At 40.8% G+C, this 72,089-nt stretch overlaps 3 protein-coding genes across 3 annotated transcripts; 1 reads left to right on the forward strand and 2 right to left on the reverse strand.

Annotated features, from left to right (window-relative positions):
* Positions 1-559: 559 nt before the first annotated feature.
* On the reverse strand, positions 560-6,267 carry LOC139471791 (crt homolog 1-like). Its single transcript, XM_071254283.1, has 4 exons — positions 5,661-6,267; positions 3,119-3,327; positions 2,150-2,245; positions 560-1,482 (listed from the first exon to the last, which is right to left on the reverse strand). The coding sequence occupies exons 1-4, from the start codon at positions 6,265-6,267 to the stop codon at positions 1,063-1,065; spliced, it is 1,332 nt and encodes a 443-aa protein (XP_071110384.1). The 3' UTR covers positions 560-1,062.
* A 2,471-nt stretch (positions 6,268-8,738) lies between these two features.
* LOC139471692 (DNA-directed RNA polymerase II subunit RPB4-like) lies at positions 8,739-14,773 on the reverse strand. Its single transcript, XM_071254155.1, has 5 exons — positions 14,699-14,773; positions 14,400-14,457; positions 12,643-12,765; positions 11,558-11,653; positions 8,739-9,590 (listed from the first exon to the last, which is right to left on the reverse strand). The coding sequence occupies exons 1-5, from the start codon at positions 14,760-14,762 to the stop codon at positions 9,512-9,514; spliced, it is 420 nt and encodes a 139-aa protein (XP_071110256.1). The 5' UTR covers positions 14,763-14,773; the 3' UTR covers positions 8,739-9,511.
* Positions 14,774-15,005: 232 nt separating this feature from the next.
* Positions 15,006-37,709, forward strand: LOC139471680 (solute carrier family 2, facilitated glucose transporter member 1-like). The gene is made up of 12 exons (XM_071254129.1): positions 15,006-15,101; positions 23,299-23,397; positions 23,882-24,042; positions 25,182-25,306; positions 26,996-27,166; positions 28,729-28,836; positions 29,516-29,604; positions 30,629-30,727; positions 31,767-31,979; positions 33,402-33,477; positions 34,039-34,166; positions 34,781-37,709. The coding sequence occupies exons 1-12, from the start codon at positions 15,006-15,008 to the stop codon at positions 34,991-34,993; spliced, it is 1,578 nt and encodes a 525-aa protein (XP_071110230.1). The 3' UTR covers positions 34,994-37,709.
* Positions 37,710-72,089: the final 34,380 nt, after the last annotated feature.

The following is a 72,089-nucleotide window of genomic DNA, read 5'->3' on the forward strand; positions in this document are numbered from 1 at the left end:
TTATAACAAAGACAACACGGTTAAAATATATACATGATGTTTACACACGTCTTCGGACGTCATTGGACTGTCATATTGATTACCATCTATCGGCCATAATCATCAGTAATATTTATTAAACCGTGTTCGTATCTATTTGATATTAAGAAATATTATCGACACTTGTCTAGCGCCAGTTTATTATCACGATCAAGTGATTTAAGATAACATCCTGCAGAAACCTTGGCTCCTATTTTAGGTCTTCTGGATTTAAATGATTTCATGCACGTGGACTTTATTCTTTGACAACATGTGTCCTACTCCATCGTCCGTTTTTCGACAGATATTTTCTGGCGTTGACGTTGACTGTTAGCAGAAATAATCTACCCTATTCGACGAAATAAACGCCCCACTCTAATAAGCGCCCAAGGCGACAAGTGCTGAGATATTGGCTAGTGAACAATCCCAATTAGCTCCCCTTCCGATTGATCAATGTACACAAGACTTATTTATTCGCGTATAATACGCACTCGTGTGTTATATGCACACTTAATTATGGGCATTTAATTCTGGAAAAAAACTATCTGTCGTACATAAACATTTCAAGCTGTCAGCTTGAACCACGAAATTTATCTTTCAACTCTGTTCTTTTTTCATCAAAATAATATTCAAATAATATTTCTAATTTTGAGAGCGCCCTGGGCGCTTATTACGTCGAATACGGTATATTTTATAATCCCACCAACCTTTTCTTTCGTTGTAAATATCATTTAATCAACGTGTAATTTTAAAACAAATCGCGCACTGATTATTTTTTCAAAGTTAAAATTATGTATTAAACATGCTTTTTTAAACAGGTCGTGCACTAAAAACAACTCCAACGTTACTATTGTTATTTAGCATGTGACTTTCAAAGAGGTCGCGAACTGAATTCTTTTCCAAATCTACCGTAATATATTTTACATATGTTTTGCAAACAGGTCGTGTACTACACTCTATTTAAATACTAATACAACTTATTTTACATGGAGTTATCAAAGAGATCGCGTTCTGAATTCAATTTCGGTTTTATCGCCATTTGTTTTACATGTGATTTTCAATGATGTCACGGACAGAACTTTCCTTCAGTTCTTTCTCCTTGGCGTCCTGTTTGCTGAAATAGTTGTACATGATTACAGTCGGAACGATGATGACAAGGCCGCCTAAGGTGAAGCCGGTCGTAATGTTGAAATCCGGGGACCAAAAGAAGTGGTTGTTAGGAACGTCAAACTTGAACAGAGTCCAGAACAAGGTCGCCAAGGGCGTCACCATTGATTGGACGACAACCGCATACACTGCGCCCTCTGCGTATTCTATTAATAGAAATTGGAAGAGATTCCCGAAGCAATAGCCAATCAGAAACAACCAGAGTTTCCACCATAAGCCATTACACGCAGCGTCCGTGCTAAAGCAGCAGCGAAGTCCAGTTCCGAGGTTCCCACCAAACTCGCGGATCGAGTCAGCCTAAAACAATGGTGAAAATCAGGAATTTATATAAACAACATACGCACTAGGATTTAAATAGTATTTTTTCTTACAGTTTTCAGGAGAAATTGTGTATTTTAAAGACAGTGTGTGTGTGTGTGTGTGTGTGTGTTATAACGAATGTGCGAGGTTGTGAGGGTGTCATAAAAAGAATGTGTTTGATTGTGTGTGTGCGTTCGTGTGTGTGTGCGTTCGTGTGTGTGTGTGTGTGTGTGTGTGTGTGTGTGTGTGTGTGTGTGTGTGTGTGTGTGTTATAAAATAAATGTGTGAGTTTAGGTTGGTTTTATAAAACGAATCTGAGGGAGTGTGATTGTCATAAAAGGAATGTGTCTGTCTGCGCAAAACTCAACCGTGCCCCGATTTGATTGGTTGATAAACATAAGTGAAAATCGACAAGCCGAATGATACATTTATAAAATTTGGGACATGACACCTTTAAAAACAGTATTCGAAATTAAAAGAAGGTCCAACGATTTCCGGGGCTTGATTCCACACCTCTTCTGAACCAATCAGATTGCCCCGGGGGCTTCCATTTGTTTAACAAGGAGAAAATAACTAACGAACTGCAACGAACTATTTGTCCTGATTGAATGCCTGGCATAAACCCAATGCCTTTTACAAAGGACTGAATAGACGGAATACTCACCATTCCAAAATGTGGAATGAAGTCTACCCAGAAGAGGGGCAGAATGGTCAGCAGTTGAAAGACTTGTGACCACATGATGAAGTTCAAAGACTCGGACTGAAAGACACATAACATATATAATGCTTGTTCAATGCTGTTAAAGTTACAACATCAATTAATTCAAATTTGTTTTAAAACTTGGTCAAGGGTTTGGACCAGACAAACCAGTGATCAACAACCATCTACGCCGTCAGATAACGCCGGAATACAACCAGACAGGACCCACGTCCTCATTTCTATCAACTCTTACAAGTGATGGGTAATGCAGGAATCGAACGTCTTTGGTGTTAAAAGCAACCGTTTTAACCACTTGACTATCTCATCGCCAATAGTATGTATCATCAACCCAATGTAAAAAGGGGGCGGTCGGGTAGCCTAGTGGTTAAAGCGTTCGCTCGTCACGCCGAAGACCCGGGTTCGATTCCCGACATGGGTACAATGTGTGAAGCCCATTTCTGGTGTCCCCCGCCGTGATATTGCTGGAATATTGCTAAAAGCGGCGTAAAACCATACTCACTCACTCACTATGAGAAATGTGATCAGTCGTGTAATACAGCAAGAGAATATTGAACCATTAGTGAGTGAGTGAGTTGGGTTTAACGCCGCTTTTAACACTATTCCAGTTATATCGCGGCGTGTCAGCTTAATGTGGGAGGAAAGCCCGAAGTGATGCAGGTCTCAGACGTTTACCACTTCGGTGAAACCCACGAGCACGGGTATGGTGCTGACAAACCTAGAAACATAATCGGGGCGAACCGGGATTCGAACCAGCAATCATAGGTTTCTGGCGCCCCAAGGGACGTAACTCTGCACAGCGAATCGCGGCGCCTTAGACGACTGGGCCACCCGTGCCCCCTATTGTACCATTACGTTGTTAGGTAACAAAATGTATTTTAACGACACAATCAGGACCAATGAACATATTGTTACCTCGGTCCCATGAAGGGCCTTCTCCACGATGACGCTGCTTATCCCTGCGGGCAAAAACCCCAGCGCAAATATACAAGGCCAGAGAATACTTCCTGAGCTGCTGGAGCCTTCAGCCCCGCTCCCTTCCAGACCCCAAATTTGGGGTTCTACCGTGATGAAAAGACCGACGAGAACCACTCCGGTGCAAACAAGACGCCGGATACTTATACCTGAATAAATAATATGTATTTTAAGTATTTTAGCATGTCATAGAAACAGGAGTTTTTATTGTGGAAATAATTCCTATTCATTTAGGAAAACAAATTTTCAATTCAAATACTGGATTAGTCTGAATGCCTTGGGTGAGGATATCGTCAATACACATTGGTGGTGGTGGGGTGGGCGTGGTGGCGGTGGTGGGGATAAAATACAATTTCTGTGTGATATACAATTATATTGAGATACATAAAAAATATCACAACAACAGTCCATCATTATGTGCCAAGAGCTACCGAGAACAATCCAGGAGCCGAGCTTATCACTGCAGATTTACACCCATGACTGCCCGTGAAGATCTGGGCTGCATAGGTCTTCAGCAACCCATGCTTGCCGTAAAAGGCGACAATGCTTGTCGTAAGAGGCGACTAACGGGATCGGTTGGTCAGGCTCGCTGACTTGGTCATCGATCCCAATTGCGTGGATCCATGCTCATATTAATCACTGGATTGTCTGGTCGAGACTCGATTATTTACAGACCGCCGTCATATAGCTGGAATATTGCTGAGTGCGGCGTTAAACAACAAACCAACCAACCAACATCCATGCACTTTTACAGACGTAATTCAAAACTAACATATCGATTTTACTTTCAACAAAAACAGTAAACGCACTATTATGTCCCAGGATTGTCTGGATTATAGGATCGTACACGTAGGGCATAGAGGCAAATAATATTGTTTTACTCTGAATGTTGTAAACATTCCGTCCGTTTGTCATTTAGTTGGAGTGAGTGAGTGAGTATGGTTTTACGCCGCTTTTAGCAATATTCCAGCAACATCACGGCGGGGACACCAGAAATGGGCTTCACACATTTAGTTGGATGTTGCGACACGCAACGGGTGCTGGAGACATAATGTGCCCAGGGATCTCTTCATCGGGTAAGGGGACCGCCGTGATCTGTTGGTTGGGCGTCCACCCGGACAACAGTTCGTGACCAACTCGTGTTATTCCAGGACAAGCCGAATAGCGACTCGTGCCCCTCTCATGGCCATTTTTGCGACCGGGTTCCGTCTTAGCGCCAAGGGGCATACCTAAAACAACTGTCAACTCGTTGCGTAATGGTTCACATATATATCCCCATATATTATATATATTTTAGATGCAATTGAAAGCATATCTGGACATGCGGAATTTTACAGTATGATTGAACACATTTAACTGTGTCTTGGGTACATTTTTAGATGCGAGACATATGTAAAATCAACGAAGAACTTGAAATCATACGCGCATTCTGATTGGTTTGTCGTACTTTCGCACATAACATTCATAGATAGGGGGACGAGTCTTCTTGCAGGTTACGGAAAGGGGCGAGTGGTGACGAATGCGATAGGGGGACGAGTCTTCTTGCAGGTTACGGAAAGGGGCGAGTGGTGACGAATGCTAGCGGAATGCCGGCGGTAAACAAAAGACGTTGGTCCATTATGGTGCCTGTCTGACGCTTGGCAGGAGGGGATAAGTAACTTAACACAAAATGACAACAGCCACACCACAGGTATGCTCATCAGCGATGAAGGTAACCAGGTGATAACAGTGCATCTGTGTTATCTCCTTTTGTATACATGTGATGCCAAGTCACACCGTCTTAACCTTGTCTGAAACATGATATGCTAATACATGCACAGTGTCCGTGGCCATACTTCTATTGATAGCTGACGTATAGTGAAGCATGTTTTACATACGCCACGTCATGCCATTGACAAGGACGACTTTCTGCCATTACAAAAGCAGAAACCAAGGTCTGTTATTGTCACAGGCGGGGTTAAGATGGGCAGGTATCATAGGACAGAAGCCAATGTGTGACCGATTATGACGGTTTGTCTGTTCAAGATTCAAACATAATGTCGTTCCATTACTCAACGTTTAACGGTTACGGTGTAAAAAAACATTCACGACTTTCAGAGGCAATGAGAAACATGACGTGGTGCCTACAGTATAATCAAATTTGGGTTTTGCTAGGTTTTTGCCTCAGTGATTGTAACACATGCACGTTCTACACCACTCAATCTCCATACTGGGGCGGTAGGGTAGTCGAGTGGTTAAAGCGTTCGCTCGTCACGCCGAAAATCCGGGTTCGATTCCCGACATGGGTACAATGCGTGAAGACCATTACTGGTGTCCCCGCCGTGATATTGCTGGAATATTGCTAAAAAGTGGCGTAAAATCAAACTCACTCACTCAATCTCCATTCTGCTCTTCAGACACGTAAGGCCAAATACGTCAAATCTTACATTCGAACATTATCCATTGAAACAAAAAACCCAACAACATGAGAATGACATATTACCTTTTCTGAGGATGAGAAATCGACATACAACTGTGTAGGGTATGACGGTGGTTGCCAGGATACCTTGCAAATATGGCGGTGTGCGACTTGGGGGACTCGCAAACACAACAAGAACTCCGTTCATGGTAGTAGCGAACCCTACCAGTAACAAGATCTTCCAGTTAGCGGTTGGTTTGAAGCACGAGAAGCTGCGTTCAGTTGGGTATTTCATGACAAAAGTCATAACTGCGAAGAGCAGAGGAAACAATATGGACGACACCAACAAAACAACAAATGTGTCTCCGCCAACTTGGTCCATCGTCCCTGCAAACACGGGAAGCGAGACGTTCATAAGAACGTTAGATGCAATGTTAATGACGGCGATGAAGACAGTTAACGCCCCTTTTGAAATCCCCAATTTCGCCGTTATTCCAGTTTGAGGTTCCTTTCGCACATGTAGGAGCGTTACAATGTCAACGGGTCCAGTTTCTTTTGGAGGTACAGACGGGTACACGTTTCCGGTACCGCGATACCTGCCGGAATTGTCAACATTGCTTTCGTCAGCTGGAGATAGTATCGGATGCTTGTCGTTTTGAACATTCATCCGAGATTGTCTACCACCCGACATTTCTTAAAATATAGAGGTTGTTTCAAAATTATCCAATTCCGGGCTTAATACGTCTCCTTGTTGGCTCGTGGTATGCCAAGAAGTGATCACAAAGTTTTGTGTTGGGAAGGAAATTGAAACTGTCATATGACATCCGATAAAGTTTCATTTAAACCGCTCATGTATTTACAATCGGAGAGATAACCTTCCTTTGTCGTATGAAGTGAAGATAATGATATCCTATTGTATGAAGTATCAGGTGCGCGTCGGAAATAGGCTAAACTCAACTGGCGTTGATTTGGCAGGACATGCTTACCCTTTTCGTAAACACCTGGGTCCTCTTGCACAAAGCGATCTTAGCGCTACAATTATTGTAAATTATCCGTAAGATCGCGATCTTAGGCTTCCGCTACAATCGCCATCCACTTGCACAAAGCGATTGTAGGCTAAGATCATTGTAAGCTACAATCGAAACTTACAATTGGTCCGGACCAATCTTAAGTCCTTACAATCGTCCAAGATGGCGTCTACGGTGCTATTTTGCGAAGAATATGACAGTTTTATTAGGAGAGAACGGGTTTTTAGAGATAGAACCACAGGGCCACGGATAGCCATACAAAACTGACTGTTCTGATTACATTAAAAAAAGAGCTTTTTTTTAATGTAATCAGTACAGTCAGTATAGTATGGCTATCCGTGGCCCTGTGAATCGTGGCACCACCAGTGGCTATTACGAATTATGTCCCTTCTATGTTCCTCCTATTGACCAATCAGATTCCACCTCAAATATCACTTGCAACTGCTTCAAACAAAATAACGGCGCCCAATCAAGACGATTTGATCGATAATCAAGATCTATATTGTAATAAAACGGGCCTTATCTTGCGAAGTGCATCAAATCAACTGAGTACCTTCATAAAATAACATGAAAGGATTTGTAAAATATCTGTCGACGCCCAGTTAACGGTACATGATTTGCAAATCCGTGCAATGTGTGAAGCCCTTTCTGGTGTCCCCGCCGTGATATTGCTAAAAGTGGCGTAAACCCAACTCACTCTGACTGACTGTTTTGAATACCATTTGCATAATATCTGAATAATAACCTCAAAAGCGACAATTCTGCAAAGCGAATTGTGGTGCCTTAGACAACTAGTCTACCAATAGGCAATTTGGGTAAGAGTGAGTTGGATTTTGCACGGCGGCATTAAGCAGTACTTAAGCAATATCACGGAGGGGGACACCAGAAATGGGCAGTTGGGATAAAGAACAACCCATTGAATACTATTGCTTTGAAGAGTACTTCAGAGATATCACTACATGTCACCTTGTTTGTTGGAGGAAAGCCCAAAGTGATGCAGGTCACAGATGTTTACTACTTGGTGAAACCCATCAAAAGGGGATGGTGTCCACAGACCAAGAGTCATTCTCAGAAGAAGATCATCTTCCGGAGGCAAGAGAGTTAACTGACTTTAAAAGTCCAGTTTCCACCCTTGCCGAACTTGGCTGGAATTCCTGGGCTCGATCTAGCGCAACCAGAGGTTATTACGAGTTATGTCCCTTCTAAGCCTCTCCTATGGACCAATCAGATTCCATCACTTGCATTTGTTTCAAACAAAACGGTGGCGCCCAGTCAAGACGATATGGTCCATCATCAAGGTCTACATCACGAGGTGCATCAAATCATGCAAGCACCTTGATGAAAAACATGAAAAGGGTTGGAAAATATCTGTTGACGAGTTGGCGGTGCACATGCTTTGCAAATCCTGCAATCGACCGAAATCTGCACGACAGTTAACGTGCCAGGTTTCGATTTCATTGCGCGATTTTGATTGGACTATGCATAGACTAGTTAGTTACTTTTATAGTCAGTTAACTCACTTGCCTCGGCAGGATGAAAGAAGATAGAAAACTATGCAAGCTATGATGAGTGCCACGATTCATGCAGCTATGTCAGAGACAACAAACACATGGACAACAAACCAATAATCAGCCGATCACATCTTCCCAAGGCAAGGGAGTTAAATGACTGTAAAAGTCCAATTTCAGTGTGGAAAATGGACTTCAACAGGGCAGTTAACACCCTTGCCTTGGGAAGATGGCAGATCCTGGCCCAGAATAGATGACTTAACAACCTAAGTGGCAAATTCCGGAGTCAAAGAGTGAGTGAGTGAGTTGGGTTTAAATCTGCTTTTAACATTATTCCAGTTATATCATGACGTGTCAGCTTAATGTGGGAGGAAAGCCTGAAGTGATGCAGGTCTCAGGTGTTTACCACTTCAGTGAAACTGACGAGCACGGGTATGGTGCTGACAAACCTAGAAACATAATTGGGGCGAACCGGGATTCGAAACCCACAATCATAGGTTTCTGGCATGCACAAGGGACACAACTCTGCACCGCGAATTGCGGAGTCTTAGATGACTGGGCCACCACAGAGTTATTAGTAAGACAATATAGAAATGAAGCCCAGAAGTGACAAATAAAATGTTTATTGATGATACATGACTTGTCTTACAATGAACAAAGACTTTGCTTTATGTGATTAATGACACACTAACAGTGTTACTCCGTCTTTACTCTTCTGTTAAGATGGAAATATGAGAAAATTATTTTGAAAACAATGCCTTTAAGATCTTTCTAAAAAGATCATTCATGTACAAAGTTATTCACAGTTTGTACAAGTTATGATCATTATTCCCCAGTGGATTTGGAATAAATATTGAGACCTGGGGTACTACAATCATTTTCAAAGGATACAGACAAGATCATAACCATTATTTTTAGTATTTATTTTGAATTATTTCATGTACTGCAAGTTTTATAAACAAATACTTTGGCCTGTTTCAGAAATTATTCTCACACCATGCAGGTAGGGTCAATGCACTTGCAAAAGTCTTGGATGACATTTCCTGATAATTAATTGTTTATTGAAATAGGTGCAGTTTCAATGTAACCAATGCAATAACAGTCAAATTAGACAAAGCTTAAAAAGAAAATGAAAACACAATCTTAAAAGCCATTTTTGTGGCAGACTTTCTTGAACTTTTGAAAGCGATCAAAAGTGCAAACATATATATGATAAATCACAGATATACTGCAGTAGTTGGTGTACCTCTAATAACATTTGGAGGCAGATGGTAAAATTACTTTCAGACAAAATATTCACATTGAAATGTTTCTGACACCTGTCGACTGTCATTGTCAAGACATTCAAGGGAGACAACTCCTGTCTCCTCAGCAAGGTTGGACAAGTGAGAAGCTGGACTCAGTACTGGAAACTTCGCTTGGTCTTGATGTCGTCCAATATCTGCTGCAGCTCATCTTCCTCAAACCTTCCTTCCAAACTGCAGAGAAAAGCAACAGTAGTAGAATATCATCTATTCACTTAGCTGCCATGATGACTTTATTCAGTGAAAGGGGCATGAAAAAAACCACATATCACATTCCATTCAGCATGTTCAGTAACAGATAGTGATATTTCTAGTCCACTTGTCCTTGTAATAACATATAGCAAAACCACTCAAAATGGCAAATTTTGACTGGTCCTTGTGATCCCTTAACTATTGGACAGTCTTGACTAGTGCCAATTTCTAACGCTGGAAGAAAAGTCAATTTACATTTGAGCACTCTTCAAATATATGGTAGCAAAAGCATATAGGTCCAACATGAGAATCAAGAACATCGGCAATCTTTTAAATGCTAAAACCATATATTTCCCCAGAGAGTATATTACAATTGGATTGGATGTACATATAATCCGTTTATTTTGTGATTGATTCTCATAAGAGTAACAAAGGAGAACATATTCCCTCCAGCTTTGATAAAAAGGACACTCCATTTCATTGTAATGTTGATGATGATTAATTTCTTCTTTATCTCAAGACAATAAGAAATATTGTCTGTTGATATTCCAACATTCTCAGAGGCTGGTAAGCAGCCCAGATCTACAGACAAAATCCCAACATTTTGTTTCTGAGTGTCACAGCATCCACACCCAAAAAGATATTAAGATACTATTGAGGTGTAATTGTGCTTTAGAGTGGTTTTCCTTCATTAGGATCGTAGTTTCAGAAGCAGGTGAAGAAATTAAACCAAACCACTTCAGAAAGCTGATATTTGATTGGCTCAAGAACCCCCACATTCTGCATTTCAATTGGGCAGTCAAAGTATGCTCTGCGATCACAAGACATGACCTTCTATGGGCCTCCTCAGATCTTCCGGCGGAGTAAAATATCTGATTTTATTAGATTGTAATACTCTGTAGAAATATTTAAGCTTTATTGAGGAGGCCTGTGAATTATCAAGTGTGGACCAGGCTAAAAGAGGACTTATTGTTAACCACTGATGAGTTAGGATACAACATGCAAGCACACAAGCCACAAACTCTCCGCAACCAATCCTAATGTTGGTTGCAGCCTGCATGGACTGGATTACTGGGTGCTTACCGTATTTTCTTGAGTATAGTGCGCACCCATGTATAATGCGCACCCCCCTCTAGCGGGTTCAATATTTTGGAAAAAAAGAAATTTCAATATTATGCGCAGAAAAAATTTACACCGTACCCTTTCAGCGAAGTCCGGCAAACGAACGGGTGCTGAGAAACTTCGTCAGTACAAATTCGAAATTTGAGATAAAAAATCACCAGACATGTTTATTTACCGTTTAAATAGTATTGATTGTTCTGCTAGGCATTGTTTTATATCTAGGGATTAAGATTACCTTGTGTATTTTCTCGTAAACTAAGTCGGAAACAGCAATCAGCTGTACACACGTTTTCTTGGAATCGACCGGTGATTCGGTCAAGACACACCCAATGATATAACTTTATAGGATTTTTAATGCAAGGATCGGCAACAATTGTATATGAAACTATTTTATTTATCAGGAATAATATATTCCATTATTTTCTTAATTATATGCAGCCTTTACTGAACATATTTAAAATGATAATAACCCTAAGCGAAGCAGCTGATCGCTATTCCCGGGTATTATTTTTTACATGGAACATGTCTGACCAGTCACCGTCAAGGCTCACGCGCACGGGATCACGTGAGCGCGAGAATTTCATGTTGACATAGAATCTTCAAACAAAAACAAATATGACTTTTAACGAGTCAAAGTATGTGATCAGGAATCCTTTAAGGGTTAAATAGCAGCTGAGATTTAAAGAAAACACAACAATCTGGAGAGTTTGCATTACTCCAGTATAAAAAGAAACTGATTTTCAAAGTAAACATAGAGAAAGCATAAGTTGTTGGTTGATCTTTTTGAAATACATGTATGTTGTATTTATTTATCTGATGGGCAGTACCTGGGAATGAGAGATTTTGCCTCCTCTGATGTTTCTGGGCACAGGTTGGCCAGGGCAGCAAGTTCAAACTTGTGTAACTTCTTCTGCATGAGCGAACTTGAAGAAAGAAACATGCATTGTTTATCATCATGATCATGGAGATAACCATGACTACAGCAGCAGGAAATCATTAATGTAACAAAATAAATATCATTCATTTTTGTAATTTTGTAACTCCAAAAGCCAATGTCTTGGACGTCTTTGAATATTTATCATTATGTTTATCATCTTCAGAGGTTTTTTCCCCATAATGAGACACACAATAATTATATATATTCAAAGGCAAAAGTATTTATCATCATGATTAAGTTCATCTTCCCGAGGCAAGAGAGTTAACCGACTTTAAAAGTCCAGATTCCATCCTTGCCGAATTAGGATGGAATTACTGGGCTCGATCGATCATAGTGCCAGCAGCAGCTATTACCACTGGTGTTCCTTCTGAGCCTCTCCTTTTGACCAATCAGATTCCACCTCTCATATCACTTGCATTTGCTTCAAACCAAATGGTAGCACCCAGTCAGGATGATCTGATCCATTATCAAGATTGACCGAAATCTGCACGACGGTTTACGAACCGGATTTCGATTTCTTGTACTATTTTGATTGGACTATGCATAGACTCATTAGTCCAGCCAAAATGTAACTACATAATACCAGTGTAGTTTGGTTAGGGTGGACACTGTACTTTTACAGTCAGTCAGTTAACTCTCTTTCCACGGGAAGATGGATTAAGTTGGGGTTTTCACACAAACTTCAATACTTGTTTCAGAGTCATCTCCTATTCTTTGAATGTATAAAGCGTACTGATAATTGGACTTAAATCATGCAAATTATCCCAAAGTGCTTTCAAACACAAGTGTCAAGATTTTTAATTCTGCTTAACTAAAACTTAAATTCATTAATATCAACCTGGCAACAATAGTAATCATCGGATAATGGATTTGGAAATACTAAACAATGACAAAGACAAGGTTTTGTTCATGTCCATTAACAACTTTGTGAGTCTTAACCAATTGTACACTGAACAACAGGAGACCTTATTCTACCTTCTGACAGCGGCGATGGTTTCTCTGTTCTTGAACTTGCTGAAACGGGAGCAGTAGTTGAGCGTCTTCATGAACACCTCAGACAGCTCCTGCTCCTCCTCCGCACTCTCGTTCTGCTGCTTGCTTGCAACACACACAAACACATGGTCAGTTAACGCTGCTGCTTGCTTGCAACACACACAAACACATGGTCAGTTGATGCTGCTGCTTGCTTGCAACAAACACAAACACATGGTCAGTTAACGCTGCTGCTTGCTTGCAACACACACAAACACATGGTCAGTTAACGCTGCTGCTTGCTTGCAACACACACAAACACATGGTCAGTTAATACTGCTACTTCCTTGCAACACACACAAACACATGGTCAGTTGACCCTGCTACTTGCTTGCAACACACACAAACACATGGTCAGTTGACCCTGCTGCCTGTTTGCAACACACACAAACACATGGTCAGTTGACCCTGCTACTTGCTTGCAACACACACAAACACATGGTCAGTTGACCCTGCTGCCTGTTTGCAACACACACAAACACATGGTCAGTTAATACTGCTGCTTGCTTGCAACACACACAAACACATGGTCAGTTGATGCTGCTGCTTGCTTGCAACACACACAAACACATGGTCAGTTGATGCTGCTGCCTGTTTGCAACACACACAAACGCATGGTCAGTTGACGCTGCAGCAGAGGAGAGCCGAGTAAGCTCGGGATTATCGGCTGTTGTTTGCAAAACGTCATGTCCCTTCAAACAATGACAATAATGTGTACATTTAGTCAATGGGAACGTTTTATTTTCACCGTTTTGATTCCCTCTCGTCGTGTTAAAACAGAAATATACTCAAACTTGTACAGTTATAGGCAACAATGCAGTTTACCGGACGCAGTCCGAGATCTATCATCCGCTCAATTACTGCACTGTAGTGCGACCGCTGTCTCGCTATACTGTTACCGTGACTCACTTCACGATCCATCACCCCTTTTCGGTCCTTATGGTTAGCTGGCTTAGGGCAAGGGTTAGCCATAAATTCTTACCTTTTCAAGCATTAATCTGGTTAATCCAATTGGTCGGTTATATTGACATAAACAATGGTGGTTGTGGTTTCAAGAAAAGATGAATGGGAGAGCAGACCGTGACGTCACACGCAAGCGCAATTTAATTTTTACTGAATTACGCATGAGTGTTTATGGGGTGCTAATGACCCGTTAAACATGCACTAATTACATGTGATAGCGCCTGTGGTCCAGTGGTAGAGTGTCGGCTAATTGGCGAATTAATTAGCCAAGCCGGTGAGCCGGCGAAACGCGTTCGAGTCCCAACAGCCTTAATTGGATATGAAAAAATGCGCCCGGTAAAGTGCACTACTCCCGAGTTATACTCAGAAATTTTCAGAAATGACACACAGTAGCCTAGTGGTTAAAGCGTTTGCTCGTCACACTGAAGACCCGGGTTCAGTTCCCGACACGGGTATAATGTGTGAAGCCCATTTCTTGTGTCCCCGGCCGTGATGTTGCTGGAATATTGCTAAAAGCGGGGTAAAACCATACTCACTCACTCAGAAATGACACACAAAAATTGTCAGTGTGTAACTGGTCTCTAGCCCAACCATGCTGATACAACTACCCAGAGAATAGACAAGGCATGCAGTGCTTGGCTAGGCCATAGACGAAGCCAACATTAAAGTGCCATAGCTGCGCCCGGTAAACTGCAGTCTTGCGAAATTTGAACACAATACTCCTATGATATACATACCGATGTTCTAACAACATCTGTACTTCCGATATCAGCAGAGTCTCAGCATTTTCGAATTCTGAAACAAAGACGGATCGTTAGCATGGTAGGGGGTCACGCTAATGAATATGGTTAGACAAACTCATACATGTGGATGACCGGTCCACACACTATATGACACAGTCCTCAAACATAAACAATGCCACACATGAAACTGTATCAGTAGATTCAGACATAGTATAACATAACCATTAAACGCGATGATATATTTCAACATTCAAACAGACACACACGAACTTACAGAGTTTCCAAATGGTTACCTTTAGGGAACTGTAATTCTGAGGCATCTTCCTCTTGCTGGTCTGATGGCAAAACGCTCGCCATGTTTGATAAACTTCCGGTTTTTTCGGTGTAGTAAAAACATGAACAAAAGTCGAAAAGAAAGAAAACATGATATATCCGGAATGACACACGAGGAATTATGCAAATCGTAAACACATATAAATAAGTCATATTTATATTTCGCATGAACGATAGCTTTTAAAATCGTCGATTAAAAATACAAAGAGAACAGGAAAGCAGAGGTGGTATTTACGTCACGTGACAGTCACGTTGCGTGCTGTCAAAATGGCAGGTGAACATGAACGCAAACCTTTATTGAGTAATGACGAAGGGGGAATAGAATACGATGAATATAGCATCAACAAAAGCAAAAGGAAACATGTAAGTATTTTAACGTGAGCTGTTTAATGGTTAATTAATACATTTATTGTGCTTGCAGTGTGGCATAACATCCAACATTGTCACCAAATGCAAGGCAACAGCACCGTTATTGATTTTGACAAGTTCATGTATTGAAAATAAATAAATCATATTGCTTATTTACATTGTGTGCATTTTAGTGCATTGAAAGAGATCATATCTTAAAATAACTCTTCTGTCAACAATATGTACTAGATATCTCTCACGTCTATATATGAGAAAGATTAAGTGCAAAACATACAAATTTCGTTTTGAGGTTTCAGTTATCATAGAAATGAAGAACTAAAAAATACTAGAAATAATTGCTTATTGCTGGAATGATTTAGTTCCATGAAACACAATGTTGCCTTCACTGTGTGTGTCTTTTCAACTATGTTAACTGGACATGGTGCATGCTACGAAATGATTAACTTAATCAAGAAAACATAATATGTGTCACAACTATATGTGAATAGAAAAAACAACAACATTTGTACGGATACTATTGTCCATGTAAGCCAAGGCCATTGTTAATAAAGGATGCAGGTGACCTCATTAATGGAACATGCAGTTATCTTTTCTGATTGGGGCTGTACATTCTTTCCAAAGGACAATGGATGACACAGTTATTACTCAATGAAGGACATCAGTTATCTATGTATGCAGAGAGCACATGAGAGAAACACTAGTTTTATCAATTGGGTCCCTCATTCTATATGTGTAGGGAACAGATTAGTGCAACTCTAGTATTATCAGTGAAGTTGGATCCCCTGGGAGGGATTTTGTCTATTGTATTCATGGTATTTGAATAAAAGCCCCCCCCCCCCCCCCCCCCCCCCCCCCCTCAATCTACAATCTATCAGTTATACATTGGACAAAAATCAGAAGCTTTGGTTTTCATCCTTAAGTTTAACACTTCTAAACTTTCATGTATTTCAGGAGTTGACTAGTTTATCTTTTCTTTGCAAAATATGATCCTACTTTTTTGTCATCAGTGGTCCCTTCCCTTTTTGTCAACATGAGTGAATAATGTCAGTGTATCATTCAGGCACCGGAAACTTATGTAATCCATGCCATTATGTTGTTAAACTTGCCATCAACATCAAAATACAAGGAATTGTGTACCCTGGTAATGCTGTTATTAAGTAAGGTTTATGTTTTGTTTTGAGATAGGCAGTAAGTTAATGTTGGATTGCGTCAGGTCAGGTTATTCAAAGTCTCTGTATATTTCAGGTATGTACCCAAAATGTTGTTTAATCAGTAATAAATTAAACATAAGAAAACATACTACGTTATGGATAACAACTTCTGGTTTATTGCATATGGTGACGTTTCGATGTAGAGCTTGTCAAGAGGACCATCTCCACCATACTCCAGCCCAAACCAAACAGACCAGAATCCATTCCCATCACTATCCCCCTACCCTACATTGGCAAGACTTCTCATGAAATCAGCAGATTACTTTAGCACCCAGCAGGCATCCATTCCATCTTTATTGGTTACCCCATCACTTAGAACCATCCTCAAACTAATGGCCACAACCCCAACTCCAACAAACAACCCCAAATGGAGTAATCTACAAGATTAATTCGTACATTGGTGAAACCTCTCGCCCAGTAGATACCCGCATCAAAGAATATAGCCTTCAACAGCCAAAGCAGACAGCAAATCAGCCTTCTCAGCCCACCAACAACAATTCACTCAAATCAAATTCAGTTCAACAAAGTTGTTATCAATAAAGTTGTACATTTACTTACTTACTCACCAACTTCGAGAATGCCAATCAAACAGTTGAATTTAACATGTTAAAACTTGTTTGTTTGTTGTTTAACGCCGCACTCAGTAATATTCCAGCTATATCATGGTGGTCTGTAAGCGATAAAATCTGGGCCTGAAAGGGCAGTGAATTGACATCACGAGCAGCGATCTACACAATTGGTATTCTGTGACATGCATCAGCCAAATCAGCAACCATCCGATTACTTTAGCACAGGTTGTTGAAGACCAATTCTAGCCCTGATCTTCACGGGTGAATAGGCAATAATATTTGTTTTTTGTTGTTTAAAGGGGCACTGATCAAACGCAATTCCCCGGGACTGGTTGTTGCCTTTGTTATTATTTTTTCCCAGTGAGTACCCGGATGTATAGCAGAAATCTAGACTAGTTCGTGACCTCTGCTGCGCCATTCGTACGCGCATTAGTCACTTTTATGGGTAGTAATAAGTGTGTATGGTCACATTGATCAACAAAATGAAATACAATTTTCGAGATAATAAGGAAATGTAGGTATATTTGTGGGTAGCATCGGTAATGGTGACGAAGTTTTGATAAGTCACTTGCTTGGTAATTTTGCGATTTTCGTTTACACTATTTCGACTTGCAACACAAAGTAAATATTTCACCTGAGCATTGCTTTTTATATAGTGTGTATATTTTACTGTCAAAATGTGTAACAAATTTATTAAACGTCTAAATATTCAGTTATTTTACAAAGTGACTGAAAAACATTTCCATCTGTATTATTATGATAACGAATTCCAAACATTTTGATGTTTAATGTCATCACCAAGAGACTGAAAATGTTACGTTGAAAAGTACATTTCTATGTTGTTTGGCTTCTAATCTTACATAATAATCTTTTGTGATGTTTTTAGGCCCTTTTGATCGTCTTAATCAATCTGGACAGATTATTTAGTCAAAATGACTGAAATATTTGCACATTTTATAAATTGCCTGAGAGAATCACATTTTACAAATTGACGGTGATATATACACGCTTACAAAGGAAAAAACGTGTGAAAACAACGTCTTTGGCGCATTGAAGAATTTCCCAACCAAGACGTAGAGAAACAAGAACGAATCGGTTCAAATGAAGGAAAACAAAATGCAAATACCATAATTACAACCTACCAAATTTATGTGTATAAATTTTAGGCAGCTTCCTTGTTCGAGGAATGTATCTGTGAATATCCACACAAAGGAACAATATCCCACTCGTCTGCAGCTGTACAAAGAAACATATTCGATGTCACGTGTCTCTGTAACAATAAAATATTTTAAAAGATATATATCGTTTCGGGATATTATAACCTGTGTTCGTTTCTCAACTGATCACTTGGATTGTTTTAGGTGTTTCACATAGGTGTCAAGTCTCATGGGTCGGCTGAGAAAGCCCACGTGACAACTATTTTCATAACGTCCACGGTTCCTAAAAAATCCATTGAGTGATTGATAACAACGATCAACCAATCAACATATTATCAGTTAACCCTTTGAACAAAGTATGTTGTTTTTACATCGGCACTTCACGCCATGATATGAGTGTATTCCCTTTGTTTTAGTAAACCTAGACATGTAAACACTCACTTTTGACATATCCACTGTGCAAGATAACAGTGATTAATCAATCAACATATTTTCTGTTAATCCTTTGATGGCTAGGAACGATCCGTTTATTTAAAAAAAAAAGTAAATCAACTGATCATTCATCTCTTGCTGGGCTGCCACGTGCATCTTACATAACACACATTTCACCTCACTTCAAACCTGGATTTAGATTGAATAATTACCACAGACACAATAAATGCCAAATGGGAACCTTTGTCAGGTAATCTAAGTGGTGCTACCACTAATTGTACCTGTAATAAATTCATTAACTGAGCATCAAGTGAATGGCGACAAATACACAAGTGTAGGGTTATATGAGAAAACGTGAATGACAACAAGGGAGTAGTAATCGTATTATCGACGCAATCCGAAATCCGAAAATGCTTTCACTGCATGGATACTTTTTTAGTATTAAACTATAACCATCTGGGGTATTTCCAAATGATGCTTCTGATGAGCTCCGCCATTCTTTCTGTCTGTTTGTTTAGGCTTAAGAAATTAATTAACATGCGCCCTTTGTCGAAATCTTTATAGATCACAGTTAACCAATCAGTGTTTATGCAAAACTGCGTTAAACAAATATTGCCTCCAGCCTCCAAGTTTATTTAGCTGTCCTTGCAGACGGTAGCCCAGTCTCTATTCACGCTCAGTTGCGTTGCGTATCATCCGGGTACTCACGGGGAAAAAACAATAACAAAGGCAACAACCAGTCCGGGGAATTGTGTTAAATCAGTGCCCCTTTAACACCGCACTCAGCAATATTCGAGCTTTATGATGGAATAGGCAATAACAGGTGATTCTAGGCATATGTGTGTCACATTGCCAAATGCACTTTTTATTCCTAATATATGATACTTACCACACATAAGACACACAAGGATAATAATCTCTTTATCATATGTCTTTCTTAAGATTTGTTTGGGACTTATTGCTATTCATGATTGTAATTTTAAGAAAGCAAAGGAACATATAGCCTGAATTAACTGCCCCATTTATAATATATATAAATCATTTACAGACATGTTTTTATTAGCACTTTGGGAAACCATTTTTGAATCATTTGCTAAAATACAACACAACATTAAGATTGTGGATCATATTATCATGATGCATTGATATGATTTGTAAACTGATACATGTACCTCTAATACAAACCAGATTTCATGGTCATAAGAATATCTAAATAAGTTTAGTTTTATTAAAATATCATTTGATCAGACTATGAAAAAAACAGGCCGAAGAAACAAAATGCAATACAGTGCACCTGACCTCTGATCTAGTTTTTTATCTTGTCACTTCGATAAATAGATCAGTTATGCATATACTGATATCAATTCTAGTTTACTGCAAGAATCAACATTGTTCATATCTTCATGACAATTCTCTGTTATCTGGTTAAGGGCAGTGTTATCTTCGCCATGTAAAGGCATGTTACTGCATTGAATGTGGGAGTGTATTAATTATAGGTGTTTGGTCGTTTGTTTGCTGGTTCAGCTTATTCAGCTGCATTCTGTTATGTTCACTTCTCAGAAAAAATAACTAAGCCCAGGTTTTACTGAAGAAAAATGACACAATGTCCAAAGAATGCTGATAGTTATTTTTATTTGTTTAAAAAAAATATAATTCTGCCATTAGTTTGGAAAATACTCAATAATTTTGGGTCAATCAGAGGTATCAAACCACAATTAACCCCTTCTGATTGAAACAGCTTGTTTGATGGCCACTTTACAGTGTAAGATATGCACCTGCATTTTGTGTATGCCCATAAATATGGCAAAGATTGGAAATTATATCTCAATGAGAACTTTTGATGTACATGATATAGGGAGTTTCTTGAACCTGCAAATGAATGGAGTGATGAATTTGACCTACTACTATCCAGTCTTGACAATTCTGGTAATTATAATAACAAACATCTTCAAAAATGCAGTTTGAAAAATTCAGCCGCTGAAACACATAGAAGACATTTGTCGTCTGCTTCGCTTTGTCGGGAGTAGTTCTTGGTCGAGTGCATTATGACTGAAGGGTGGATGGGTATATTCAAATTCTGTTTGAAGTTCTCCGGGAAATTTCCCAATGAGATAGTATTTGAAATTTGAACATAAGATAGAGTAATTTTAATAAACAGAAACATTGTTATACATGTTTGTTTACTGTTATTAATTGTATGTTGCCATTATATGGAGCCTTCCACCCCTATGGGAAAGTGTACCCATCTTTTTGGGTTACAGGCCGGCAAAGCCACATTTCGAAAATAGATAGCCCAAATTGATGTGGCGCTCCCGGCAATGGTTATGGTTGCGTGATTGTATAATGTGGCTCTCACGGCTATGCTGTCAAAACATGCTTTGTGATTCTAACAGGTTACCGTATATCACAAAACAAGTCTTGTTTTCTCATTTCTTATTCAACAAGGATAACATATTCATCAGAACTTTACATTGATGAATATGAATAGCATATGAATATCATAATGGATCATAACTGCAGATGAAGGAGGTCGCCCACGTGGTCAGCATATTCCATCTCACTCAGGTGTTGGTTCAGGAGCTGGATCTTGAGGGACGCAATACGTGCATCGATTGCCTTGTTCTTCGTGAAGGTTCTGACCACTGGTGAGAGAGTCTGAGGACTGCAACCTCTTTGAGTGACTGCTCTCGCTGAAATAGCTTCACTACCTCGTAGATGATCGGGTGGCACTTCTTGGCAAGTTTCTTTATCTTGTTGTGCCACCCTTCCAGGTGATTGTTGGTACGGTGGCCTTGGTTTTCGAAATGGTTCCAAATCTCTGGCATTAAGGCCTGTCCTTGAACCCAACTGGTTGTCACGTAGTCCATGAAAGCAGTCACTTTAGGGCCAACAGGAGAGTCAGCAATGGCATCAAGCCACACATCATCCACTTTGTCACTTTGTGAAAGAAATACCCTCTAACTAATGTCCCAGGAAATACATCAGTCACGGCATTGTGAGCTGCACGTTCAAAGTCCAACTGAATTGTAAGTGGGGCAAACTCTAGACCTCCTCTACTAGCAAAATCGCATAGGTACTGAAACATGTTGACATAACACTCTTTTTTTCGATTGGACAACAAACAGTAAACTAATGGAAACATATGGCCAAACACCTCAGCATGTAAACAATAAATCTGATCAAACAACTTGGGACAGGCATAAAATGTACCATCACAAAATACAATGTCTGCAGTACACAAATGTTCAATGTTCTTGTCTGTAGTGAAGATGATGATGTCGTCACTAACACGGTGTAGGAACTGGTCGCCTCATTTAAAGGTATCTCTAAAGAACACCACACTTAGTAATTTAAATGTGAGATACTCATTTAAAGGTATCTCTAAAGAACACCACGCTTAGTAATTTAAATGTGGGACACTCATTTAAAGGTATCTCTAAAGAACACCACGCTTAGTAATTTAAATGTGGGACACTCATTTAAAGGTATCTCTAAAGAACACCACGCTTAGTAATTTAAATGTGAGATACTCATTTAAAGGTATCTCTAAAGAACACCACGCTTAGTAATTTAAATGTGGGACACTCATTTAAAGGTATCTCTAAAGAACACCACGCTTAGTAATTTAAATGTGGGACACTCATTTAAAGGTATCTCTAAAGAACACCACGCTTAGTAATTTAAATGTGGGACACTCATTTAAAGGTATCGGTAATCGGATTAATTAATTACCCGCTAGAATAGGTGAAATGCACTCAGCTGAAAATGTAGCTCTACCGGCAATAGCCATTTCTGAAATGTGGCGCTCCCGGCTAGACACCTCTTTTTGTATATGAAATGTCCTGCTCACTCAACCAAATGTTACACCTCAAAGAGTTCCAACTTTAATTAATCATGGTAGAATGGAGATAAATCTACTGTGTTTTCAATGTAGAGCTAGGTTACCTGTGGATTTAAACACGCTAAATTTAACATTTGAAACCTCATGCTACACCATGTACACCTTTGGTTTCAAATTCAATTTAGCATGTTTAAATTTACAGGTAATCTAGCTCTACATTGAACAAACAGTATGTATATCTCCGAATTGGTCACCTGTTTATGTTTGAAAAAATGATTCAGCTCCTAAACATTAAGAAAAATCACATGGTTGGTCCTTAAGTCAAGGTGCTAGGACATATTTGTACATTTGATGACAAAGGATTATTCTATCCAGTGAGGACCCAGGTTTGATAGCTCGGTCACCAGTAACCAATGCTTGTCGGAAAGGTGACGAAATTGATCGGATACCCACAGGGCTTTGCTCATGGTATCAATGGTTGTGAGTGAGTGAGTGAGTGAGGTTTAACACCGCTTTTAACAGTATTCCAGTCATATCGCAGCGTGTCAGCTTAATGTGGGAGGAAAGCCCGAAGTGATGCAGGTCTCAGACGTTTACCACTTCGGTGAAACCCACGAGCACGGGTATGGTGCTGACAAACCTAGAAACATAATCGGGGCGAACCAGCATTCGAACCCACAAAGGAACTCTGCACAGCGAATTGCGGTGCCTTAGACGACTGGGCCACCCATGCCCCAAAATAGTTGTGTTTTCTTGTTCAGACTTAATTAATTACAGGCCCCTATGATATAGCAAGAATATTGATGACTGAGGCAGCACATTTGATTACCAGTTCAATTTTACATGGGTAAATCTACTGGTAAGTTCGTGCTAAATTGAAAATACACTGGGTTGATCTCCCGAGAAATATCTTTTCATGGAGAAGATTGGTGAAGTGTTCCTGATTCATGTGTTGAGAGAGGATGATGTTCTGTGTTGTAGGGTTTCAACAGCCACCTTGCCCTCGGCATCGCAGCCATCACCTTGGGCTCCTCCTTCCAGTTTGGCTACAATACAGGTGTCGTTAATTCTCCAGAACAGGTACGGAGCTTAATCATAAGGTAGATTATGTGTAAAGTAAAAGATTGTAAAGTTTGCACCGAAATAAAAAAAAATTAAAGAATTTTTTTTTTTTTACAGCAAATCACTGAGCTTTAAAAATAATTGTTGTTCAGAATTGAATCCAGAGTTTTGAAAAAAGAAGTGCACATCTGAAAAATAGGGTGGGCACCCACTGCATCTGGAACTACCAGTAATATTTTTTACAAAGGACATAAATTGTGTTTTGCCATTTCAAACAAATGGTTATTCAATTGTTATTTTCTCATTTGTCCTCAGTTTTTACAGAAAAAATGGAATTTTTTTTATGGTCCTATCAGTGATCAAAGCATTTTTCTCAGAAAATACTAGTGGTTTGTGTCAGTTTGTAGGTTTGTCTTGGCCTACGTTAAACACTGCTTACAATGTTTCTAGATCTTGAAGATGATTATTACCTTAAATAGAACACCAGTTTTGCTTTCCTCAGATCATTCAGGATTTCTACAATGAGACCTACTTTTATCGGAATGGGGAATACATGAAGCCGTCGATGAAGACACTGTTGTGGTCCATCACTGTTGCCATGTATGCTGTTGGTGGCATGATTGGGGGTGTCAGTGCTGGATTCTGGGCCAACAGATATGGCAGGTTTGTAGATCTAGGCTCCATTCCAAAAAAAATGATCTTGGAGCTGAGACGATTGCAACTCTAGTCCCATACTTTAATTTTGACTTGTGGCTTACTGCTAAGACTGTTTTGTGGAACTGGGCCGTGGATTTATTTTAGTCCTTATGACAATGTTAACTCTTAGATCAGTGTTCATTACAATCTGTCAAGAAGTTTGGCCCATTGGAGACGTCAGTAATAGAATATCAGTTGATCACCAACCGTTTTTAAAAAAACTAACATTTTTTTGTTACACATCTGCCTATTGCAATAGCTTTCATGTCAAAGAAAAGCACTAACCAAGTTTGTTACATCAGCATGATACTTGTGAAGATCCAGGTTAGAACAGGTCTTCAGCAACCCATGCTTGCCCTAAAAGGTGACTAGGCTTGTCGTCGGAGGCAACTCCTGGAATCGGGTGGTCAGGCTCGCTGACTTGGTTGATGCATGTCATTGTATCCCAATTGCGTGGATCGAGATGTGGGACAACCGAACAAACCAATTCTGGATGGATTAAGTTTATTCATTTCTAGGCCAACCTAGTCAGTGAAATGTGAAATGTAATGTGATATATTTGGAAATATTTATTTATTTCACTGACACAGAGTATTTCAATGGACAAAACAAACAAATTGTATCGCACTCATAGCATCAGAATATGTATTGTGTCACGACCCCACCGTACGTATCATTCCACCTTAAGATTGGTTGGTTGGTTGGTTAACGCCGCAATATTCCAGCTCTATGACGGCGGTCTGTAAATAATCGAGTCTGGACCAGACAATCCAGTGATTGATATCATGAGCATCGATCCACACAAGTGAGATCGAAGACGTGCATCAACCAAGTCAGCGAGTCTGACCACCCGATCCCGTTACGCCTTTTACGACAAGCATAGTCGCCTTTTACGGCATGCATGGGTTGCTGAAGATCTATTCTACCCCGGCTCTTCAGGGGTCTTACACCTCAAGGGACCACCTTGACAAGCAAATTCTTGATTGATCAAGTAAATTCTTGAGTGTTTCTATGGAGAAAACAAACTGATTTCGTATTGATAGTTTACTGCATGATCAATTATGTCAGTCAGGGTGTGACATATTCAGTATTTTGATTCCAATCAGGAAAGGAGCTCTGCTGAGGAACAACGTTATTGCTGTGATAGCTGGTGGACTTCTTGGTTTCTCCAAGATGGCCAAGTCCTACGAGATGCTGATAGCGGGTCGGGTTGTCTCTGGATTAAATGCAGGTAGAGTGCAACTCACGGATTGGTTTGAGACAGTACACTAGCAAATATTCCTCCGTAAGTTGTGTCCTGAACTTGACTTAAGTTTATGTGGTCAGTTGTTTCAGTTAGATGATGATGTCCTTGTTGTGACAATGTTATGATAAATATTGCTAAACTTTAAACTTTGGTAAGACCTTTAAATTGGTTTAAAAAAAACCCTTACCCTAAATAAAGACAAGTGTACCTGTCCAAGTTTTATGTTGTCTAGCTGATAGTGTTGTGTTCTCATTATTGTAGGAATCTATTTACTTGTCTGATGTTGTGCTGTCCAGCTGATAGTGTTGTGTTCTTGTATCATTGTAGGAATCCATGGACCTGTCTGATGTTGTGTTGTCTAGCTGATAGTGTTGTGTTCTTGTATCATTGTAGGAATCCATGGACCTGTCTGATGTTGTGTTGTCCAGCTGATAGTGTTGTGTTCTTGTATCATTGTAGGAATCCATGGACCTGTCTGATGTTGTGTTGTCTGGCTGATAGTGTTGTGTTCTCATTATTGTAGGAATCCATGGACCTGTCTGATGTTGTGTTGTCTAGCTGATAGTGTTGTGTTCTCATTATTGTAGGAATCCATGGACCTGTCTGATGTTGTGTTGTCTAGCTGATAATGTTGTGTTCTCATTATTGTGGGAATCCATGTGCTTGTCCGATGTTGTGTTGTCTAGCTGATAATGTTGTGTTCTCATTATTGGAGGAATCCATGTACCTGTCTGATGTTGTGTTGTCTAGCTGATAATGTTGTGTTGTCATTATTGTGGGAATCCATGTACCTGTCTGATGTTGTGTTGTCTAGCTGATAATGTTGTGTTGTCATTATTGTGGGAATCCATGTACCTGTCTGATGTTTTGTCGTTTAGCTGATAGTGTTGTGTTCTCATTATTGTAGGAATCCATGTACCTGTCTGATGTTGTGTTGTCTAGCTGATAATGTTGTGTTGTCATTATTGTGGGAATCCATGCACCTGTCTGATGTTGTGTTGTGTTGCTGATAGTGTTGTGTTCTCATTATTGTAGGAATCCATGTGCTTGTCTGATGTTGTGTTGTCTAGCTGATAATGTTGTGTTCTCATTATTGGAGGAATCCATGTACCTGTCTGATGTTGTGTTGTCTAGCTGATAGTGTTGTGTTGTCATTATTGTGGGAATCCATGTACTTGTCTGATGTTGTGTTGTCTAGCTGATAGTGTTGTGTTCTCATTATTGTAGGAATCCATGTACTTGTCTGATGTTGTGTTGTCTAGCTGATAGTGTTGTGTTCTCATTATTGTAGGAATCCATGGACCTGTCTGATGTTGTGTTGTCTAGCTGATAGTGTTGTGTTCTCATTATTGTAGGAATCCATGGACCTGTCTGATGTTGTGTTGTCTAGCTGATAGTGTTGTGTTCTCATTATTGTAGGAATCCATGGACCTGTCTGATGTTGTGTTGTCTAGCTGATAGTGTTGTGTTCTCATTATTGTAGGAATCCATGGACCTGTCTGATGTTGTGTTGTCTAGCTGATACTGTTGTGTTCTCATTATTGTAGGAATCCATGGACCTGTCTGATGTTGTGTTGTCTAGCTGATAGTGTTGTGTTCTCATTATTGTAGGAATCCATGTACCTGTCTGATGTGTCGTCTAGCTGATAGTGATGTGTTCTGGTATCATTGTAGGAATCAACACTGGCATTGTCCCCATGTACCTGTCAGAGATTGCCCCAATCTCCCTGCGTGGGCTGGCCGGCACGTTCAACCAGCTGGCCATCACAACCGGAGTGTTTGTGTCGCAGCTGCTGGGCCTGGAGTTCATCCTGGGCACAGACACACTGTGGCCGATATGTCTGGGTGCGAGATTATTGTCATTCCATCATTCACATCAGCAGCCTACTACAAACACAGGACTCATACCAATTCAGTCAATATCTTTACTAATGTTTGTGTTTGATTTTACCATGGTAGAATGAAATGAACATACTGCATTATGAAGGGCTGTGTTACTTGTTGATTTGACAGTGCTAATTACTCTATGGTTGCATAAATGTACATGGAAAACACCTTTCTCACTCACTCTAAATTTGACAACACATAAAGCCAGCCATTGATCATGAGTGGCAGATGTCAGCCATTGAGTAACAGATGTTAACCATTACTGTATTCGACGTAATAAGCGCCGCGCTCTAATAAGCGCCCACGGCAATATTTGCTAATATATTGGCTAGTGAACAATCCCAATAAGCACCTCTTCCAATTGATCAATGTACACTAGACTTATTTATTCGCGTATAATATGCACTCGTGTGTTATATGCACCCTTAATTATGAGCAATTAAATTCTGGTAAAATGTATGTCATACATGAACATTTCAGGCTGTCAGCATAAACCACAAAATTTATGTTTCAACTCTGTTTTATTTTCACCAAAATGATGTTCTAATATGAGCCCCCTATTTCTAATGTTGAGAGCGCCCTGGGCGCTTATTACATCGAATACGGTATGTCCCTTGTAGGGATTCTGGGGTAGGAATCGGTCCTCTATTTACTTTCAACTTGATAGTAGCTGTCTGTGGCTTTAAACAACAATACAAACAAACTTGCTTCTGGTGATAATACATCTACCTGAGGCGTGAGGCTGATATCTAACCCTAGTTTTCACCCTTGCAATTTAAAGCCAACTTTTCTGTGCTAAAATATGAGAGGACTATCCAACATATGGATAGTCCAATCAGAGAACATTTTACAAAATCAATATCCCGGTGTTGAAAACGTAGTCCCTGCTATAACCACAGCCATCACCTGCAAAAATATGCAAAGACATAAGTCAAAGATTGCAATCAACTCGCTTAAGTACTTTCATATATTTGAGTGCAAACTTCATTGTTTTTAGCTTGAATGACTGAAAGCTTATCACAGTGACTGAGATACAGTGCTATTTTTAGATGAACCCTGCTGAGGGTTTCATGTCACGCAATGTGCAGTGGTACTTCATACTTTGTAGTGTGTAGGCCCCTATTATTATGAGAGCAAAATGTGAAAGCAATAAGTATCTTTACCTTAGTAATCTGGCATTTTGTTTATCTGTCCGGGATGAAGTCTTCAATCCTTTGCTATCTGACTTATATGATTGACCTGGTGATCCGCTATGGGAGTCATTTTTGTGAAGCGATTCGAAATAAGAACAGCGATCTGATTGGATATCGTGTTTTCATCACAAGGGACACAATTTGCATTCTACACAGGGTGGTGCCATGATCGAGCCAAGAAAAGTAAGCTTTAAATGGCAAGGGGGGAAACTAAGCTTTGATGAAGGCCAGTTGTTACTCTTGCCTCAGGAAGATTGTGATAATAAGAGTAACAGCATGAGAGAGAGGAGCAAGATTGAGAAGCAGACGTCAACTTGTTTGTTTCAGCGCTGACCTGTGGGCCTGTCGTGTTCCAGCTGCTGACTCTGACCTGCTGCCCAGAGAGTCCTCGCTTCCTGATGCTGGCGCAGGGGGATGAGGAGGGCGCCAAGGAGGGTCAGTGCCAGGACTCAATCTCAGTCAAATCTGTGTGGGTTCGAATCCCAGATGGGACTCAACCCTAAAAGTACCAGAATCAGTACTTAACAAAGAAAGTGTTATCCCAAATATAACATTTGTCACTTTCTTAATGGCATTGTGTATTAATTAAAATCGATTTTTTTACTCGAATATCATGTCTCTTTGTGCGAACATCTAAGAACGTCTCCATGGGAGTTTGCGCGGGTGAAATTTCAGATAACCAATCAGCATCGAGGCTTCTAAATTTTCAGTATGAGCAAGCAAAACATTCATACAAACATCTCTCATTTTTTTATCTTGAAAACGAATATAATCAGGAAGTTCCAATGAAAGAACATGCTGTTATATTGTTTACGATATCTATACATCCATTTGTTATGAGACCTGTGAAGATCCGGGGTAGAATAGGTCTTCAGCAACCCATGCTTGTCGTAAGAGGCGTGTAATGGGATTGGGTGGTCAAGCTCGCTGACTTGGTTGATGCATGTCAATTATGTTGCATATTTGTTTAGAGTGTTTATTGCTATAAGATGATGAAGAAAAGATGAATAAAAGGTTTTTTCTTCTGATATCATGTTCTTTTGAAGGCAACACATATCAGCTGGCATATGTTGATGGGGAAATGTTATATTGTCACTGACGTCGTTGTTCACAGCGCTGATGTGGCTGAGGAAGTCTCATGATGTAGAGGATGAGATTGAAGAGATGAATGTGGAAAAAGATGACGAAAAGAAACAAGCAAAAGTAATTATATGTATTTATACCATGCCATTTCAGTTGGTACTGTTGAATACATGACAGGGTCCCGATATAAAAACTTGTTACTTGTGGTTAACCTGCCTGGCGCTCAGCATGAAGGGGATAAAACAATGACTGGATGGCTCAGAGTCCGTATAGTATGTCTGAGTGGGCCGGGTGCCCATGTTAAACTGCAGCTTGGTCAGGGATTTATCTAGACTTGCTCAGAGGCCAATATTCAGCCCAAAATGCCAGTAAAAATTCCCAATTTGGATTTAAAATTTCAACGTTACAAAAATCCACTTTTGAACAATATCACAATGTTTTTGCCGATCTGTGCCAGCCAAAGGCACAATTAGTTTGGGATCTGCTTTGTTGAAGGTTAAACATGTCAACTTAATGCATTGATAACTCTGATGAGTTGTGTTAAAAGTTTGCTATCTTCATGTCATTTATGAAATGAAGTAATTATCTTGTCAATGACTGTCAAAAATTGATTTGGTTATTTGGCCTATTTTTCCCTTTAAAAAATAAACCCATTTTGTTAAACTGCAGCTTGGTCAGGGATTTATCTAGACTTGCTCAGAGGCCAATATTCAGCCCAAAATGCCAGTAAAAATTCCCAATTTGGATTTAAAATTTCAACGTTACAAAAATCCACTTTTGAACAATATCACAATGTTTTTGCCAATCTGTGCCAGCCAAAGGCACAATTAGTTTGGGATCCTAACCTTGCTTTGTTGAAGGTTAAACATGTTAACTTAATGCTTTGATAACTGTGATGAGTTATGTTAAAAGTTTGCTATCTTCATGTCATATATGAAATAAAGTAATTATCTTGTCAATGACTGTCAAAAAATGATTTGGTTATTTAGCTTGTTTTTCCCTTTAAAAAATGAACCCATTTTATTAAAGCAGTGAATGCATTAAGGAGAAATGCAGAATAAATATACAAATATAAAAAATATTTATATTTTACTGAATTTATTAAGTTTATTAAGTTTATTATAGGATCATGTGTATTTTTCAGTTCGAGATATCACATCTGTTTCTCCACAACGAACTCCGCATCCCCCTGATCATCAGTGTGGTCCTACAGTTGACACAGCAGTTCTCCGGAATTAATGCTGTAAGGAGTTTCACAGATTTTGTACTCATATTTGTTTACTTATTCAGTAGCAATTTTAATTTTCCGATACATTTCTCTGTATTTCTTCCCATGTCATTTTGCAAAGTCTAATTAGAAAGTAACAAACTCGCTGTGAGGAGTCACTGGTATATATATATTATTTATCCTTGTGCAAGATATATTGCATGGTAGGTGTAATGATTGATCAAAATATTGAGACTCTGAGATTATCTGCAGGTGGATGGCAAAAACATTGAGGACAAGTTATCTTATCAGTGGTTGACATCAGCGCCATGTTAGGGCAAATTCTGAGTAATTTGTTTGGGGCTGTCTGGCAAATTACTGAGAGCTATTTTGTACCATTTTCTGATTGTGCTCTGGTCTGGTCTGGTCTGGAATTCATAACATAAAAAACTTTTCTGAAAACTAGGCTTGAAGAAATAAAAGAATTGGTTTCAGGCAATGACTTTTGAAAATTTAGTGTGGTAGGGTGGTGTTTTTGTTTTGCTTGTTCAAACCAGTATCTAACCAAATCAACAGTCGTGTACCATGAACCTGGAAAAGGGCCTCCCTACATAAACAAGCATACAAACTAATATTGCCATCATGATCCTTACATTAGATGTAAAGGGAAGTAACTGTGGGCTATATTTGATCGCATTGTATTTATGTATTAGATTTAAAAAAAATAATTTAAGGGGAAATAAACATGACACATGCGGCAGACTTTATGATGATGTGGGCGGTGCCTGAGAAGCAAGTCTATTACTTATTTTGGCCCAATGTATTATGTCTTTGAAAGGCATTTAGAAAACAAGATATGGATGTAAGCTTCTTAATTATGAGGAATACAACGTTTCAGAGTATATGCTTATTCCTTCATCAGGTGGAGGATGAATGATGATTCACCTGATGAAGGAGTAAGCATATACTCCGAAACGTTGTGATTCTCATTAGAAAGAAGTTGACATCCATATATTCTCATCCTTCCCTATATATAATGCCACATTCATCCCTGTGTGTTGTGTTTCATCTGTAGGTGATCTACTACTCCACCAGTATATATGAGTCAGCTGAGTTGTCAGAGCGCAATTCCCAGTTTGCTACCCTGGGATCAGCAATAGTCAATGTGTTGATGACATTTGTGTCGGCTCTGATCATCGATAGGGCTGGCCGGCGCATCCTCCTTCTGACGGGCCTTGGAGGGATGTTTGTGTTCACCGTTATCCTCACTGTGGCGCTTGTGTTTCAGGTGAGGTGTCTTTTAACAGGGCATTTGGGTAGCCTTGCTCATCTTGGTGAAGAATCAGTTTTGACTGCAGCAAAGGCACAAATTTAACGTTCATTCTTGATGTCCCATACATGGATATTTTTGCAGTGTCTCTCTCTCTCTCCCTCTCTTTTTTTTCTTAAAATGGCTGGAACAGTCAAGTCTCGTTAATCCAACACTCGTTAATCCGACAATCGGCTTTATTCGACACTAGTGATGGGAACCGATTAAAACAGTGCTATTTAGGCCTTGTTAATCCGACAGTCTCGCACTCCGACTTCGACACACCTAATTTGCAACTAATTAACGAAATCACTCATTAATCAGTCTTGTTAATCCAACACAGGGATTAGCGTACTCCGTGGTCATCTGCCCACGTTTTGATGCTGTATGAGTCAGCTGGAAGCGTATTACAACGGCTGCAGAGATAAATTTGCTTCACAATAAACAAGTAATGTTTTAAATAAAGAAAACAGGATTAATCACATGCTTAGATTACCTCAATCTCATTAAAATCAGATACAAGTTCTTGCTGTCGCGAGGACATCCTGATTTTCTATCACAAACATTGATACAACTTAATTCCGTTTATCTGACATACTTGTTAATTCGACATAATCATATGCAACCAACCATGTCGGATTAACGGGACTTGAATGTAATTGAGTAATTCCAGAAATCACACTTCCTATTGTGTATTTCCGTAATCTAACTGATAGTCAGTTCGAATCCAAGATTTGGGTTGGTTTATCAGCACTAAACCTGCTCATGGACTTCACTACAGCTTGAAGTACTGCAGGCTTTTCTCCCAGACCATGCTGACATGCTGTGACGTACTCAATCTCATTAAAATCAGAGCTTAGTTCTCGCTACCGCTAAACAAAGATCTGATGACATCCCATTAGGGGTCACGTCAGACCAACATTGCGCGAACTTTGACCGACTGATAGGACTGACAAGAAGTCGACATTAGCCAATCAGAAGGCAGCTTTCTCATGCTTTACGGCACTAATTTGAAATTGGCAACTACGCTTCGAAACATATTTTGACAAATTCTCGATGAAAAATTTGAAACCTGAACAAAAGAACATTCTGGAATGGCTAATAGATGGTCTTCATTGTATGGATTCAGTCGTTAAACCGTTAACTATCGTTCGGAATATCTCATGTTAAAGCTTTCGAGGTTGCATTATCAGAATTCACATTCCGAATGTCACTTTAATGAACTGGTAAGCGACGCTCTGATTGGTCAGATGAAAGGTCGTTCTGACGTAACCCTAATGGGATGTCCTCAGATCTTTGTTTGGTGGTAGCGAGAACTAAGATATGATTTTAATGAGATTGTGACGTACTTGAAATACTGTTGAATTCAGCCATCACCTGTACTCGCTGTGTTGTTTTCAGCATCAAGTGTCATGGCTGTCCTACCTGTGTATCGTGGCTGTCATCTGCTACATCATCTTCTTCGCCGTCGGACCAGGTACAGTGTGCTTGGAGAGACGACTCACTGACACAATAAACATTTGGTTCATGCATCTAAATAATAGTATTCCCTGTTCTTTTAATGTGATAATGTTGATTTGATTACTACTATATCTGAAATATTAAAATAGGACAAGCAAATGTACCAGTAATCTATTCCCTTTGTTGACACATAGTTTCTGGTATGCATGCTGGCTGTATTGTTTACCCATGCACACCCTACTCATCGCGAAATGGCTGAAATAATGCCGATACGGTGTTCAATATTAACTCAGTCACTCTGGAAAAAACAGCGTGTGCCATCAGAGACCATATAATAGATTATGGTCTCTGTTGCCATACTCAAGAAAGTCGGTTTGCTTGTGTTGAATTGTCTCCTACTGAGGTCCTTGCTTGATTTCTTACACTTGTAAGTATCGACAGAAAGGATAAAACCTTCAAAATTATGTCAAGGTAGAGGAGGAAATTGTTTTCCACGTTCCTGAGTTTTAGGGCCAGGAGCTCCAGCAACCAGGTAATTATAAATAAAGTGCCTCATGTGAAGTGTAATTGTTGCTAGGGTCCATTCCCTGGCTGATCGTGGCAGAGTTGTTCGCCCAGGGTCCGAGGTCAGCGGCTGTCAGCACAGCAGTCCTTGTCAACTGGATGGCCAACTGTGTCGTGGGTCTTGTCTTCCCTACGCTCCAGGTAGGCTGGGGGTCTGGGTATAATATTTAATCTCTGACAAGTCCAATCTGATGTGTCAAAGTTTGGGTTGTCTTGATTATACATTGTTGGTACTACAAGACGAAGGGAAGTACAACACTGCCCAAAGTCAAACTTAAAATATCCATAAATGTCAAAATACAGATGTGTTGCTTCTCTTGTTTATAACTAAGCACTATTTTGCAAGTTTATCATGAACTGTAGTACACTTATATCGATCTTTTGGCTTTGCAAATGACTTTGCGAATCTGTTTGAGTCACACACTTTGTGTATGTGTGTGTCTCTGTGTCTATGTGTGTGTCCGTGCGTGTCTGTCCGTGTGTGTTTGTGTGTGCTTGTGTCTGTGCGTACATGTGTCTGTGTGTATCTGTCTGTGTATGTATGTGTCTGTGTGTATGTCTGTCTGCATTTGTGTCTGTCTGTCTGTGCATATGTGTGTGTCTGTGTGTACATATGTGTGTATGTGTGTGCATGTGTCTATGTCTGTGTGTGTCTCTGTGTCTGTCTGTGCATGTATGTGTGTGTGTCTGTGTGTACATGTGTGTACATGTGTGTGTAGTGCCGTTTCACTACAAATTCAACTTCTTTCTTGCAGAAGTCCATCGGTGTCTATTCATTTGTACCGTTTGCCGCCATGCTGTTCCTGTCCTTTCTGTTCACAATGTTCAAAGTCCCGGAGACAAAGGGCAAGACAATTGAGGAGATCACACACCTGTTCAAGGCCAACATAGACAAACTTCATATCAAGGACGTGAATGTCCCGTCTCCCGATATGGAGACCTCAGGGTCAATACAGAAAGAAAGCTAATATGTCAGCATATATATTTGAGTCTTATGGAGTGAGTGAGTGAATGTTATTCAACACTGTAGGAATAGAACAGCTATGTTATACTTCCCAAAAGATTTAAAGACACCTGTTCTTTACTTAGTATAAGATGGTGTGTGACACAAGAAGGGAATATCTTAACCCTCTTGTGTTGTAACCACCTGACCCTTATTTTGGTTGGCTTGTGTAATAATTCCTGAGTGCTTGGGACTTAATCTGATCTAGAATCCTTGTTTTTGAGACTGAATCGAATATTACGAAGAAGAAAACAAGATATTATGGAAGAATTTTAACTTGAGCCCTGATTAGTCTTATAAGATGTTTTCCATGTGTCATTGGAACAGGGCAAATGTTCATTGTTAACACTGACAGTTCCTTATTGAGGTTAAGTTGTTTTCAGGTTATTTGTTTGTTTGTTGTTTAACCCCATACTCAGCAATATTCCAGCTATCTTACGACGGTCTGAAAATAATTGAGTCTGGACCAGACAATCCAGTGATTGACATCATGAGCATCGATCCACGCAATTGGGATCGATGACATGCATCAACCAAGTCAGCCAGCCTGACCACCTGATCCCGTTAGTCGCCTCTTACGGCAAGCACGGGTTGCTGAAGACCTATTCTATCCCGGATCTTCAGGGGTCTATTTTCATGTAGAAAGAGTCTTTGTCATGGACAAGTGATTGAGAAGGTTGGTTTTGTTTCAGAGTTGCAATAATGACGTGCCAACCCCTCCTGTGAATCCTGAATACCCTCAAAAGTTTCACTGTAAGTCTCATTTGCTCGCCCCTTAGTTCTGAATACTACTTGACACAAACCTCAAAAGCACAGAATTCCCCCAACAGAGAAAGATTGAAAATCACAGGCGAAAACCTATAGAACACGTCACTAGGTCAAAAAACACTTGAATTCAACAATATTGAAAACATTAAAATATGTACAGGATTTTGGTTACCCAGTACATGTCGAATCTGCTTTCCAAAAACATATATAATTTGGTCCCACAAACCACACTGCTGAATCCAGATTGTCCTCTTTATAGACCCCTGAAACCCGAGTGTCAAAGGGGGTTGGCAGCCTCATTGTTGAGGTTCCCTGATATTCCTCATTCTGGGAATCGAACTCGAAGCATGTGCATGAAAGGCAGGCCCACATACCACTGTGCCAGCATACTGACAAACAAATGCTTTTGATAATGGCTTGGTTTCAGCCCAGGTTCTGTGTATGTAACTTGGTCATCTTGAAACAGATGGACTCTGGGGTGTTAAGCTTTGTAATCAAGAGATCCGGAACTGAAAGATTTATAACAAACAAAAGCTGGTTCATGACCATTGTTGCAACATGAAAGGAACAAGAATTTTTTATCATGTCTTTGTCCTCATCAGTTCCAGATCTCCAAGTCTTGGAGTGAGATCTTAATTGTGAATTACTGAATATCAGTCTGGGACTCTTAATGCATTTAATTTGTCTGCTAAAAGTTTGTTTGTTTGTTTATATTTATACTGTTCAAAATACTCTGACAAGTAATGGCTTATTGTCCAGAAAGACATATCATGTACCCAGCTTCATCTTCTTTCTCTCTTGAGCATTAAGCCCCTGACATATTTATCCTTTCATACTCATTGTGTGACATGATGATGGCAGATGTTCCTGTATTTGATAGTTGGCATTTTTAGTGTTGTTATCAATAAACACATGCTTGTGATATGGTAGGAGTGGACTGAATACAATGGACACTGCTTTTAGCAGAGATTTCTTATGATTATGGAAAGGGTTCATTTATCATATGTACATTTTGTTTTTTCTATTTTTGTTGTTTATTGCTGCTGTCTGAGCTTCAATCAATGCCTTTGGGATATGATGACATGCATCAACCAAGACATGGAGCCTGACCATCCACCTTTGATAAGCACTTTCTCCTATAAGCTGGAAGTGCCGCCATGTTTTTTACTCATGTCTACCGGTCACAATATTTTATTTATCAGTAATGCTTACCATTACAATTTGATAAGGAGATAAGTACGTAATTGGTTAAATGACTGGTTCAAATTCTTCTGTACATTTTCAGCTATACTGAACAACAAAAATTCCTGTGACATTGAATAAGATTTAATGCAAAGTTATATTTTTTACCAAATCTGAAACATTTTCTGTTTGCAACAGATAAAAGACTCCTGTAAGTGTTCAAATGGTTTAATTTGCCATACTGACTTCAGAAAATGCGTGATTTCATAAAAAACATGAACATGCCAAAATGTCAATTTACAAATCAATAGTGGGTGTGTCCACCTCTGGTTGTGATGCAAGCAACACATCTTCGTCTCATGGAACAGACCAGGCGTCTCACAAAGTCCTGTGAATATCCATCCATATCTGCTCTAGCATGTTTCGAAGTTCCTGGAGTGTCTGTGGAACATGTGGTTGTCATATGAAGATCAAAGTCTTGAATTGATATTGCAAATAAAATAGTTTTGTATAACAAGTGTTATATTTGGGATAACACTTTCTCAGTAAAGTACAGATTCTAGTACTTTTTGGGGTTGAATCCTGTCCGGGATTTGAACCCACACTTGCCCGAGTGAGGCACCTAATTGCTACCACACAAAGTCTTTACTTTACTAGAAAGTGTTATCCCAAAAATAACATTTCTTACATTTGACCACTTTCTAAATGGCATTGTGTATTCAAAGCTATCGGCCATTGTCAGAGGGGTACTCAAAGTATGTGATCTAGACTACCAGTTGTTGGACTTTCATTTTTGTGGAAGCCGAGTGGGTTAGATCACTGACTTTGTGTGCAGGCCTCACTCTGGCAAGTGTGGGTTCGAATCCAGGACGTGACACAACCCAAACAAGTACTAGAATCTGTACTTTACTGAGAAAGTGTTTCACGGTACATGAATAATTGTGTAAATTGATTTTATGTGCATGTTGTAGTTTTAAGTGTCAATATTTATTTGTTATAACAGTGGCATTATCAGAAGTGATGGTATTTTCATCCTCTCATCCACTCCACATAACAGGTACCCCCGGTATCTGTTCACCTCTTTGTTCCAGGTATTTGGATGTCTTGTTTTATGAATGAAATATACCGTATTTGACCTCATATGCGCTCAGGGTGCTCTTAAAATTTGAAATGGGGGGTCTTATTAGAATATAAGTTTGTGAGATAAAAACAGTTGAAAGATTGTAAATTTTGTGGTTTATGCTGACAGCCTGAAATGATACAAAAGAAGAATCTGTGCGTAGTATACACGATAGATATATATTTGAGAATTTAATTGCCCATAATTAAGGGTGCATATAACACACACATTCCAGTAAGTAGTGATAATGATGAGTAAGGGTTACACATTTGTCAATTTTACTTCATATATTCACTTGATCCATGGGATAGTGTTAATACCTGTCAAAACCACACACGAGTTAAATCTGTTTTCAGAGATCAGTCAGTTGTAAGCACAGTTTATTCGGCTGTTATTTACTCTTCCGCAGTGTCTGTAACCAACACAAGAAAAGTCATGTGAATATTGGGTCCTTGTAGGTCACTTTCTGATTGGTCTAGAAGTTAAGGGGGCTCTTATTGGTGCGGGGGCATGGGTGGCCCAGTCATCTAAGGCGGCGTTATTCGCTGTACAGTGTTGTGTGATTGTGGGTTCGAATCCCGGTTCGCCCCGATTATGTTACTAGGTTTGTCAGCACCATTACTGTGCTCGTGGGTTTCACCGAAGTGTAAACATCTAAGACCTGCATCACTTTGGGCTTTCCTCCCACATTAACCTGACACACCATGACATAACTGGAATACTGTTAAAAGCGGCATTAAACACAACTCACTTACTCACCTTATTGGCGCAATGGGCTTAATATGGTGGTAAAATGAATCAGGGCTCAATATATAAACACAATTAAGCTTTCACCTGGTGCATGTGGACACGAGAAGCTAGTTGTACCATACAATACCAGGTTGCACCCTGGTCCCCCCTCTCAGATCTCTGATGACTGTGTCATGAATTACATATATCACGGGTTTTTATAGTGATGTAGTATGGTTTGTTTAAAGATTGTTGTTGTGTGGACAAGTAATATGTCAGACAAAAATGTGATTTTTTTTACATGAACTGGGTGCATGTAGACATAAATATTGGGTTGCATTTTTCAACAATAGGTTGCACTGGTGCATGTTTTATGAAGCTAAATCGACCCCAGTGAATGGATTTGAAATTACAATTATCCTTTGAAAAAGTATGGATGCCGTTTTAAGGTTTTATTTTCTGTAACTTGCCACGTCACAAATGGCTGCTTCTGACCATCTGTCGATCTATGTATATCTAACCTGGGACTCATTATATTTTACCTCCCTGGTCTAACCATGTTAAAATCTGATGCTTTCTCTGAATGCCTTCTTGCCCTTGTTTGAAAAGTACTTACAATACACGTTTCTTATGGAACATAATCACACCCATGTATTAATGAAAGAAAATTGTCAAATGAAGATTAAAGTCTTGTATTGATATTGCAAATAAAATATTTTTGTATAACACCTGTGTAATTTTGTTATAACTCACCTGAATGAAAGTCAAGTGCGCTTATGTGGGGGCGATGTCCAGATGCAAACCTGCCAACTTTCAGGACATTCGTTCAAGCTCTCCAATGAAAATAATTAATCTCCAGCTTAAAGGGGCACTGATCTAACGCAATTCCCCGGGACTGGTTGTTGTCTTTGTTATTGTTTTTTCCCAGTGAGTACCCGGATGTATAGCAGAAATCTAGACTAGTTCGCGACCTCTGCTGCGCCATTCGTAAGCGCATTAGTCACTTGTATGGGTAGTAAATAGGGCGTATGGTAAAATACAGTTTTCAAGATAATAAGGAAATGTAGGTATCTTTATGGGTAGCATCGGTAATGGTGCCGAAGTTTTGATAAGTCACTTGCTTGGTAATTTTGCGATTTTCGTTTACACTTTTTTGACTTGCAACACAAAGTAAATATTTCACCTGAGCATTGCTATTTGAAAGTGTGTTTAACTTTTACTGTCAAAATGTGTAACATTTTCAAATTTATTAAACGCCTAAATATTCAGTTATTTATCAATGTGACTGAAAAACATTTCCATCTGTATTATTATGATAAGAATTCCGAACATTTGATGTTTAATGTCATCACCAAGAGACTGAAAATGTTACGTTGAAAAGTACATTTCTATGTTGTTTGGCTTCTAATCCTACATAAAAATCTTTTTGCTGAAAACAAATTGTTGGAAAATAATCTTTGTCAGTGAAGCATGCAAGGCCCTTAAATATACAGTTAAATTAGTTGAATGAGATATGTATTTTTACTTTGTCCATGTCTAGAAATACCTTTTTGTGAGGAGAAAACTATGCTGCGATGTGTTTTTAATATGGTCAAAGGGAGGTAATCGTTTATACATCAGTGTGTGCGCGGCCATTAAAAGAATCTTGAAATTTGTCCTCTAACCCCATGTGTAGTAACGTTTATACTTTTGTTTATGTCTTTGGGAATGCCATGATATTTCATTTTGAAAAGGTTTACGACTGACCATGTTTTCAAGATGAATTTACTTTGTTGTTTTAATAATCAGATTGGTTCGAGATTGCAGACTAACGGAAAATCAACCAACTTCTCCCTTACATTCTTACTTTATCAATTAAAGATGATAGTTTTAATGAAATAGAAACTCAAATTGACAAAAAAAGACAGTCGTCACTTGTTTGTAAACATAACGGTCATTCGGTTGCGAGTTCAACTCCAAGCATGGTTGGGGGCCACCTATCACAGTGGGAAGTTTTCACTGGTGGCAGCGATAGTATAGAGAGCTCCGCGAACAAACTCGTCAGATACCACATCTATTCACGAGTTTTGACCCCAAATGTCGGCGTAACGCGAAGAGTGAGTGAGTATGGTTTTACGCCGCTTTTAGCAATATTCCAGCAATATCACTGCGGGGGTCACCAAAAATGGGCTTCACACATTGTACCCATGTCCGGAATCGAACCCGGGTCTTCGGTGTGACGAACGAACGCTTTAACCACTAGGATACCCGACAGCCCCCGTAACGCGAAGAGACCGCGAAGGAGCGTGCAAGGCTTCGGACCACAGTTACCTTGAGGCCAGATGTTTCTTTATAGTCAAAAGGAGGTTATCGTGTTTACACAGCAGTAAACTCCATTGTCACAACTCCGCACAGTGTCTCGCTAAAAGTTCACACACGGTGTATTCCCCCAATCAAAAGGTGATAAACGCGCACAACAAATCAAGAGTGAACGCACTTGTCCAAAAGGGAGATGTAACGATACTGTTTAGCATGACTTAGAGTTACTTCCCTTTGACCATCCACCACTGATACGAGTGCGTGAAAGTCAAGGCGATGTCTCCCACTGAACTTAATCCGAACAAGGTCCTTGCCTGCGTGTGACACCTTCTTCACCGTTCTGATCGCATCGCTGTTAACAATGCTAACAATGGGCGAGTCCAACCCTCGTTTCACCCTACAAACAACTGCCCCCTGAAGATCCAGCTTGGAATTGGTCTTCCGGAACCCATCAGGCGACTAACGGGACCGGGTGGTCAGGTTCGCTGACTTGGTTGATGCATGTCATCGTATCCCAGTGCGTAGATCGAATGTTCATGATGTCAATCAGTTGATTATCTGCTCCATCATACATTGATGAGTCGAACATGAGTATCTCTGACAAATCTTTCCACAACACCACATGCCGCACACGTTGGTGTCTGGAGCTCACTGTTATCTGAATAATCTGCTTTGTCCTCCTTGTACTCATTTACAGCTGTTGAATGTGGCTGTAAAACGTTCCTTGGCCGAAGCAACAGGAGCTGCAAGGTTACAACCTGATTCGAGTGAGTGAGCGAGTTTAACGCCGCTTTTAACAGTATTCCAGTTATATCACGGCGTGTCAGCTTAATGTTGGAGGAAAGCCCGAAGTGATGCAGGTCCCAGACGTTTACCACTTCGGTGAAACCCACGAGCACGGGTATGGTGCTGACAAACCTAGAAACATAATCGGGTCGAACCGGGATTCGAACCCACAATCATAGGTTTCTGGCGTGCCCAAGGGACGTAACTCTGCACAGCGAATCGCGCCGCCTTAGACGACTGGGCCATCCGTGCCCCCTCTTTTGTATGGAAGGCAATTACTCACATGATCTACCTTCTATGTCCATGATAGTCATATACAAGTGACAATGAATGGTTTGACGTGTTGTCTTTATTATTGGTATCTAGAGGTCTGCTTTTGACACATTTGAAAGAGGCTTCTGTCTGTGTGTAAACAATGATGTTAATTGTGTTTACAGACTGTAGCCATGGCTATTGTTTGTGTATTTGTTGACATTTATGCTTCCGTTATGTTTCATCCATGGCCGCTTCCCCTTGCTACAGGTCCCCGTGTCACCACACCCACATCATCCGTCTCCTCCTCACCCAGAAGATGCGCCGTCGTCTGCGGCGTCCTGTGGAGTACGCCAACATCGTCAACACCACGACAGAACAGACATGGAAGTAATTCTCGCCAAAGCAAAAACATGCCATTACTATTCAACCGACATTGTATGAAACAGGATTGAACCAATGGTGAAAGGGTGAGGCACATTGGTCCCTTTTTGCCCCAATGGAGTTTTCGATTAATCACGGACCTATATAAAGTTACGAAATGCTGTATATTTTATTGAAACTAGCTTGTTATAAGCCTAACTATTCCCAATATGGGTACAATGTGTGAAGCCCATTTCTTGTGAAAAGCTACCCGAAAGCTTCTAAAAGTCTGGTTATTTTTACACGTCTTAGTGTGACATCAACATTCAATTTTTCTTATTTTAGAATCTCCTCCGAGGTCTAGTGGTAGAGCGTCTGCCGGGGGTTCGATCCCCGGCCGTGTCATACCAAAAGACGTTAAAATATGGTACTTGTTGTTACCCTGCCTGGCGCTTGGCATTGAGGTGCTAAAACAAGGACTGGTCGGCTCGGAGTATACTGTGTGTGAGAGGGGTATTCATGCCAACTGACATCTTAGTGCATGCACGCACACACGCAGACAGAATTGTTCCCAAACAACCAATGCTGGCCCTGTGAGTGAGTGAGTGAGTGAGTATGGTTTTACGCCGCTTTTAGCAATATTCTAGCAATATCACGGCGGGGGACACCAGAAATGGGCTTCACACATTGTACCCATATCGGGAATCGAACCCGGGTCTTCGGCCTGACGAGCGAACGCTTTAACCACTAGGCTACCCGACCGCCCCACTGGCCATAAGAGACCAATAGATAGGATAGGTTGTTCAGGCCCATGACATTTTAGCTGTCCAACGCAAACTATATACAACATTCACAACATTCAACCCTCCAGCAGGCACATACCGTGTCCCGATATGTCGGACAACATCTCAATCCAAATTACTGTCCAAACTATTTCAAAATTAATTAATGACAAGTGTGACATCTAGTTATAATTTGTACTCACTCATCATGGACGACATAACCATAAACCACGCCAGTGTCATCATCTTGCCTGTACGACTTCACTGAGGCGACGCTGCTGTCCGGCACCACACACAAGGAAGCAACCTTGTCCCGAGTGTAGCTGTCCGCCCAGTGCATGTTTATATACCACCGTTGCTGATGCTTTTTCTGTCAAGTCATGCACTCTCTATTGTTTGTATTGCGTATGCATTATCTATACTCCATTGATGTAAATATGTCATGAAAAAAATATTTTTTAAATTCTAAATTCAAACACGGTTAACTGTTCTTTATGACATCAGTTATGTAAATAATTTTTATTTGTAATTCAGTTGTGGTTGAATTGGTTTAAATCCACTTTGAACAATATTTTATTTATTATCACTGCATATATAAAATATGTCAGTTTGAGGTGGGGTGAAATGAGGTTTAACGTCGCGTCTAATATTATTGCACTTATATAGCGACGTGCATGCACGTGTGTGTGTTTGTGTGGCTGCTTGTGCCAGTCCGGACTGATGCCGATTTACAGTGCAAGCTCACTGAGATACCATGCCGCAGTTTAACATGAATACCCCACTCAGACACAGTATACTGACTCCGAGCTGACCAGTCCTTGTTTTAGCCCCTTAATGCCGAGCGCCAGACAGGCAATCAACAAGTACAATCTGTTAACGTCCCTTGGTATGACGCGGCCGGGGATCGAACCCAGGACTTCGGCGTGACGGGTGAACGCTTTAACCACTAGGCTACCCGACCGCCCCTTAACCGTATAAGTTTGACTAACATGATTGATATTATAATGATGGCGCGGATTGAGATGTACGGTATAAGCTTGACTAATATGATTGATATCATAATGATGGCGCGGATTGAGATGTACGGTATAAGCTTGACTAATATGATTGATATTATAATGATGGCGCGGATTGAGAAGTACGGTATAATCTTGACTAATATGATTGATATTATAATGATGGGACGGTGTGAAATGTACGGTATAAGCTTGACTAATATGATTGATATTATAATGATGGGACGGTGTGAAATGTACGGTATAACCTTGTCTAATATGATTGATATTATAATGATGGGACGGTGTGAAATGTACGGTATAACCTTGTCTAATATGATTGATATTATAATGATGGGACGGTGTGAAATGTACGGTATAACCTTGTCTAATATGATTGATATTATAATGATGGGACGGTGTGAAATGTACGGTATAACCTTGTCTAATATGATTGATATTATAATGATGGGACGGTGTGAAATGTACGGTATAACCTTGTCTAATATGATTGATATTATAATGATGGGACGGTGTGAAATGTACGGTATAACCTTGTCTAATATGATTGATATTATAATGATGGGACGGTGTGAAATGTACGGTATAACCTTGTCTAATATGATTGATATTATAATGATGGGACGGTGTGAAATGTACGGTATAACCTTGTCTAAAATGATTGATACCGTAATGAGAGGGCGGTCAGAACTGTGTGTCACATACGGAGAGAACCGAGCACCAACACGTCATCCTGGGCGTCAAGGAAATGTTAGGTCTTGTGAAAGCACCTACATATAACGATGACACAATTAACTGTGTGATGTTGCATCTTATGACCACTCGCTTTACTATAAAACGTACAAGTATATTTACAGTGTAGCGACAGAGTGCACATCACATTCGGACGGACAATCAGTCAATCAACATTACGGGGAATTTTCAAGATAAATGTGGAGGAATTCTCCGGACCGGTATTCTTCAAAATTTCAACTCTTAACCCCGTAGCTTTCCTGCTTCCTGTATTGGATACACTTATCCGGCTTTTATCAGAAACAAATTTACAAATCAGTTGTGTTGACTGAGCGAGAAATAAATTCCAACACTTTTCCCAGAACTTTTCCAAACAGATACGCAAGTGGTCGTGTGACTATTTTTCCTCGACAGTAAAGTACACAGGTCATCCGTTCTACAAGCAGTTCAACACAGTTGAAACACACTCCATTGTATCCACAAAAGAAACTTAGTTGTTTTGAGGAAAAGGACATTGCAGTGCGAGAGCAGTATGTTTCCCGTCTAAATGATTTCAGTTCTTTGTATTGAGATTCAGTCAACACTTCTCAAGAGACTGAACTGGAAGAATAAAATAAATTAAATTGCATTTGGGAGAAATAGTTTGAGATTATTCTGAAATAAACTACCGGCCCCGTTACACAGGGGTGGGGGTGTGGGTAGGGTGTGTGGGGCTGGGGGTAGTCTATTGATTAAAGTGTTCATTCATCACACCGAAGACCCAGGCTCCATTCTCCACATGGATACAATGTGTGAAGCCAATTTCTGGTGTCCCCTGCGACATAAAACTATGTTCATTCATTCTTTAATTCCCTGTTATATACCTCTCAGGTAAGTACTGTGATCTGGACTTGGTGTTACATACGCTGTAATATGTAATTTAGATACGGCAGAGTTACGTCCCTTGGGCACGCCAGAAACCTATGATTGTGGGTTCGAATCCCGGTTCGCCCCGATTATGTTTCTAGGTTTGTGAGCACCATACCCGTGCTCGTGGGTTTTCACCGAAGTGGTAAACGACTGAGACCTGCATCACTTCGGGCTTTCCTCCCACATTAAGCTGACACGCCGTGATATAATTGGAATACTGTTAAAAGCGGCGTTAAACCCAACTCACTCACTCACTATATCATTATCCATATATCCCTGTCAGTTGTTTAGGATATGTTTATTGATGATTAACCCCATGGTACAAGGTTATGAAGATCCATACGAAGCACACGTGTAATACTGACTTCACATGCTGTCTTGCGCAGGGGATCCAATGATATGTAGAGTAGGTCAACAATGAAGGAAAAAAATCAACTTCATTTTTTTATACCCATATAGTTGCCAAGAAACTAAGACTAAATGTGATTCTCTCATGTGTAAGAAAAGGAGTAATGTGATACTCGTGGAATAATGCAAACTTAATATCCTGTACTATGGCACTAATTATATAACCAAAACAGTCAATTAACTAAACACCCAGAGGCGGACCTGTGAGTCCGATGCAATTCCCAGTTTTGACCTATACCATGTTCCCGTGCTTTTTGTCAAGTGAAGAATTGACCAGCTTTGCGTGTGTTTGTGACGGGTGTCACCGGTGGGCAGGAAACGTTTACCTTTTCGCCTAGCCTGGCATCATCCCCATTTGATCGTGATTCATAAACACATTCTAATCGTACAATGGCCTGCACCACTTTTGACAGATTTCTTAGGAATATGGAAAGGGGGGGGGGGGGGGGGGGGGCAGTCAAGAAGTAGAAGTGATGCTGACACTGCTACCTTTGCGAAACGTTTTTAACACGTGAAACCTATTTCTATTCCTCATCTGATTACGCTTTATAGATGATAAAAGTATTATCACCTCCGTGTGCGCATCCCACCGATAATACGAAACTCGTGATAGTTCTCGTTACGTTGAATCAGTAGGGCGCCCATATTCGTGTGATAAGCTCAAGTCTCAAGTCAACAAAATGTTGGTACAAAAAAGGTTGTGTTTCAGTATATAAAGTTGTTTAATGTTTACATTGAAAGGTAATAGGACGTGCCTCTAGATAAAATATTGACACCATTGATTGTAGCTACAAAACCGAGCATGCTGGGAAGGGCCTCATCACCTGCTGACAAATCCTTCCGCCGACCTGTTGGAGTTGACCGCGTAGGCGGATCTTAAACATATAACTGATCCTATTCCTTGTTAAATCCTACAGTTCTGTTTTTGAAATGAAGACAATAAAGGATTTCGCGTGCTGTGATGTGGTGACCATGATGGTACAAAGACAATGCCCTTGAAAGTAATTTAAACCCGTTACCAATCTTTTGAACGTTGTTTCCTTTACCTCAGTCGTTAAAATTAGTATAAATATACAGATGCTTTCTACGATCAAACCAACATGTGGGATCACGATCACTACACAGTCAATTGATCTGTCAACACATCGCTTCTTTTTCGGTCAATTCAGCAGAGCAAACAACACATCATGAAGTCAACTATGATCATATTCGCGGTGATCTGTTTCGGTAAGTTAACGTCTATCAAAGCAAATAGAAATGTTTTCAAATATTAAACTAAAGTGTATTTGGAACGGAATTGTGAACAATTCTATTGCAATCGTGTTTTATCTAAATATTCGTGATGAAATACATCATTTAGAAGACAAGCAAATCCCACATAGGTCAAGATGGTATTTTGTTGTTGTTGTTGTTTAACGCCACACTCAGCAGTAGCCCAGCTATATGATGTGTAACGGGTCCCTGTAAAGGACCGAGTCTGCTATGATGAATACATGTATTTCAATTGTGATTCATAAACACATAGTCGGAATCTTGCAATCGAGATATTTCTTATGCATATGAAAAGGTGTGTGTCGCTTTTAAATTATCATAGTACAAACACATGTCAAACAGTTCAGTTGTAAATGCTGTAAGATATGCTGTGTGGAACATAGTGGAATAATTGTTTTTAACCGAACGGAATTTAGTTACTATTAACAATGTTAATCGTTACAAGAACACATTATTTGTCTGATAATTATGTTGTTTTTTTCTAGTCGCCCTAACATTTAATGGTGTTGAGAGCTGTTGTCATCACCGGCATAGTCATCACCGTCACAGCAGCAGCAGCAGCAGTGGCAGCGGCTCCAGCAAGTTCAAGAGTTTCTTTCCCTCAAGTTTCTCCAAATCAGGACTCAGTTCATTTGGGGGTTTCGGATCCTTCGGATCTTTTGGAAAGAAGTAAGAGGTAAGATGTACATGTTTCTGTCGCACATTTCAATTGTCAGATGTCAAGTGTCCTCAGTGTAAACAAGATCTAATATCACAGAGGGAGACACCAGGCCCTCGTTCTACAAAGCGATCTTAGCGCTAAGTCGATCGTAACTCCCATTCTTTAACACTGCCTTACGACAGTCGTAGCGCTCAGATCGCTTTGTGGAACGGGTCCCAGCTTTTTTTATATCTTTTACCCACAATGGAATGAATCTGTTTCGTTGGATAATCCAGATAGGGTATTTCATGTCGTTGACGATTTATACTTTACCAACCACCCTTAAAGATTTGTTAAATAGTCATGCATACATATTTCATGCCGTCATCAGACTGCGATCTGAATAAATATATGCTTGATCTCTTTGTCAATGTTGATCTTTTATGTTTCAGACTGTAGGTACACGCGAGAAACTGTAGAATGGACAACGAATATGTCAGTGAAATAATCAATGTGCAATAAATAATATTGATACAATGCAAACGTTTTAGTTTATCAATGCATGAGTGATACATCACTATATGTGGGCTTTACCGATTGTGGATGTATGGGGAATTGAACTTCGGCGTGACGAGCAAACGCTTTAACCACTGGACTAACCCACCGCCCAAAGCATAGACTAAGCATGCCTCTGAGTACGAATGTTTCTGAACACCACAGGCAGCAATACTACACCAATATCACGGAAGTGTGTGTAAAGTAGAGTGAGGACCCTGTCTACCTGTGGTTGATAGAATGGCAGAACATGAGAGTCCATCGAAATCATGTCACGCACTGTAAACACCTGATCCTCAATAGAATGATACATATCCTGCTCTCGACTCCAAATAGGAATACAGTAAACTTGGTTTATAACAAACATGCTTATAACGAACTGACCGAAATACGAACTTATTTTTTAGTCCCGAACATTTGTTGTATAAATGCTGTATATATATGCTTATAACGAACTACGGTTATTCAACTAAAATTAGTGGTCCCTTCGAGTTCGTTAAAACCGATGTTTACGGGAGTAACATAACAGTGCACTTAATGTTTTGATAGTACTACGAGTTAGTTTGGTATCATCATCATTGGATAGTCAGGCAGTATACCCAGAGTTTCATGAAAAGGATGAGTATCCAGCCTTACCGTTGGCACCCGTCACAAACACTTCCAAAGGCAAATCAATTGTTCACCTATTCTACCCCGGATCTTCAGATCAGTCAGATGTATCCCCACCAGGCTATATCATTATCTATATATCCCTGTCAGTTGTTAAGGATATGTTTATTGATGATTAACTCCATGGTACAAAGTAATGAAGATCCTAACGAAGCACACGTGTAAGACTGATTTCGCATGTTGAATTGCGCAGGTGATCTCATGATTTGTAGAGTAGGTCAACAACGAACGAAACAATTAACTTCATTTTTTATACCCATAAAGTTGCCAAGAAACTACGTTTGATAACCCGTGGAAATTAATTCCCAACGGACTAAATGTGATTCTCTCATGCGTAAGAAAAGGAGTAATGTGCTACTCGTGGAATAATGCGAACTTAACATCCTGTACCATGGCACTAATTATATAACCAAAACAGTCAATTAACTAAACACCCAGAGGCGGACCCAAGAGTCCGATGCAATTCCCAGTTTTGACCTATACTTTTGTAAGGGGGCGGTCGGGTAGCCTAGTGGTTAAAGCGTTCGCTCGTCACGCCTAAGACCCGGGTTCGATTCCCGACATGGGTACTATGTGTGAAGCCCATTTGTGGTGTCCCCCGCCGTGATACGCAGGAATATTGCTAAAAGCGGCGTAAAACCCTACTCACTCACTCACTACTTTTGTCAAGTGAAGAATTGACCAGCTGCATGTGTTTGTGACGGGTGCCACCGGTGGGCAGGAAACGTTTTCGCGAACGCCTGGCATCATCCCCATTTGATCGTGATTCATAAACACATTCTAATCGTACAATGACCTGCACTTTTGACAGATTTCTTAGGAACATGGAAAGTGTTTGTCGCTTTTATACATTTGAAAAGGGGAAAGGTGGGGTGGGGATGGGGGGTGGGATTCCCCAGTCAAGAAGTAGAAGTGATGCTGACACTGCTACCTTTGCGAAACGTTTTTAACACGCGAAACCTATTTCTATTCCTCATCTGATTACGCTTTATAGATGATAAAAGTATTATCACCTCCGTGTGCGCATCCCACCGATAATACGAAACTCGTGATAGTTCTCGTTAGGTTGAATCAGTAGGGCGCCCATATTCGTGTGATAAGCTCAAGTCTCTTGTTGCGGCTGCTAAAACACAATGTTGGTACAAAAAAGGTTGTGTTTCAGTATATATAGTTGTTTAATGTTTACATTGAAAGGTAATAGGACGTGCCTCAAGATAAAATATTGACACCATTGATTGTAGCTACAAAACCGAGCATGCTGGGAAGGGTCTCGTCACCTGCTGACAAATCCTTCCGCCGACCTGTTGGAGTTGACCGCGTAGGCGGACCTGAAATATATAACTGATCCTATTCCTTGTTAATTCCTATAGTTCTGTTTTTGAAATAAAGACAATAAAGGATTTTGCGTGCTGTGATGTGGTGACCATGATGGTACAAAGATAATGCCCTTGAAAGTAATTTAAACCCGTTACCAATCTTTTGAACGTTGTTTCCTTTACTTACCCCAGTCGTTGAAATTAGTATAAATATACAGATGCTTTCTACGATCAAACCAACATTTGGGATCACGATCACCACACAGTCACTTGACCTGTCAACACATCGCTTCTTTCTCTGTGATATCAGCAGAACAACAAAAACATCATGAAGCCTACACTAATGATATTGGCGGTGATCTGTTTCGGTAAGTCAACGCTTTTCAAAGCAAATAGAAATGTTTTCAAATATTAAGCTAAAGTGTATTTGGAACGGAATTGTGAACAATGTTATTGCAATCCTGTTTTTATCTAAATATTCGTGATGAAATACATCATTTAGAAGACAAACAAATCCCACATAGGTTAAGATGGTATTTTGTTTAATTTTGTTTTGTTTTGTTGTTGTTGTTGTTGTTTAACGCCACACTCAGCAATAGCCCAGCTATATGATGTGGAACGGGTCCCTGTAAATTACCGAGTCTGCTATGATGAATATTTAAATTGTGATTCATAAACACATGGTCATGATATAGTAGGAATCGTATAATCGAGATATTTCTTATGCATATGGAAAAGTGTGTGTCGCTTTTATATTATCATAATACAAACACAAACAGTTTAGTTGTAAATGCAGTAAGATATCCTGTGTGGATCATAGTGGAATAATTGTTTTTAACCGAACGGAATTTAGTAACTATTAACAATGTTAATCGTTACAAGAACACATTATTTGTCCAATTATTATTTTTCTTTCTAGTCGCCCTAACATTTAATGGTGTTGAGAGCTGTTGTCATCACCGTCACAGCAGCAGCAGCAGTGGCAGCGGCTCCAGCAAGTTCAAGAGTTTCTTTCCTTCAAGTTTCTCCAAATCCGGACTCAGTTCATTTGGGGGTTTCGGATCCTTCGGATCTTTTGGAAAGAAGTAAGAGGTAAGATGTACATGTTTCTGTCGAACATTTCAATTGTCAGATGTCAAGTGTCCTCAGTGTAAACAGGATCTAATATCACAGAGGGAGACACCAGGCCCTCGTTCCACAAAGCGATCTTAGCGCTAAGTCGATCGTAACTCCCATTCTATAACACCGCCTTATGACAGTCGTAGCGCTCAGATCGCTTTGTGGAACGGGTCCCAGCTTCTTTTTTTTTATCTTTTACCAACAATGGAATGAATCTGTTTCGTTGGATAATCCAGATAGGCTATTTTATGTCGTTGACGATTTATACTTTACCAACCACCCTTAAAGATTTGTTAAATAGTCATGCATACATATTTCATGCCGTCATCAGACTGCGATCTGAATATATATATGCTTGATCTCTTTGTCAATGTTGATCTTTTATGTTTCAGACTGTAGGTACACGCGAGAAACTGTAGAATGGACAACGAATATGTCAGTGAAATAATCAATGTGCAATAAATAATGTTGATACAATGCAAACGTTTTAGTTTTCTCAATGTATGAGTGATACAACACCATATGTTGGCTTTACCGATTGTGGATGTATGGGGAATTGAACTTCGGCGTGACGAGCAAACGCTTTAACCACTGGACTAACCTACCGCTCAAATCATAGACCAAGCATGCCTGTGAGTACGAACGTTTCTGAACACCACAGGCAGCAATACTACCCCAATATCACGGAAGTGTGTGTAAAGTAGAGTGAGGACCCTGCCTACCAGTGATTGACAGAATGGTTTGGTTTGTTTGTTGTTTAACGCCGCACTCAGCAATATTCCAGCTATATGACGGCGGTCTGTAAATAATCGAGTCTGGACCTGACAATCCAGTGATTGACATAATGAGCATCGATCCACGCAATGGGGACCGATGGCATGCATCAACCAAGTCAGCGAACCTGACCACCTGATCCCGTTAGTCGCCTCTTACAACAAGCATGGGTTGCTGAAGACCTATTCTCCCCTGGATCTTCACAGGTCGAAAACATGAGTTCGAAATCATGTCATGCATATCATGTCACACCTGATCCTCAATAGAATGGTACCTATCCTGCTCTCGCCTCCAAATGGGAATACAGTAAACTAAGTTTATAACAAACACGATTATAACAACAATTACCGTGTGGTTATCGGTTCAAGCAGGTGATAGAAGTATATCCGAGTTTCCTGCAGAACAGGTTCATATATCGATATGCACGTCCATAATACGTACACGCTGTAAGGGGTAATACATATGTCTTTGATAGACCTTATGCCTGAATAGAATTCATGATTTGTTGAAGCTGAGATAAATCTGATTCATTTTTATGTTCATTTCATGTCACACCTGAAGTATGTGTAAATTCGTTCAGTGAAATACTGGACTGTTTTTTAAAGGTCTTGTAAAACAGATGCATGTGGCCACAAAAAGTAACAGATTTCGCGTAACAGGATTAACTCATCTGAAGTCATATGTTTCGTCACGATGAAGCTGCAACTCTTGAGATGGCATCTTGTCACCATCATCCTAGACACGGTCACCGCGGACATGGTCACCATAGGCACGGTCACCATGGCAGCGCCTCTGTGTCTTTTGGCTCTTCCAGCTGTGTGAGTGAGTGAGTTGGGTTTAACGCCTCTTATAACAGTATTCCAGCTATATCACGGCGTGTCAGCTTAATGTGGGAGGAAAGCCCGAAGTGATGCAGGTCTCAGACGTTTACCACTTCGGTGAAACCCACGAGCATGAGTATGGTGCTGACAAACCTGGAAACATAATCGGGGCGTACCGGGATTCGAACCCACAATCATTGGATGAGGGCGTTCCCAAGGGACGCAACTCCGCACTGCGGGAATCGCGGCGCCTTACACGACTGGGCCACCCGTGCCCCCTCTTCCAGCTGTGGGTGGTGTAGTTCCTGCAAGAATTCCACTTCCTCCAGTGAAGTCCCAGCCAATGTTCGCCCCGGTCACCATGTCTGGACCTCACCACTCCGGATACGGATCAGGAAGTAGTCTGGCACTTCTAGCAGGGCTCACCGGCTGAGATACACTCTTCAGAAAACGAAACGCACAGGTAGATTTTAAGTAAATTTAATAGAGAAATTTTGGAGCTCGATTGTCATGTTGTCGTTGTACAAAGGCATTGGAAACTCTTCATTGTCATGTCACATAAGGCTACAAGGTTGCGCTGAACTCAGTATCTCGTGTGACCGGCCCGGGCAGCAGTCACGGCTCTGCATCTCCTCGGCACTGACTTGGTTAGTGTACGAATTCTGCTGAAATTGTCTCTTAGGAATGCTATTGTAAAACTGTTGCCAATGATATTGTTAAGCACGTGTTCATGTTTTGTTCAAGCAATATGAATGACCGAAATTTACTTTTTAACACCATATGTGATATGCTGGATGTGAATGTTTTGTTAAGATCTGGGAGAAAGATGATGATGATATTCTTGCGTTTTTACTTGTTGGATGTCCAATAGAATGTGTGGGCAGGAGTAAAAATAAACGCAAGCTGCCTAAAAGGAAATGGCGATACCTGCCAAAAAACATGTGTAAATATACCCCCAATTCATGTTAAACATGTAAGATAATGATGTCTGCATATTGTCATCTTCATTCAATTGGGAGGAAATAAAGAATATCTATCGATCTATCCATATCTCTTTGTGTAGTTATTAGCAACATGCAGTCCGTCTTTATCTTTTAGTTTCTCTTTTGCAGCTTCCATCACAGTGATATATAATATCTGGCACTCTTTATAACTCCGTCTTTGTAAGGTTTTATTATAAAATATCTACTGATTTTGTCTGGTTTAGGTTTCTTTAATAAATCTTTCACTTGGATAATGGAGGGTTGAGAAAAGTTGGGTTAGTTTTTTAGTGCTGTAATTCTACCTAATGGGGTCAGCTTACGTGCTAACTAAGAGTTCATGATTTGTAATTTCTTTCCACCATTTCAGCCAAATTGTGAGTAAAAATAATACCGAGAAGAGTAAAACTTTCTTTTGACCAATCTAAATTCCAACAATGTTGCTGATGCTATCTTATAGGGGACATTTAATAGTGAAATTTGTTTCCAATTTTTTAAATGCTGCTTTGGTTGTTTTTTGGAATAAATGTTATTTGGCCCTGCTTTTGACTAACAGATGATTCTCCTCTTTTGAAGGGGCGGTCGGCTAGCCCAGTGGTTAAAGCGTTCGCTCGTCACGCCGAAGACCCGGGTTCGATTCCCGACATGGGTACAATGTGTGAAGCCCATTTCTTATGTCCCCCGCCGTGATATTGCTGGAATATTGCTAAAAGCGGCGTAAAACCACACTCACTCACTCACCTCTTTTGAAAGGTTCAATGATCGTATCATATATTTCTGCAGTTCTAGCCAGAACAAATTGTAGAATTCTCCAGTAAATCCGTCAGGACCCGGACTTTTTTTCATTTGTCATGTTAAAACTTCCTCATATTGTAACTCGCCTTCAAGGCCTATTTGTTGTGGTGTGCTTAGTTTTGGAATATTAAGGTCTTTAAACATATCATCTTGGTTTACGTTTCTACATGTCTGTTTTGTGTAACTGTTGGTAATATCTCTTGGTTTTGTTGATGATATCTTTAGTTTCAGTTATGGTATGTCCATTCTAGCTTAGCCTTATTCAGATGGAAAAAAAGAGGATAAGAAGTTTCTTTAATATTTCAATTTTAATTTCTGTATCATTTGAGGTATCTATGCTATAGCTATAGTCATTTTCTTTCTGTTCTCGATTTCATTTCATTTCAGAAGCGGGATCGGGTGGTCAGGCATGTCATCCATTCCAATTGCGTGGATCGATGCTCATGATATCAATCACTGGATTGCCTGGTCCAGATTCGAATAGTTACAGACCGCCGTCATATGGCTGGAATATTGCAGAGAGTGGCGTTAAACAACAAACAGTATTTTATAGTTTGACCTCTTATCAACATTAGTGTTTCGGAAAAAAAGGTTGGTCATGTATATCAAGTCCAGCATTGCCTTGTTCATCGACACCCGTTTTATATTGTTCTTTTGTATTTTTAATTACTTCTTTAGTTTTTTCATCAAACGTTTTGTCGTTTAGTAGGGAATTATGAAACTTCCAATAGCCTCATCCTCTCTCGATACTTGTCACGCCGAACACCCGGGTTCGATTCCCGTCATGGGTACAGTGTGTTGAACCCCATTTCTGGCGTCCCAGGCCGTGATATTGCTGGAATATTGCTAAAAGGGCGTAAAATCAAACTCACCCACTCACACTCTCTGTGTGTCTCTTGATGCTACTAAGTCTTAACGAAATCCAATGTATGGAGTGATCTGGTCTTTGAAAGGCATTTAGAAGTGATACACATAAGGAAGAGAATATATGGATGTCAACTTCTTTATTATGAAGAACAACGTTTCGGTGTATATGCTTACTCCTTCATCAGGTGAATGAATGCCATGAGGCATATATATGTACATGTAAGGACAAAAACATTAATAAGATAACAAAAGGTGGAAAATAACAAAGGGTAGAAACTAACAAGGGAAGCCAACAGATGAATGGCGCTGATAAGTGTTGTTTTCTATTGTCCATTACCCATCACCTAAGTATCATAGATAAGTAATTGGTAATGGACACTGGAAAAACTGGGGGGTGGGGGTGGGGGGGGGGGGGGGGGGTAATTAGCACTGATAGGTGAAAGGATGGACACAGCAAGGGGCAAATTTAGCCAGCTAGGTAATTAGCCTCGACAAAGATCAAAGAAAAATGTCCCACCTTGTCTCCCAAACCATCCGCAAGACCATCAAGAACTCAGATCCCGGGCCAAAACCAGCTCCATCGCCCGTCAGAAGAGGTTCCCTAGTCACGGTTCATGGCTGGTGTCTCCTGATGTCAATGGCTTCTTGTAGTTTTCTTTGTCGCCAGTTGTTGTTGGTGGACAGGGCTTTGGTGGCTTCCCACATGATGTTATGGTTTTGGTTCTTCAGGATGTGTTCGGAAACAGCGGATCTCAGGATCGAGTTTGTTAACAGAGGTCCGATGTTCTTTGAGACTGGAGAAACCCTTAGACCCCTCAACATCAATGTGTTGTTGGCCACAGTTGCAGGGGATCTGGTATTTACATCCTCGGGGTTTGGGACTTGCGCTGCTTGTGCCTCAACCATTGGTTTGTAGATGGGTCCTCATGGACTTGCCACTAGAGAAGGTGACATCTTATGTTGGCTTTGTTCTTGATGAGGCGGGAAATGTGATGAGTGACAGGGCCTTGGTAGGATACGGTGATTCTGATGGGTGATTCTGATGGGCGATGGAGCTGGTTTGGGCCTGGGGTCGGAGTTCTTCTTCAGAATGTATTAGCCTCAGGTTCTTGTCATTTACTATAGGGTGGGGATTTGTCCCAGGACCAATGTACAAAAAGTAGTTGTGATTAATAATATCACCGCCCCCACCCCACTGTTATAAATTATCAGCCCCGAGGGAAATGTAGAAGGAATCCATTGTTCATAAACAGTTCGGTGAAATGATTGAATACTGCCTAAATTTACTTCCAGTAACACATGATTTCCAAACTGAACATCAATGGTTAAACCAGAAGTAGGTTTGTACAGAACTAGATTTGGAAATCAGAAAATGACCACGCAATACATTATCAACTAACCATTCTCACCGCCAAAAGAAACGCAAACCATAGAAACATATAGAGAAGTATGTAAGTTAAGAAGATACGTTTCACAAAACTAACAATCAGTTGCCACACGAGACAAATGGTGTATCTTGAGTCATTGATCTGTGATTTCACTTGTGATGCGTTCATGAGCACAACATACCAGTTTGTTCTTCATATATTAACCAACATGTATGGCATTCGCGTTTCTCTTGTCGGCGTGTATATATTGAAACAGTTCTTAAAAGGCAATGCAATGGGTCAAATATGTGGCAGCAGCAAAGAGTAACAGGCCCCTTAGTTAATGTTCAGATTTTTCCACTGTCGAATCTATTAAAACACGACTGTTGGAGTGAGTGAGTATCGTTTTACGCCGCTTTTAGCAATATTCCAGCAATATCACGGCGGGGACACCAGAAATGGTCTTCACACATTGTACCCATGTCGGGATTCGAACCCGGGTCTTCGGCGTGATGAGCGAACGCTTTTACCACTGGGCTACCCGACCGCCCCCAAAACACAACTATGACTGTTGGAAGCTTGCATGAATATGATGCAAGTCAGGTCGAAAAAATCCAGGAATCACTCTCATTTCGCTCTTGTATAGTGAGTGAGTGTGTTGGGTTTAACGCCGCTTTTAACAATATTACAGTTATATCGCGGCGTGTCAGCCAAATGTGGGAGGAAAGCCCGAAGTGATGCAGGTCTCAGACGTTAACCACTTCGGTGAAACCCACGAGCACGGGTATGGTGCTGACAAACCTAGAAACATAATTGGGGCGAACCGGGATTCGAACCCACAATCATAGGTTTCTGGCGTCCCCAATGGACGCAACTCTGCACAGCGAATCGCGGCGCCTTAGACGACTGGGCCACCCGTGCCCCCAAAACAGCCTACTTCTTGACATCAGAAGTTCCCAAGACCTGGGCAGCTTCCAGAGTAGACTGAAGACCAACCTCTTAAGGAACACTTTCTTGCAGTAGAACCAGCGCATAAGAAATGCTTAGCTGTTGTTATTATTATTATATACATGTATAAGACATCAAATACCAAAGGTTTCTGCCAAATAGTGTATGAACAGGGCAAACCAGCCGATTGATATCATCAATCATGTTTTCCGAATAGTCTGAATAAATGGACATCAAATAATCATCTTATACTTTAACCTTTATATGTGGTTATCAACATGATTTCTTATCAACAGATACTTGCTGAAAATTGTGACCCGTGAAGATCCGGGGTAGAATAGGTCTTCAGCAACCCATGCTTGCCGTAAAAGGCACTTTGCTGGTCGTAAGAGGCGACTAACGGGGTCGGGTGGTAAGGCTCGTTGACTTGGTTGATGCATGTCATCGATCCCAATTGCGTGGGTCGATGCTCATAATGTCAAATCACTGGATTGTCTGGTCCAGACTCGAATATTTACAGACCGCCGTCATATAGCTGGAATATTGCTAAGTGCGGCGTTAAACAACAAACCAGCCAACCAAGCTTAAAATTGCGAAAGTAAACATGACCTTTACTCGTGTTATGACGATTCTGAAATATATGCCCTGTGGGTTGGCTAAACTGGAATATATCTACAGCAACCATCTTCTGGTACATACAGTTTTAGACTGATATTTATCTAGCAATCGCTGGGGCAAGGTTCTTCGGAATAAAACACTCGAATAGACATTTGCGATCGATTGTTTCACTTTCGTTAACTTTACTTGAATTTAAGTTCCAATATGACTTCCAAACTCCCCCAGGTTCAAGTTAAAGGCCTCAAAGTTATTTTTGGTAATGCGCGATGGCTATTGGTACATCACAGCAAAACGACCAAACAAAACTGATTCGAAGGTGAATATTCTTTGAAATTAACTCGGTCTTGTCATGCATTAATGTTAGTTGGGGTTAGTTTGTGCGTGCGAGCATGCTCCAATGCCTGAATGCCACCCCAAAACAATCACCTTCGAATCAGTCCCGTTTCAGATAAAAATATGTGGTTTGGCCAATAATGATTATTTCATATATCAAAGGCAGAGTCTGGAAGTCTTGAAGCATTATATAAACACAAGAGTTTAGAAAAAAGCATACCAGCTTACCTCAGTGTCATAACGGATGTTTTCGTATACATTTACTATTGTCTACACGATCAAATGAGAATAGGAATATTCAACAAACAGAATACATGCTAATTCTTTTGATTTCATTACGAAAACCCAATATTCATCTTGTCCATATCAGGAATGTTGGAGAACATTGCCTGCGACGGATGTGACCAGGAAGATATACTCATATTTTCAAAGGATATCTCAACCTGCAAAATGTTTGTTGTTTAACCCCGCACTCAGCAATAGTCCAGCTATATAACGGCGGTCTGTAAATAATCGATCCACGCAATTGGAATAAGATGACATGCATCAACCAAGTCAGCGAGCCTGACCACCCGATATCGCTAGTCGCCTCTCACGACAGGCATAGTCGCCTTTCACAGCAAGCATGGGTTGCTGAAGGCCTATTCTACCTCGGGTCTTCACGGGTCTAGTGCATTCTACAAGTACAAGTCGTGAGGCACTGTACTTCACTAATAATAGCGAATAGTTCAGTAAGTCGTGAGGCACTGGTCTGTACCGCCTTTATATGAGCAAATAGTACAAGTCATGAGACCACTTCGGTGAAACTCACGAGCACGGATATGGTACTGACAAACCTAGAAACATAATTGGGGCGAACCGGGATTCGAACCCACAATGACAGGTTTCATGCGTGCCCAAGGGACGCAACTCAGCAGACCGAATCGCGGCGCCCTAGACGACTGGGCCACACGTGCCCTCAAACAAATAGTACATGTGGCGAGGCACTGTACTGTACCACATTATTAGCGAATAGGTTAGCAATTCGTGAGGCACTGTACTGTACCACATTAAAAGCGATTAGTTCAGCAAGTCGTGAGGCACTGTACTGTACCACATTATTAGGAAATAGTTCAACAAGTCGTCAGGTACTGTACTTTACCACATTATTAGCGATTAGTTCAGTAAGTCGTGAGGCACTGAACTGTACCACATTAACACCACCGAATAGTTCAGCAAGTCGTGAGGTACTGTACTGTACCACAATATTAGCGAATAGTTCAGCAAGTCGTGAGGCACTGTACTGTACCACAATATCAGCGAATAGTTCAGCAAGTCATGAGGCACTGTATTGTACCACATTATAAGCGATTACTTCAGCGAGTCGTAAGGCACTGTACTGTACCACATCAATATTAGCGAATACTTCACGTTGTGAGCCACTATACTGTACCACATTAATTTGACCATACAGTTCAGCAAGTCGTGAGGCACTGTACTGTACCACATTAATTTGACCATACAGTTCAGCAAGTCGTGAGGCACTGTACTGTACCACATTATCAGCGATTAGTTCAGCGAGTCGTGAGGCACTGTACTGTAACACATTAACATGAGCTAGGTTCAACAAGTCGCGGTGCACAGTACTCTGCCACATTAACATGAAGCGAATAGTTCAGCAAGCCGTTAATAGCACTGTACTGTACCACATTGATATCAGCGTATAGTTCAGCAAGTCGTGAGGCATTGTACTGTGCCACATTGATATCAGCGTATAGTTCAGCAAGTAGTGAGGCATTGTTCTGTGCCACATTAATATTAGCCAAGAGTTCAGCATGTTGTGAGGCACTGTACTGTGCCACATTGATATCAGCGTATAGTTCAGCAAGTCGTGAGGCACTGTACTGTGCCACATTAACATGAAGCGTATAGTTCAGCAAGCCATGAGACACTGTACTATGCCACATTGATATTAGCAGATAGTTCAGCAAGTCGTGAGGCACTGTAATGCACCACATTGACATGCGCTAGGTTCAACAAGTCGCGATGCACTGTACTGTGCCACATTAACATGAAGCGTATAGTTCAGCAAGCCGTGAAGCACTGTACTGGGCCACATTGATATCAGCGTATAGTTCAGCAAGTCGTGAGGCACTGTACTGGGCCACATTAACATGAGCGAATAGTTCAGTAAGTCGTGAGGCACTGTACTGTGCCACATTATTAGCGAATAGTTCAGCAAGTCGTGAGGCAATGTACTGTGCCACATTAACATGAAGCGTATAGTTCAGCAAGCCGTGAGACACTGTACTATGCCACATTGATATTAGCAGATAGTTCAGCAAGTCATGAGGCACTGTATTGTACCACATTATAAGCGATTACTTCAGCGAGTCGTAAGGCACTGTACTGTACCACATCAATATTAGCGAATACTTCACGTTGTGAGCCACTATACTGTACCACATTAATTTGACCATACAGTTCAGCAAGTCGTGAGGCACTGTACTGTACCACATTAATTTGACCATACAGTTCAGCAAGTCGTGAGGCACTGTACTGTACCACATTATCAGCGATTAGTTCAGCGAGTCGTGAGGCACTGTACTGTAACACATTAACATGAGCTAGGTTCAACAAGTCGCGGTGCACAGTACTCTGCCACATTAACATGAAGCGAATAGTTCAGCAAGCCGTTAATAGCACTGTACTGTACCACATTGATATCAGCGTATAGTTCAGCAAGTCGTGAGGCATTGTACTGTGCCACATTGATATCAGCGTATAGTTCAGCAAGTAGTGAGGCATTGTTCTGTGCCACATTAATATTAGCCAAGAGTTCAGCATGTTGTGAGGCACTGTACTGTGCCACATTGATATCAGCGTATAGTTCAGCAAGTCGTGAGGCACTGTACTGTGCCACATTAACATGAAGCGTATAGTTCAGCAAGCCGTGAGACACTGTACTATGCCACATTGATATTAGCAGATAGTTCAGCAAGTCGTGAGGCACTGTAATGCACCACATTGACATGCGCTAGGTTCAACAAGTCGCGATGCACTGTACTGTGCCACATTAACATGAAGCGTATAGTCTAGCAAGCCGTGAAGCACTGTACTGGGCCACATTGATATCACCGTATAGTTCAGCAAGTCGTGAGGCACTGTACTGGGCCACATTAACATGAGCGAATAGTTCAGTAAGTCGTGAGGCACTGTACTGTGCCACATTATTAGCGAATAGTTCAGCAAGTCGTGAGGCAATGTACTGTGCCACATTAACATGAAGCGTATAGTTCAGCAAGCCGTGAGACACTGTACTATGCCACATTGATATTAGCAGATAGTTCAGCAAGTCGTGAGGCACTGTAATGCACCACATTGACATGCGCTAGGTTCAACAAGTCGCGATGCACTGTACTGTGCCACATTAACATGAAGCGAATAGTTCAGCAAGCCGTTAATAGCACTGTACTGTACCACATTGATATCAGCGTATAGTTCAGCAAGTCGTGAGGCATTGTACTGTGCCACATTGATATCAGCGTATAGTTCAGCAAGTAGTGAGGCATTGTTCTGTGCCACATTAATATTAGCCAAGAGTTCAGCATGTTGTGAGGCACTGTACTGTGCCACATTGATATCAGCGTATAGTTCAGCAAGTCGTGAGGCAATGTACTGTGCCACATTAACATGAAGCGTATAGTTCAGCAAGCCGTGAGACACTGTACTATGCCACATTGATATTAGCAGATAGTTCAGCAAGTCGTGAGGCACTGTAATGCACCACATTGACATGCGCTAGGTTCAACAAGTCGCGATGCACTGTACTGTGCCACATTAACATGAAGCGTATAGTTCAGCAAGCCGTGAAGCACTGTACTGGGCCACATTGATATCAGCGTATAGTTCAGCAAGTCGTGAGGCACTGTACTGGGCCACATTAACATGAGCGAATAGTTCAGTAAGTCGTGAGGCACTGTACTGTGCCACATTATTAGCGAATAGTTCAGCAAGTCGTGAGGCAATGTACTGTGCCACATTAACATGAAGCGTATAGTTCAGCAAGCCGTGAGACACTGTACTATGCCACATTGATATTAGCAGATAGTTCAGCAAGTCGTGAGGCACTGTAATGCACCACATTGACATGCGCTAGGTTCAACAAGTCGCGATGCACTGTACTGTGCCACATTAACATGAAGCGAATAGTTCAGCAAGCCGTGAAGCACTGTACTGTACCACATTAATATTAGCCAAGAGTTCAGCATGTTGTGAGGCACTGTACTGTGCCACATTGATATCAGCGTATAGTTCAGCAAGCCGTGAGACACTGTACTGTGCCACATTACATGAAGCGTATAGTTCAGCAAGTCGTGAGGCACTGTACTGTGCCACATTACATGAGCGTATAGTTGAGCAAGTCGTGAGGCACTGTACTGTACCACATTATAAGCGATTACTTCAGCGAGTCGTAAGGCACTGTACTGTACCACATCAATATTAGCGAATACTTCACGTTGTGAGCCACTATACTGTACCACATTAATTTGACCATACAGTTCAGCAAGTCGTGAGGCACTGTACTGTACCACATTATCAGCAATTAGTTCAGCGAGTCGTGAGGCACTGTACTGTAACACATTAACATGAGCTAGGTTCAACAAGTCGCGGTGCACAGTACTCTGCCACATTAACATGAAGCGAATAGTTCAGCAAGCCGTTAATAGCACTGTACTGTACCACATTGATATCAGCAAATAGTTCAGCAAGTCGTGAGGCATTGTACTGTGCCACATTGATATCAGCGTATAGTTCAGCAAGTAGTGAGGCATTGTTCTGTGCCACATTAATATTAGCCAAGAGTTCAGCATGTTGTGAGGCACTGTACTGTGCCACATTGATATCAGCGTATAGTTCAGCAAGTCGTGAGGCACTGTACTGTGCCACATTAACATGAAGCGTATAGTTCAGCAAGCCGTGAGACACTGTACTATGCCACATTGATATTAGCAGATAGTTCAGCAAGTCGTGAGGCACTGTAATGCACCACATTGACATGCGCTAGGTTCAACAAGTCGCGATGCACTGTACTGTGCCACATTAACATGAAGCGTATAGTTCAGCAAGCCGTGAAGCACTGTACTGGGCCACATTGATATCAGCGTATAGTTCAGCAAGTCGTGAGGCACTGTACTGGGCCACATTAACATGAGCGAATAGTTCAGTAAGTCGTGAGGCACTGTACTGTGCCACATTATTAGCGAATAGTTCAGCAAGTCGTGAGGCAATGTACTGTGCCACATTAACATGAAGCGTATAGTTCAGCAAGCCGTGAGACACTGTACTATGCCACATTGATATTAGCAGATAGTTCAGCAAGTCGTGAGGCACTGTAATGCACCACATTGACATGCGCTAGGTTCAACAAGTCGCGATGCACTGTACTGTGCCACATTAACATGAAGCGAATAGTTCAGCAAGCCGTGAAGCACTGTACTGTACCACATTAATATTAGCCAAGAGTTCAGCATGTTGTGAGGCACTGTACTGTGCCACATTGATATCAGCGTATAGTTCAGCAAGCCGTGAGACACTGTACTGTGCCACATTACATGAAGCGTATAGTTCAGCAAGTCGTGAGACACTGTACTGTGCCACATTACATGAGCGTATAGTTGAGCAAGTCGTGAGGCACTGTACTGTGCCACATTACATGAGCGTATATTTCAGCAAGTCGTGAGAAACTGTACTGTGCCACATTAACATCTGCGAAGAGTTCAGCAAGTCATGAGGCACTATACTGTACCACATTACGTGAGCGTATAGTTCAGCAAGTCGTAAGGCACTGTACTGTGCCACATTACGTGAGCGTATAGTTCAGCAAGTCGTGAGGCACTGTACTGTGCCACATTACATGAGCGTATAGTTCAGCAAGTCGTGAGGCACTGTACTGTGCCACATTAACATGAGCGTATAGTTCAGCAAGTCGTGAGGCACTGTACTGTGTCACATTACATGAGCGTATAGTTCAGCAAGTCGTGAGGCACTGTACGGTACCACATTAACATGAGCGAAGAGTTCAGCAGGTCATGAGGCACTGTACTGTACCACATTATTAGCGAATAGTTCAACAAGTCGTCAGGTACTGTACCACATTATTAGCGAATAGTTCAGCAAGTCGTGAGGTACTGTACTGTACCACATTATTAGCAAATAGTTCAGCAAGTCGTCAGGTACTGTACTGTACCACAATATTAGCGAATAGTTCAGCAAGTCGTCAGGTACTGTACTGTACCACATAATTAGCAAATAGTTCAGCAAATCGTGAGGCACTGTACTGTGCCACATTATTAGCGAATAGTTCAGCAAGTCGTCAGGTACTGTAATGTACCACAATATTAGCGAATAGTTCAGCAAATTGTGAGGCACTGTACTGTGCCACATTATAAGCGAATAGTTCAGCAAGTCGCGAGGCACTGTACTGTGCCACATTATAAGCGAATAGTTCAGCAAGTCGGGAGGCCTGTACTGTGCCACATTACCATGAGCGTATAGTTCAGCAAGTCCTGAGGCACTGTACTGTAGCACATTCACATGAGCGTATAGTTCAGCAAGTCGTGAGGCACTGTACGGTACCACATTAACATGAGCGAAGAGTTCAGCAGGTCATGAGGCACTGTACTGTACCACATTATTAGCGAATAGTTCAACAAGTCGTCAGGTACTGTACCACATTATTAGCGAATAGTTCAGCAAGTCGTGAGGTACTGTACTGTACCACATTATTAGCAAATAGTTCAGCAAGTCGTCAGGTACTGTACTGTACCACAATATTAGCGAATAGTTCAGCAAGTCGTCAGGTACTGTACTGTACCACATAATTAGCAAATAGTTCAGCAAATCGTGAGGCACTGTACTGTGCCACATTATTAGCGAATAGTTCAGCAAGTCGTCAGGTACTGTAATGTACCACAATATTAGCGAATAGTTCAGCAAATTGTGAGGCACTGTACTGTGCCACATTATAAGCGAATAGTTCAGCAAGTCGCGAGGCACTGTACTGTGCCACATTATAAGCGAATAGTTCAGCAAGTCGGGAGGCCTGTACTATGCCACATTACCATGAGCGTATAGTTCAGCAAGTCCTGAGGCACTGTACTGTAGCACATTCACATGAGCGTATAGTCCAGCAAGTCCTGAGGCACTGTACTGTGCCACATTAACATGAGCGTATAGTTCAGCAAGTCGTAAGGCTCTGTACTGTGCCACATTATTAGCGAATAGTTCAGCAAGTCGTGAGGCACTGTACTGTGCCACATTATTAGCGAATAGTTCAACAAGTCGTCAGGTACTGTACCACATTATTAGCGAATAGTTCAGCAAGTCGTGAGGTACTGTACTGTACCACATTATTAGCAAATAGTTTAGAAAGTAGTGAGGCACTGTACTGGGCCACATTGATATGAGCGAATAGTTCAGCAAATCGTGAGGCACTGTACTGTACCACATTATTAGCGAATAGTTCAGCAAGTCGTGAGGCACTGTATTGTGCCACATTTACATGAAGCGTATATTTCAGCAAGTAGTGAGACACTGTACTGTGCCACATTAACATGAGCGTATAGTTCAGCAAGTCGTGAGGTACTGTACTGTGCCACATTAACATGAGCGTATAATTCAGCAAGCCGTGAGACACTGTACTGTGCCACATTAACATGAGCGTATAGTTCAGCAAGTCGTGAGGCACTGTCCTGTGCCACATTAACATGAGCGAATAGTTCAGCAAGCCGTGAGGGACTGTACTCTGTCGCATGAACATGGGCGTATAGTTCAGCAAGTCGTGAGGCACTGTACTGTGCCACATTAACATGAGCGTATAGTTCAGCAAGTAGTGAGGCATTGTTCTGTGCCACATTTACATGAAGCGTATAGTTCAGCAAGTCGTGAGGCACTGTACTGTGCCACATTAACATGAGCGAATAGTTCAGCAAGCCGTGAGGGACTGTACTCTGTTGCATGAACATGGGCGTATAGTTCAGCAAGTCGTGAGGCACTGTACTGTGCCACAGTAACATGAGCGTATAGTTCAGCAAGTAGTGAGGCATTGTTCTGTGCCACATTACCATGAAGCGTATAGTTCAGCAAGTCGTGAGGCACTGTACTGTGCCACATTACCATGAGCGTCTAGTTCAGAAAGTAGTGAGGCACTGTACTGTAGCACATCAATATTAGCGAATACTTCACGTTGTGAGCCACTGTACTGTACCACATCAATACTAGCGAATAGTTCAGCAAATCGTGAGGCACTGTACTGTACCACATTATTAGCGAATAGTTCAGTAAGTCGTGAGGCACTGTACTGTACCACATTATTAGCGAATAGTTCAGCAAGTCGTGAGGCACTGTACTGTGCCACATTAACACGAGCGTATAGTTCAGCAGGTCGTGAGGAAGTGTACTGTACCACAATTTTAGCGAATAGTTCAGCAAATCGTGAGGCACTATATTGTGCCACATTAACATGAAGCGTATAGTTCAGCAAGTCGTGAGGCACTGTACTGTGCCACATTAACATGAAGCGTATAGTTCAGCAATTCGTGAGGCACTGTATTGTGCCACATTAACATGAAGCGTATAGTTCAGCAATTCGTGAGGCACTATACTGTGCCACATTAACATGAGCGTATAGTTCAGCAGGTCGTGAGGAAGTGTACTGTACCACAATTTTAGCGAATAGTTCAGCAAGTCGTGAGGCACTGTACTGTGCCACATTAACATGAAGCGTATAGTTCAGCAATTCGTGAGGCACTGTACTGTGCCACATTAACATGAAGCGTATAGTTCAGCAAGTCATGAAGCACTGTACCGTGCCACATTAACATGAAGCGTATATTTCAGCAAGTCGTGAGGCACTGTACTTCAAATGAAGCTCTGTATTATTGATGATATTGCTCCATTTCAACATTTGTGGATACAAGGTTTAACTTTGATTAAGTCAAATAAACGCAGCCAAAAGAGATACAAATGTTCGTTGGTCAGTTTGTTTTGGGGCCGCTGAAGCAATTTTTGAGCGAATTTCACTGAAGAGCACACCAGGAGCCCTAATGATTATAATAATTTGCCTTTATAGGAAAATCGAACCTTAAAAACCAGCAGGTTCCCCAAAGAACCCATTTTGGAACTAATAGCCCCTTTATAACTTCTGTTCATTGAACCCATTGTTTGCGAATTTCAGATCAGTTGGTGTGACCTTACCTATGGCATTGCCTTTCTCCCAATCAACACATCGAAGGTCCTGCAATAAATTCATGCCATACATAATAAAGTGTTTTACATCCTCGTATGAAAAGTAATTTACAAATTCAGTTACGTTTAGAAGTATAAAGTATTCAAGTGATAAGATAAATATGGTATTGAAACTCACATGTGTGATCCTTCCAAGGATGAAATGATTGTATTCCCTCATGGAAGTAATTGGCTACAATTCACAGGTGCATCGCTTTTGTAAAGGTGATGTCTGTAGAAAGAAGAAACAATCAGAATCCAAGATTTCTCTTTTGCAGAAGTTACATATTAAATGAGTTTTACAAAAGCTATATTACTGATATCAATTGATCTTTATTCCGAGGTAGATATTTGTCATTGCATTTATTTAAACCATTTAAACCTGTTTGCTACATGAATGATATTTTTGATAAAATGCATGCAAAACTGATTTACCGAGATGACAGGAGTAGACGCCAGAGCAAATATCTTCTTCTTGGACGCGTTTCAAATGATCACGCTATGGATTAATGAGTACTCGCGTGAAAAGGTATTCGCGTGAAAAAGCTATTTGCATGAAAAAGGTACTCGCTTGAAAAAGCTATTCACGTGAAAAGCTATTTGCGTGAAAAAGGTACTTGCGTGAAAAAGCTATTCACGTGAAAAGCTATTTTCGTGAAAAAGGTACTCGCGTGAAAAGGTACTCGAGACGAGAGGTACTCGCGTGAAAAGGTACTCACGTGAAAAAGGTACTCGCGTGAAAAGGTACTCGAGAGAAGAGGTACTCGCGTGAAAAGGTACTCGAGAGAAGAGGTACTCGCGTGAAAAGGTACTCGCGTGAAAAGCTAATCGTGTGAAAAGGTACTCGCGTGAAAAGGTACTCGCGTGAAAAGGTACTCGAGAGAAGAGGTACTCGCGTGAAAAGGTACTCGAGAGAAGAGGTACTCGCGTGAAAAGGTACTCGCGTGAAAAGGTACTCGCGTGAAAAGATACTCGAGAGAAAAGGTACTCGCGTGAAAAGGTAGTCGAGAGAAGAGGTACTCGCGTGAAAAGGTACTCGCGTGAAAAGGTACTCGCGTGAAAAGATACTCGCGTGAAAAAGGTACTCGCGTGAAAAGGTAGTCGAGAGAAGAGGTACTCGCGTGAAAAGATACTCGAGAGAAGAGGTACTCGCGTGAAAAGGTACTCGCGTGAAAAGATACTCGAGAGAAAAGGTACTCGCGTGAAAAGGTACTCGAGAGAAGAGGTGCTCCCGTGAAAAGGTACTCGCGTGAAAAGCTAATCGCGTGAAAAGGTACTCGAGTGAAAAGCTAATCGCGTGAAAAGCTAATCGCGTGAAAAGGTACTCGCGTGAAAAAGGTACTCGCGTGAAAAAGGTACTCGCGTGAAAAGGTAGTCGAGAGAAGAGGTACTCGCGTGAAAAGCTATTTGCGGGAAAAAGGTACTCGCGTAAAATAGGTAGTCGCGTTAAAAAGGTAGTCGCGTTAAAAAGGTACTCGCGTTAAAAAGGTACTCGCGTTAAAAAGGTACTCGCGTGAAGAGGTACTCGCGTGAGAAGGTACTCGCGTAAAAATCTATTCGCGTGAAAAGATACTCGAGAGAAAAGGTACTCGCGTGCAAAGGTAGTCGAGAGAAGAGGTACTCGCGTGAAAAGGTACTCGCGTGAAAAGCTAATCGCGTGAAAAGGTACTCGCGTGAAAAGATACTCGCGTGAAAAAGGTACTCGCGTGAAAAGGTACTCGAGAGAAGAGGTACTCGCGTGAAAAGGTACTCGAGAGAAGAGGTACTCGCGTGAAAAGGTACTCGAGAGAAGAGGTACTCGCGTGAAAAGGTACTCGCGTGAAAAGATACTCGAGAGAAAAGGTACTCGCGTGAAAAGGTACTCGAGAGAAGAGGTGCTCGCGTGAAAAGGTACTCGCGTGAAAAGCTAATCGCGTGAAAAGGTACTCGAGTGAAAAGCTAATCGCGTGAAAAGGTACTCGCGTGAAAAGCTAATCGCGTGAAAAGGTACTCGCGTGAAAAAGGTACTCGCGTGAAAAAGGTACTCGCGTGAAAAGGTAGTCGAGAGAAGAGGTACTCGCGTGAAAAGCTATTTGCGGGAAAAAGGTACTCGCGTAAAACAGGTAGTCGCGTTAAAAAGGTACTCGCGTTAAAAAGGTACTCGCGTGAAGAGGTACTCGCGTGAAGAGGTACTCGCGTGAGAAGGTACTGGCGTAAAAATCTATTCGCGTGAAAAAGGTACTCGCGTGAAAAAGGTTCTCGCGTATCTTGTCAGTCGGTTCAGGTTTACGTTGTTTAAATTTCAATATTACATTTGCTAATTCCTATTTGCTATTAGGTACTCGCGTGAAAAGGTCTGAGTCGGGTTACTGAGAGTTTTTTTTTCTGTTTAATGGAGATTTGAGGTAATTTGCTACTGGACTAACATGAACTGCAATAAAGAATACATCAATGAGATTTGAAGTAAATATGTGACTTACCTTTATCTTCTGCGTTGATGTTCTGGTGAAGATGTATCGAAACTAAGTGCTTGCTATATACTAAGGGTATTTGAAGACTAACCTAAGCGCTTGCTATATACTAAGGTGTTATGAAGAATACCCTAAGTGCTTGCTATATGCTAAGGGGTTTTGAAGAATAACCTAAGTGTACTGAACCTATATAACCTGTCAAGTAATTATTGGTGAATAGTTTAACAAGTCGTGAGGCACTGTACTGTACCACATTAATATTAGCCAAGAGTTCGGTATTAATATTAGCGAATAGTTCAGCAAGTCGTGAGGCACTGTACTGTGCCACAATAATATTAGCGTATAGTTCAAATCGTGAGGCACTGTACTGTGCCACATTGATATTAGCGAATAGTTCAGCAAGTCGTGAGGCACTGTACTGTGCCACATTAATATTAGAGAATAGTTCAGTAAGTCGTGAGGCACTGTACTGTACCATATTAATATTAGCGACTAGTTCAGCAAGTCCTGAGGCACTGTACTGTGCCACATTAATATTATCGAATAGTTCAGCAGGTCTCGAGGCACTGTACTGTACCACATTAATATTAGCGACTAGTTCTGCAAGTCTCGAGGCACTGTACTGTGCCACATTAATATTAGCGACTAGTTCAGCAAGTCGTGAGGCACTGTACTATGCCACATAAACATGAGCGAATAGTTCAGCAAGTCGTGAGGCACTGTACTGTACCACATTGATATCTGCGTATAGTTCAGCAAGTCGTCAGACACTGTACTGCGATGACAGGTTCATACTGGCGAATAGTTTAATAAGTCATGACAGATACTGCAAAAGTCTAAGGTTTCATGGATAACATAAGTGCTTGCTATTTTCTAAGGTGTCTCTATAAATAACTAAATAAGTTCTGTTTTCAAAAGTGTTTTG

Source organism: Haliotis cracherodii, unplaced genomic scaffold (genome assembly GCF_022045235.1).
Source record: "Haliotis cracherodii isolate W230 unplaced genomic scaffold, xgHalCrac1.p SCAF_23, whole genome shotgun sequence".
Classification (NCBI taxonomy): Eukaryota; Metazoa; Mollusca; class Gastropoda; order Lepetellida; family Haliotidae; genus Haliotis; species Haliotis cracherodii.

Coding starts and splice junctions, on each gene's coding strand:
- LOC139471680 (XM_071254129.1), top strand. CDS start 15,006: ATGGCAGGTGAACATGAACGCAAACCTTTATTGAGTAATGACGAAGGG. Junction 23,398..23,881: donor TCGTTAATTCTCCAGAACAG/GTACGGAGCTTA, acceptor TGCTTTCCTCAG/ATCATTCAGGATTTCTACAA. Junction 31,980..33,401: donor CTGTGGCGCTTGTGTTTCAG/GTGAGGTGTCTT, acceptor TGTTGTTTTCAG/CATCAAGTGTCATGGCTGTC.
- LOC139471692 (XM_071254155.1), bottom strand. CDS start 14,762: ATGGCGAGCGTTTTGCCATCAGACCAGCAAGAGGAAGATGCCTCAGAA. Junction 14,458..14,698: donor AGAATTACAGTTCCCTAAAG/GTAACCATTTGG, acceptor TCTTTGTTTCAG/AATTCGAAAATGCTGAGACT. Junction 11,654..12,642: donor ACCATCGCCGCTGTCAGAAG/GTAGAATAAGGT, acceptor TCTTTCTTCAAG/TTCGCTCATGCAGAAGAAGT.
- LOC139471791 (XM_071254283.1), bottom strand. CDS start 6,267: ATGTCGGGTGGTAGACAATCTCGGATGAATGTTCAAAACGACAAGCAT. Junction 3,328..5,660: donor ATTTCTCATCCTCAGAAAAG/GTAATATGTCAT, acceptor TTATTTATTCAG/GTATAAGTATCCGGCGTCTT. Junction 1,483..2,149: donor TCATTCCACATTTTGGAATG/GTGAGTATTCCG, acceptor CCATTGTTTTAG/GCTGACTCGATCCGCGAGTT.